This window comes from Wasmannia auropunctata, unplaced genomic scaffold (assembly GCF_000956235.1).
Source record: "Wasmannia auropunctata unplaced genomic scaffold, wasmannia.A_1.0 LD336106.1, whole genome shotgun sequence".
Classification (NCBI taxonomy): Eukaryota; Metazoa; Arthropoda; class Insecta; order Hymenoptera; family Formicidae; genus Wasmannia; species Wasmannia auropunctata.
In genome coordinates this window covers 5538715-5608770 of record NW_012026784.1, presented here as the reverse complement: position 1 = coordinate 5608770, position 70056 = coordinate 5538715, and the positions used below count along the sequence as shown (strand labels likewise).

The following is a 70056-nucleotide window of genomic DNA, read 5'->3' as shown; positions in this document are numbered from 1 at the left end:
GTCGCGGTTTTTTTCCCTTGAAGAAACATGATGAGGCAACCGTTATCAATTAGAGTCGAACTCGAGTCAAATTTTCGTGATACAATAGAGAACGTATTTTAGCCTCTGAAAACGGAACCACGTCATCGTGATCACGTGAACGGTCGTAATCCACTTAAACCTAAAACGCAGTAAGTTTTACTCGCGGATGCTGATGAGAAATATGTGTATACCACTATCAGCGTAAATATCATGACATTTGAGGTCACACTGATGCCACGTGAAAACGAGGCCTTTATACGGCGGCGGCGACGATATACACGTCCGCGATTCTTGTGCGGCGGGCATCGAGCCTCGTGCGTGTATGTGTATGTTCAACACGCGCACTGAATGTCATCTCGAAGCATTGATTTTCCACAATACACGAGCCCGCGTGCTGTCTACCGGGACAGCTTATTGAATTTTCAACAATTGCGATATGTATAGCGGACCCGTGGAAGATGCGTGCGACGGCGTTACAGCGAGAAGAGTCATCGGGCTGGCTGTCGTTATTCAAGTAGATTTGAGTAGACACACACACGCGCGCACACATACATATACGTGACAGACTCACTAAGTCATTCGAAAAGCGCAATGGTAAACGTTATATGGCTGATGTACTGTATATCTATCATGTATTTCTTAATAAATACTTGAAATGACACACAATTCAACATTTCCTATTTTTCCTTAATGAATAGAATTTCCTTATCTAATGAGATCCATCTAATTTTGTTTTCAAGGTAAGTTCTTAGTAGCCAATTTTTGTCGCTTTTAAAATAAAACGGAAAGATTATATAAAAATTTTTTTAGACACTTTCGATTATTTTAGAAAATAAAGTTAGTTAAAATAAATCTTTCTATTTCTGTTGCCGCACTAGAGAAGATATAGTACTCGCTAACAATAAGTGACGTGCAATTGAATTTACCGAACTGAGTTGAATTCAAAGCGCGCGAGAAACGAACGAAGCGTCGCGAACGGAGTGTAAAATTTCGCGTGGCACGTGTGCGCTCAGGCGCGCGTGATACGCGCCGCGATACGCGGCTAGAGAAGTCATTGCGCCTGTCGTTACTCCGCGCACGGGTTCAAGTATAGCACGTGACGACACTCGCTCGGATCATCGAGGCGCGCTCGAAAGCCGCGACGTGACAACTCGCGTTTCTGGCCGGTGGCTTCTTGGCACGGCGAAATAAACGCGGGGCTAATGGCAAAGATCTGCGAACGCGCCCCGATGGCTATGATGATTATCAGTGGCGCGGAGTGAAATGTCGATATCCCGCCGCATGTTTCTTTTCACTCTTTTTGTTTTTTATTTCAGAGACATTAAAATTCGCGAAGCGTAACAGTCCAGAGATCCCTATAATAACTTCAGACGAATAACAGACCATTCTCTCGCCCTTCGTAGGTCGCCGCTATATTTTCGGATGACCACCGGCCGATGTGTTCCGCCGTTAAATTTAGTCGCGGGATTATTTTGAGATTACTTCCGCGTGCCCGCGACGAACATGCCGTGATCGAAGAGAGAGAAAGATAGGGAGAGACGGAAAGAGAAAGGGTTCACCGTGTCTCTCACGTTAAGCCGCGCGACTCTCACGAGCGGCCCGTCGACCCAGGCAAGGCCACCGTACACAGCTGAAGCCGCCGTTTATCGATCTCTCGCGACGCTGTCGAGGGCGGTCACCGCCGCCGCTGCCGCCGCTGCCGCCGCCGCCGCCGCTGCCGCCGCCGTCGTCGTCGTCATCGTCGTCGCCACACCGACAGCAACACCGCCGCCGCGCCGCCCGTTGAAATGCAGCTTTTGCGCGATCGTACGCGAAGGTCGCGCGAAAACGCTCCCGAAGGACGGGTCCGGGATGCACTCTCGCTCGTCCCGGCCGCCGCAATCGACTGGTGTGTAAACAGAACCCGCTGCCGACGGCCGGTGCAGCGGTGCAGGGAAACCCATTGGCACACTGTTGGGCGACTGGGCGCGCTTATCGATCGCGACGACGACGCGCCTCGTGCTCCGATAATCGTACACGTCGGCCGCGCGCGGCGGTAACCCTTTAAACGTGGATTAACTCGCGCCCGGGGAGAGTTGCGGACCTACGTGATTCGGAGCTTGAAGAGAAAAAGGAGTCGAACCTGATCCACGAGAACAATATGAGCAACGAGAGATTCCTCTTCGAATAAATGTATAATTAATGAAACTGATTTTTTTTCCCTTTCATTCGACTTCGTTAAGTTTCTATCTTTATCGTGACTTCGGACAGTCAAATTACTCCCCTATTATTGTTTATTATCAGAAAAAAATATTTCTAATATCAGTTATTAACCTACAGACATCCTAAAAATATTACTAATATCAGTTATTAACCTACAGACATCCTATTGTTATTCTTAAATATTTCTACTAATATCAGTTATTACTGTAGACACTCTATTGTTATTTCATATCAGTAAAAAAAAAATGTTTCTACTAATATCAGTAAAAGATAGATTTTTACTCATTTTCTTCAGCTAATTTTACTTCATCTTTCTTGAAATATTTCCACTGACATTTCAAGGAATAAGTTACTTGCAACAATTAATTACAAGTTCTTAATAATTTTTTTCAACAAACTTGGAAAGGTATTTTCGCTAATTGACCGATCGTTTCTTGATTCTAAACTTGGCTAAAGTAAGAAAAACAACTGTGAAAGTATCACGATGAAAAATATGAAGAAATGAAAATGTAACAGAACTCAAACTTTTTAAATAACACATTCACAGAAAATGTCGATTTATAATAAAATTATAATAATTACAACGAGAATGACAGAGATGCAAAAACTCAATTCATCGGTCTCAATTTAAAAGCACACATTGACCGTGGACAAAATTACAGCGAGAGAGATGCGTATTCTGCAAAACACACTGCCAAGTTTAGTATCAAGAATTTACTTGCCGTGTCACACACCGCGAACTTCTCTGGCGTGCAGCAACAGAAGGGTTAACCAACTTAACGAAGCCTTCGCCTTGCGGCGTGCATACGCGCCGTGTCGTCAGCGACGAAAATAAGCAACACGAAACGTGCAATGTCCGAGCGAGCGAGAGGAGAGTTCGTGGCCAGCCGCGAGATTTGGCAGCGTTAAAGAAGAAGCTAGCACAGCAGCGAGTCCACGCGCGAGAGTTTCGGAGCTATGGCACATCCGCTCGTCCCTCGCCTCGCCTCGTCCTGTTTCGGCACGCGGAGCAACAACAAATCGCGTTCGCTGCACTGAGAGAAAGAGAGAGATAAAGAGAGAGAGAGAGAAAGTGAGCGGTCTTCTCGAATTTCGGGAGCGCGGGCGAAACGTAAAAACGTGGACCAAAACGGCGCGTCCTTTCCGGAGGTTTCCCGCTGACAGAGACGACGGTTTCTAACACCAATGCGCTTTTTTTCCATTCATATTACACACGTACAACACACGCATTCACTTTTCCCTCCAATCTTGAGCTCAGAGAGACACCTGAGACGCCGATTCCATCACGCGAAACCGATCGTCGATCGGTTTCGACCGCCGAACGGTCGCACGTTCCTTCCCCGAACGCCGCGCCGCGCCGCACGAGAACGCGGAAAGTAAACGTCGCGCACTGGACGATGCACTCTCGGGGGGAAAGAACGACAGGGAGAAAGAGAAAGAGAGAGAGAGAGAGAAGACGAGAATCCGTGACGCACCAAACGCGCGACCCGGTCACCAGCGCGGAGCGAAGGCTCCGAGTGAAAAGAGGGAAAGGGAGAAGAAAGAGGCACAGCGAAGGAACGGAGTATAAACGGAGGAGAAAGGTAGGAATGAGTGGAAAGAGGAAGAGAGAAAGAGGTAGAGAGAGGTGAGAGTAAACTGTGTAGTTACATACGGTATATCGGAGAAAGAGAGAGCGCACGAAAGAGAAAGAGGAAGAGATGGGGAAAGAGAGAGAGAAAGAGCGGTGATACCTTTCGCGCGTACCCGAGCGACCCGATTCACCGACTGACTGACTCAATGACTGACTGACTGACTGACTCGGAGATGCACGGCGCTAAAGGCGACTGAGTGCCAGCCGGCCGGTCTGGCTCTCGTTGCATGTGAGCGTGCAGTCTCGGGACGAGAGGGGGCAGACTGGGACGGGTGGAGAGTGGTCAGGAGAGCAGAGGGGCGAGACGACGGCGAGAGGACGCGAGGAGGAGTCGGCGAACGAGTGAGCCGACGAGGAGAGAGGGGGAGCGAAAAGAGGGGTCAGGGGAGATGGAGTGCAACAAAGTCCCGCCCGGCGGCTAACGCTCCGCTTCTTCCACTTGCACTTTTGTTGCGCGCTACGAGAGAGAATGAGAGGATGCGAACAAACGTTCGGTCGATCAGTCGATCTCTCGGATGGCCTCGGCAGCTGCGGGATTCTTTATCGATAATTACAATGTGAAAGCATCGCGGCTCTCTCGATATCGCGGAAGCTGATTCCGTGCAGCCGTGCGATCGCGATGAACGAAATTCCAGCCGCGACAGGGGAACGAAGGAAGAAGAGAGAAGGAGACGGGAGAGGGTTTTCATTTGCGAACGGTTTAAAGGAAATTAAAATTTTCGATAATAGGGTATATGGAGCAATTTTGGAGGCACACGCGCGCGCACGTAAATTTCATAGCGGGGTTGTAGTCCGGTGGGGGTGCGAGGGGGGGAAGAGTCACGCGAAAAATAATTCCTGTAAGAGGCGAATATCCTATTCTCTTCGGTAACCGCAGAGCAATTTCGACAAGAGCATCGAAAGACGGAAACCTATCGCGGTATCCTTTCACTATCGCGTGTATGCACGCGACTCATTAGACGCGGGACCGCCGATGGTTATTATCGCGAACGACAGACGGTCTTAATGATTTATTGAACGCGACTCGTGTACAGAGAGATTCCCAGCTGACGACTACGATGAAAAAAAAAAAAGAAAAAAAAGGAAACAGTCACAGAGCCACCGCGACGGAATTCAGCGAGACTCAATCAAGAAGTCCCACCCCCCTCCCTCTCTCTTTCTCTTTCTACCGAGAATCCGCGGTGGATTTACGAGCCAAGTCATTCGTTCGCCGCAACTCGCCGACCGTCGCGAATCGATGAAAACGTGCACCGCGACGACGACGGCGTCGACGACGGCGGCGGCGTCGACGATGATGGAAACACAAACTCGTCGCTCGAGGTCTCACCAAGTGAGCCTCGTGTGCTGCGCGCCGTATAGAGATGGAGAGGGATGAGAGAGCTCGATGGAACGAGAGGCAGGAGAGAGAAAGAGATAGTGAAAGAGAGAAAGATTACCAGACGATGCGAGAAAGAGAGAGAGGGACGGACGAGGCGAGCGGAAAGAAGCCGCCGATAGAGCTTGTGCCGCCACTGCGGAGCTTAGGAGTCAAGTTCTAGTGCACGGCCGAAACGGGAGAGTCGACCGCTTTCCCCTCTCTCGGCGCTCGTCCCACACCAAGCCGGCCCGGTCGGGGGTCCGGAGTGGAGGAAGCAACCCGGAGAGGTGGTGGGAAACACGGGGAAGCGACCGGGGGGTATAGGAGAGGCAGACGCGGACGGGAGCCTTGCACGGCGCGCTGTGCAATGTCGAGCGTGCGCGAGCCACCGCGAAGCTCTCCTCTCTCTTTCACTCCTGCATGGGGATTCTACCAGGTGTGACCGAAATTTGCGCCGTGCGCGGAGCGAGCGTGCGGGTAATAGGGAATCCGATAAGGGGACGCGAGAAAGGAGGGGGGGGAGGGGGAAGGGAAGGGAGATCCCGGGCGAACGCGCAAGCGTGTGTACGCGCGCGTACTCGTGCACGGAGGGCGGAAGGGAGGAGAGGGAGAGGCACACGCGTGCGTGTGAGGGAACGTTCGATCGGAGTCAGAGAGATGTTTTTCGCCCCCTTCCATCCCTCTATCTCCTCCTCCTCCCGCTTTCCCCCCCGCGACGGCGGTAGACGGCCTGGTGAACGCCACGAACGTTGCGATTAGAGCATCATCGGCGCGTTGCGGGATAATGCGTTCGCAAAATAATTTTGGCAGAATGCGCGCGACGCTCGGACGAGAGATGCTTTTATCGGGGACGTAAGTCCGCATAGCGGAGAGTTCGGCGAAGTCGGGGCGGATACCGCGGCGTTACGGAGTAATTTTAGACGTCGTTGCGAATAGTCGGGTGAGATCGATGAAAATAGCCGACGAGAGAGAGAGAGAGAGAGAGAGAGAGAGAGAGAGAGAAAAAGAGATTCGCGTAATGAGATTCGGGTCGAGATGCGGGCGAACATTTCGCGGGGGAGATACGACCGGGTGCCTCTCCTCGGGGATACTCACGCCTTAATATCGTAGGCGGAATATCGGCCCAAGGAACGATCGCCGAACTTCAATCTGGCGTGATACGTGCTTTAATTCGGTCGCGCACGATAATATTTAGATAGGCAACACTCCGTCATTAGCGACGAATGTGCGTACATGCGTACCCATACGGATACCATTTTTGTACGTACCGCGAGACGTGATTACGGTCGCGCACGCAAAAAAGAGAGAGAGGGGAAAAAAAAGTTTTCAAGATCATTGCGCCGGCCGGGTTGCGAAACACACGCCGTTCCATTAGCGGATTATTCGGAAGCGGGATGCGGGCTCGCGTACGAGACGTCGCGACGGGTATTGCGTATTCTACGTGGAATAATCTGAGATAAACGTGCCCCTCTCACGCCCCCCTTCCCTCGCCCCCGCCGTTCCATCTAATTCGGACTAATTTTCGCTACAGAAATAAACCGCGAATGCGTAACACACGCTCCCACACATTTCTCTTTCTCACGTACTTCCACCCGTGGGCACAAAGGAAAAATTTATAAATAACCATTTCTTCTTTATAATACGTCGTAACACACACGCCTGTGCTTCAGAAATACTGTCATTCATACCAGCGCGTCCAGACTGAACATAAATAATTCTTGGGGGGGAAAAAAACAGGCAACGTGCACTCGCGCGCATTCTCTTACGAGCTCTCGCGTATCTTTCACAATGGCAAGTGACAAATATCCTTTAACATGCAAATTTCGCTATCTTCGCCGGATCGCATTCATGTTTCTTTAAAATCCGCCGTGCTTAGTAGTAACAATTTTACATCTTTACAAAAGCGACGGGGTCTCCCAACAATGACTATGAGGAAACGTGTGTGCGCGATGCGTTTTTTTTTCTCTTTTCCAATAGTGTTTATGCAATCCGCCGTTTTCTTTACAATTCCGATATATCCGGTTGTTTACGAAAGCTCGACAAACATTGATAAGGAGCTCGGCTCGGCTCGGCTCGGCACACTCGCTCGGTCGCGGTTACACTTCTGTCTACGTTAGAATATTTTCGCGCTCCCTCGGAAAGGAAGAGGGAGATTCGCAGATGTGGACCGCGTCGCGCAGCGAGCGAGGCAACCTGCGCCGCACCTGTTTCGATGCCGTCGATAGGTTGGTTCGCCATGGCAACATCCTAGGCACGCCCGCCTGTCCTCAACGGGCGAGGAGAGCCCGTTTTTTTTTTTTTAAGAAGCCCCGCCGAAGAGCCGCTGCAACGCGCCCGGACGGAAACCTGTATTTCGCGAGCGTAGCGCGCGCGCACCGCGCCGGGGCCGACGAGTTATCTACGTTATTTGCATAAAAAATAGTTCGGCGAACCGCCGTGATATGCAGGAAATCGAGATAACCCGTGTGGAGGCCCACTCCGTACAACTTCGTACACTCGAAACGAGCTTAAGGGAGCACGCAACCGTGGGAATTTCGCGAATAAAAAATTCTCAGCGTGAGAAGAGATTTGAGAGGAAAACGTCGGAGAAAGCCGTCGCAGTCTCGTCTTCGAGAAAACAACGAGGATAGGTCGTAGATTTGCACTAATTATCGATATATATAATATTTGTACCGCCGATTATTGTCAGAGAGAGAGAGAGAGAGAGACACACTGACTGTGCAAATTATATCTGCCGACAGATAAAATCAGATAACAATAATTCGTCGCAGGTTTACTCCGAGATATATACGCTTCGTAAAAGCGTCCGCCGGTGACGGTCGTATTAATATGGCCGGCAAGTGCATGTTATGATACTCCGAAGGCACGCCGGGGCCGTGGAGGGTTGAGGAAGTCCGTCGGTTTTTTTGCATCGTCGATGTGCCACAGGCCAGTGTGCCTTTGGCCCATATGCCGGCGAACCAGCCGACCAACCATACCACGACACATCTACTACACGGCCATCACGCGAGGAAACGCACACCTCGGCATTCAGCCGTCGTCGTCGTCGGTGCCGCCGCCACCACACCACCACCACTATCGCGCACCATCATCGGCATCATTTGTGTGCTTGTGCAGCACGCGCGTGTATACGTGTAGCCCGGCTTGCGAGTGGTTGTCAAGGTTAGCCACCTACTCGTCGCTTGTGGGCCCCTGCACTCGCCGGTGCATGCGAGCCGTCTTTCCAGCTTTAAAGTTTATTACGTGTTCGCGAAGAACCATCGGTGGCCCTCGTCGCCCCCGTCCCCGTCGCCGCCGCTGTTGTCGTATGGCTTTATAAAGGCAGACCGTCGCGCGCGAGATTATATTTAACGCGTGTATACACAGCGAGCAGTTGTTGTTCCGCGTGCGTCGACCTTGTTTTTGCGAAATTCTGGGTCGCCATCTCTCCGCACCAGATCCGCGGCGGTCCCCTTATCTGCGATACGCGGCGTTACGCACGACTCGTTATCGCACGGAGAAATGTTAACGCTCAAGTAGCGAAGGTCAAACTGAATCTCCTCGGTTTATCGTCACCATTTAATTTAGGCATTGTTCTCCGCTACTCCGTTCCATTAAATTCCGCTTCTTCGGAATGAACGTTTGGATTTTTGAAAGAGTCTCGAATTAATTTTGCGCTACGATTGATATTTCGAGTGACAATTTAAAACGGACAAAAATATCGAGAGCTGTATAGAAAAGTTCTTGACAATTTCAGAATTCTCGTAGATCTCTGCATGTGCAATACATTGCATTTATAAGATACTTCTGCAATTTAATTTTCTGACACAAATGCAACAAGTTAGTGAACGTTACAGTTAAATTCATTTCATTGATAGAATAGATGTAATTAAGCTGAGTTGATTATACAGATGAAATGTAGGCTGTACGGGAAATCAATAAATACATATATGTGCAAATGCAACAAGCTTAATATTCTCTCCAACTCCTGCATATATACCCTGCAATCCCTACATATTATCTCGATGCAGCGCGCATGATTTTCGGTAGCGTCGATTGATGCTCGGATCGTGAACTGCATGCCGGTCGCTGCCGGTTTTATTTTTGCGAGCACAGCAGTAGGACGAGAAAAGGTTAACTGGACTCGCCGATATTCCGTTTACATTCTTCGTCGGAACTGGTTTTCGCCGGTCGTCGTCGTCGTCGTCGTCGTCGCATCGCCGTCAATTCTATGCGATCCCTAGAGAGTGAGATCGGCTGAGAGAGAAACCGGCGCGAACAAAAGCGAAAATCCGGGAATTCCGCACAGGCGGACAACAGCCCGGCCGCACACAAAACGCACTCTGAATGCACCGCGCCGCTGCAGCATGCAGCTCCGGCCTCCCTGTGTATATAGTAGGTATGCACTCCGGGCATTCCGGATCGATATATTCAAATGACAAGCTCTCTTCCGATCGTCGCACAATGAGTCGCGTGAGTATATTAAATATCAAGTCGGTCTGGATCATATCGAGTCCCTCGGGTTACGTTCCGAGTTTCATCGCGCGTTTCTTCCGATACATTATAGCTTATATGCTGCATTTACACGACACATATATCGAGCGTCGTCTCGCTACAAAGTGCATAAACGAGTCTTCGCGCCTCGATGCATCGACGACTCGTTCAAGCAAACCGTTCGGAAACTCGCTCTGGAAATGGAAAGGACGTACGATCGAGATCCATTGTCAACGGAGGATTGTCGCGGGCATCCCGACGCGGACTTTTTTTTCCCCTTGCATTGCGCATCTCGCATTCGAGGCATCTCGAGAAAATAACTCTTAAGTGATGCGTTTTCGGTTGAAGGCACGAGGGAGAGTACGATCGTTCAGCGCAGACGAAGCCTCGTAATTCTCGCCGAAGAAGTTACGTGCCTCGCGGAAACTTGCAATATCGCGTAATGAACCGCGTCAGATGTTGCTGATAGCGCACCGCGCGCGAGTACCTCGCCGCGAAGATCTCGGCCCGAGATGAGTCGAGTGGATCGCTCCACTTTTTATCCCGCAGATTTGGAGACTTCCTGCGTTTACGTATTCCGCGTCTCGTTCCGTTCGCCGTATGCCGGAGGCCCGAAACACACAAAAGCCAGCGTGGCCGATCGGAATCCCGAAACTACCGAAACGTTACTCGGGGCGACGACGGAGACGAAGACGGCGGCGCGGCGGCAACGCGGCGCGGCGCGGTGATGACGATGACGGCCGACGGAGGAAGAGAGACGGACGAAGGGAGAAAAAGGCGAGCCTGGTGGACGAAGGAGACGGAAGACAAGTGTGCGCGGACGAAGCAGCTGTTTCGTCTGGTCTCGCCCGTGTACAATGCAAAATTCGGCCTCTAATTCTAAAGCGGTTCGCGCCAATCAGCCGCGTCATTGTTCGCCCGTTGTGAAAGCTCGCGATTTTTTAGAGGGGGCTAATCGTTCCCTGAATTCTAATGAGCGACTTCGAGCGAGGAAAAATAGAGAATACAAGAAAGGAATTCGCGGAGCGAGAACAACGCCGAAAGGGATATTCAATGAGCTCGAACAGTGGATCGCTGCGGTCACCCCGAATCCCTCGATGCATTCGGAAGAAGGAGGGAGGGAGGGGAAGCTCCCGACACAAGCGATCGTAATTATAAAAATGAGTAATATATTATTACATTTACGCGAGTCATTAATTCGGGCGAAATTCACATTCGTTACTCGGGCTAGATCCGAGACTCGATTAATCTCCTCGAGGAGAGTATCGCGTACGATCCCGTGCTGTCGAGCACGCGACGCCTATGCGTTTATCAGACGCACGATTCCGGGCGTCAGAAGCAGTCACCTCGTACGATCTCGAGAATCCACGTACAACGCCGATCGCGTTAACGCGACCACGCACGACGCATGTAGCTGCCACGCTATAAATAATGCCCATCTATGAGAAGCGACAGGACGGATGATCAATCGGGTGTAGGTGTGGAAAGGAGAGGCGGCCATGGAGAGAAGGAGAGAAGAGCGGGAAGAGAGATGACGGTATTGCATGCGAGAGAGTGAGAACGAGAGAGAGAGAGAGAGAGAGAGAGAGAAAGAGAAGAGAGAAAGAGAAGGAAGAGGAGGAAAGAGCAGTCAAGGACGTCGTACGTGACCACTGCATTGCGACGGCGGATTCTGTTGAGGATCCTGAGATTCCTCAACGGTGCTACGGACGCAAAACGGTGTGCGGTGTCGTCTTTATAGGCGATGTATAAATAGTACGTTCACCCGAATCGCGACCGATCCGGAACGCGTTTATTTCGCGCCGGGCGCCTCTCTTACGCGGCTGAGATACGAGAAATAATATCGCGCACACGTGGACCTGCATCTCTCTCTCTCTCTCTCTATCCCTCTTTCTCTCTCTGAATCTATTCTTTTTTTAAGTTCGGCTAACTTTCATATCGATTTACGATCGCTGCGACGAGATTGATTACAGAGACTATAGCATGAGCAACATTTCGAGAAGGCGAACGTACCTTCGTTCGTTGTTAATAATTTTGTATCTCGTGATTTTTATACAGGTATATACTCTAAATAATGAAATATAAAATAAATAAAAAATACGCATAATCTGTGACACGCAGTAAATGGCGCGTTGGAATCGGAAATATCGATTTCGTCGCGATCCAAAACGGGTGACCCGCATTGTAATTACGCAAACATACACGGCTGCGTGTGTCGGGCACGGAGAGTGCTGTTCATTATCGCAAGATGCGACGCACTTCGCATTTTTTTTCTCTTTTTTTTTTAGGCTAAAAATAGATGAAGCGGTTATCTGCGCAAGCACGTGCGTTTTTGTAGCTTACGCGTGTGCTGTCGCGATATATTATAACACTGTACGCGGCTTAATCGAAATGCAAACGACGGTGTAATGAGGCCGAGATAAAGGCCGTCAACTCTATTTGTTTAAACCTTTCTTTTTTGGATGCGATAGCTGGAGAAAAATGCGTAAATTGCCGACGCTGAGAAGACGCCCCCTCAGTGCGCAGCATCAGTTTGGGACAATCGAATCGTACGAAGAGACCGATATACCTTTATCGATGTAACAATATCCTAACTAACGCTCTTAAATCAATTTATCCTGGGAAAAACCCTCCAGACAATAATGACGATAATGAGGTTCGATGGCACTCGCCGGAATTTTTTCGCGCCGTGATGATGCTTTATAGACTCCCGGGACAATTTCATTTTCTTAATACCGCCGTTCAATAAAGCCACGGATATATATCGTGAGTTTTCCGGTCGGGCGAGAAAGACAACGCGCGCGCTTTCGCCTCTCCTCTCGTCTTATCTTCCTCCCTGGTATAGTTTCTCGCCGGGCCATGAAGCGAACCTTGACCGAGTTAAGGATGATGGCCGTTCGGTAATGCGCGCTCGGAGAACGGGGGTGGGTGGTGTATGCACGATCTCGAAAAAAAAATTTATATATGCCACTCGGTATCCCGTTTCTCTCGACGGAAGTAATCTATCGTTCCAAAAAGTGTGACGGCGTGATAAAAATCATTAAACCTGATTTTCTCTCTCTAACTTCAAGAATACAATCCTAAAGCTTCTCGCGCAAGAATTAGATCGAAGATATGAATTTGTATGTAAGCGAAAGTAGGCGCTTTAAAGTGTTTTTAGTACGAGAGAAACTTAAAGAAGCGGATTACACGCGCGTTATTTTTCTTTTTTTTTTTCGCGAAGCGCAGTAAATCTTTATTAAGTCCACGGTTAATCGTTGCAACGTATACCTGGAGATGGTACGATTATGAAGTCCTAGAGGTATCACGAAAGCATGTAAATCACCTTAAAAGCAGCTACTTACGTGACGGAGGAGTATAACACGAACGGGCGAGGCTATAAGACCGGTGTGCATGATAACCGATACAGATATCGTGGTACTCACCTGCAAATAAAAGCAAAGAAAACAAATGTTAGTAACGAACGTTGCGATAAGAGGTAAAAGCATGCTGCAGCTGTAGTCGATTTACGAGTGTAATTCAAAGTACACGTATCGCTATTATAATTACATAGTACGGCGCATATAAAGCTAGAGAAATCCAGGGAGAATCTAAACAATTTTATTTTTATATGACCACGTTTCAGTGTATTTATTTTTATAATTTCTTTCTGCTTTGATTCTCTAACTTTACAACAACTTGACACAAATATAGTAAAGCTAAAAATATTTTGATTAGAATTGCATTTTTGTAATCTATCTTATAAATCGTGTATTATTTTCCAACAGTGGTATAAACTGTCCTTGATAAATCCGAGGGGGATGGTCCTTGCTCTGCTCCTTGCGTCACATTTATCCGCACTTGACCCAATTTCGGGCACGCGCGCGATTTCCTTTTCGCCTCTCCCGGGCGAAAAAGCTATCTCCCTCCTCTCCATTTCCTCTCGCCTCGCCCTACGTCAGGGGTTGCATTTCGGTTGAAAATTGCATCGCGCGAAGCCGCGCGGCCTTGACATTCCCGCCGCGTGATCGGCGAAATGAAGCCTCGTCACGTAAAACCGCGCGCGCGACTGGCGTAAACGAGAGGGGCGACCGATTCTTTCGACATATATATAAGCAGCCTCGTAAAGTTCGTCGCCTGCTAAATATACACAGTGCTTTACTGCTAAGCAACCGGCCGCTATTATTATACATACGTGTGTGGCGAGCGCGATCGGTTTTACCTTCGATTCGCCCCGGGGCACTCCCCCAATTAGTGGGCGAGCGTGAAACGCGCGATGCCCCGGGGGCGATAAGTAAAGCGAGCATTTACATGACGAGCGTTTACGTCCGATTGAATCGACAATCGGCGTGTGTCCGTCCGACAAGGCTCTGCCGCTTGCACCATCGAGCGGATCGCCGAGCATCGATCCGCCTCGCGCACGGCTTGTGTAGCTGCGCGCGAGATCTACCATCGCGGTGAGACCGAATTTTCAGGCGTGTTTCGTCACGACAACGAGACAGTTCGAAAACGATCGAATGTTGTTGTTCTCGATTCAACGAAAGATATTCAGTGATTCTGGGACACGCTATGCGTGCGTATGATCTTTCGTTTCCGCTCTATTTTCGTTACGACGCAGCCTCGTTTTGGAATCCAATACTTATCGCCGGACGTCTTCAAAATTAGATTATTCTCGAAGTCTTCGTCTTTCGCGAAACGATTTGTATAAGGATGAACAATTCGTATTGTATCACAATCGGCGCTTATTTTCAAGTATTTTATACGAGTCGCTAAAGTTCGCGATTCCCTGGTTTCTCTGGTTGTCTATTTTCTCTGGATTGTCTCTAAAACAACGAAAAAAATGTTTTCTATTGACATTACTACTGCTACTACTACTGTATCATCCGGCCGCGTGCCGCAATAAAAATGTGTTAATATATGTCAACGTTTAGCGACGCGAACATTTTGCGGAGGCGAGATGTAAATCACGGTGAGAGAGAGAGAGAGAGGGGAGAGAGGGGGGGGGGAGGGAGAATGAATCGGGCTGATGAAGCCAAAGAGGACCTGTTGGATGATAGCACGAGTGAATATAGGTCGCACGGCCGTCCCATCCGATCAGGATTTACCAGGCGACACGCTCTTTCTTTATGCACCTCGCGTCGCTGAAATTTTTCCGCTCCGGAAACGTCTGGATGACGAAATGCACCTGCGTGCCGGCCGACGCAGCCGCGCTGCATCTCGGAAGACAGCGCCATAAATAGAACGCGGAGGTTACTGTGGGTGAATTACAAAGCGGCTATTCTGCCGACGCCTTGCAATTCTCGACGTGGCTTTTTATTGCAGTAAAGTGCAGTACTGTTTACTTTGCCTGGGCGTAACTTTAGCAAATACATCTCTACAAAAACCGATTTTTTTTTATATGCGCTTGTATACGATGGGATATATATATATATATATATATATATATATATATAAATGAGAGAATTAATATATTACTGATCGCAAACTCTGTATCACGTTATTAACCGCTGCATAGCGATTATTACGATATTCGTACATAATTGTACCGCGGAACATAATCGGCAACGATGACACGAATATGCCGACCATAATTTCTACGACACCCGAGTAAGCTGATATATCGTCGGAGCGTTGTCGCGTTATCGCGTCGCGGCCGCGTTATCGGCGCGGGTCATCGTTTTTAGCACGCGTGCCGAGTGAAGTTAAATACGAGGTTTGCGTGAACGCGGACGAATGCATCTCTCCAGACAGACCGCGGGATTCACATTCGTGGTTGAATCGGAGACCGGGAGGGGGGGGAGGGGTGACACCGGGGGAGTGCAACGCGGGAGTGCAACGCCGCGACCGGGAAGCCAGGACGGGTATACGTGTACGCTTGGTCAGGGTACGCAAAAGGAGGAGGCAAGTAGGTCAGTAGGTGACTCGTGCTAAACAGTGCACCAGGAGTGTCCCGACATTGACCTATATGTCTACTTCGTGTGTGCACCCGGCCCTCCCCCTCCCGTAACCCTTCTCCTCCGCACTCTGTCTCACTGCCCTGCTCTCCGTCCTTATCTCTTTCTCTCTCTCCTTCTCGCTGCCACACTCCCAGCATCCCCTCCAGCGATGCACTTTCCAGCCAATTGCATATAGGGTCCGCTTGCAGTGTGCCGGAGTGCACTTGCCCCACTCTATCCGGACGACACCCCGGCGCCGAACCGCCGCCCCCGCCCCTTGACCCGTCTCGCTCTCTCACTCCGTGTCTCTCTCTCTCTCTCTTTCTTTCTCCCCCGGGCTGCCAGCGGGCGTTGGTACGATCGATGCCCTACACCGGGTGACGAAACTCGAGGCCGAACCGTAAGGCTCTAAAGTAACCCTCCCGAGTTTCTTAATGCATCCATCCTCATATGTATCGCAGGCCATTCTCTTTTTTCACCCTCTTCCGGTGTGACGCACGTGACGGCCGACTTTTCGTAAACGCAGTTGACGCAACACACGGAAAAAAGGAATCACGGTTCTTTGCTGAGCGTTCGTTCAACAACAAAATTTAGTGTCCCTAATACGATAATGAAACTAATTTAATTCTTTATAGTAAGAGATATTAGATCTGTCAGCATCAAGTCGTAATCAAGGACGCCGAGAAGAAATGAGAGCAAAATACGTTAAACGAAATTAATTGAAATAATATCACCTGGTCTTATCTATCTAGATGCTTATCAATCGCAAACTAAAAGCGCAATCTTCAGATACAGATCGGAATGAAGCGTTCAGAGGGGGAATCATCTCGTAGTTTGTAAAATTCATTTTGAAGTTCACATGAACGCTACTTCTACGAACTCGAACATTCTGGCTCTGAATGGCCTCCGCGCTTTCAACCGCGAGCTCGATCTCGTACTCGACTTCATCCTGTTGCGATCCCGAAGGCATCATCCCGGGCAGCTCCCTCTCGGCTTCCCTGGCGGAACAGCTGCGGAGCCGAGCGAGCGTCCGCCGCCATCGCGATCTCACCTGTCGGTGTTTCCGCGCTAGGTGCGTTCATCGCCGACCTTGAAGGGGACAACGCGATAATAAATCGTTTCGTAACGCAATCTGCGTGCGCGGGTGCGTGGCGTCAAGGCTTACAGGCCTTGCGGAAATACAAATAGCGCGCCTGATGGCACGCGGGAGGGAAGGAGAGGACGGCGGAAAGGCGCGAGGGAGCGAAAAAAAGGGGAGAAAAAAATCAAAAGTCAAAGTTGCACGCGCGCGAATCCAGTCGACGCTCGCTTTTCTCACGCCTAACGCGAAAACGGTGCAGCCTCCCTTTTTCTCTTCCCCCTCGCGATCCACCTCTGATCTTCCCGCGCGAGGACTGCACTCGAGATAAGAGCAAAGAGGGCATACATGTCCCCCTTCCTCCGCGCGGATTGCGTAACGCACTCGACACCGCCGTGTGGGAAGTCCTGCGTTTTATTTCACCGCGAAACGGTATCGCTATACCGAGTATAACGAATATATTACGTGTCCCGACCGCGGTGGTGGCCTTTCGTTGACGCTCCCAGGAACGATACGGCGACGGTAATTATATTATGGAAATTATGTAGTCACATGACGCGGTAATGGAGTATAGGGGGAAAACATCGCGGCGGCAACTGTGTCTATGCATTTTTTAACTTTAACGCGACTGAAAATTGAAGTGAAGGAGTTATACGCAAAATATGAGATTTTTAGCAGGTTATTTTCGCGATTTTTTTTAAATCATCATATCTGAACAAATATGAAAATTTCAAAATCGAAATTAGATAAGAGTTACGTTAATTAAAAAAAATAATTTTATGCTAAACACGTTTAAGAAAACGTGCTACATTTTTGTAATAATTTTCCAACTCGCGACGCAGCTTGAAGGCAGAAAGAGAGAAATTAATATGAAAACAACGAGAAGGAATCGTAATTTCGCTGGACGCGCGGAGACGCTGGAAGATAAAAAATTTCCGCTGAAAATAAGCCGTATCTTTACATACGACTCTTTCTCTCTCTCTTTTTCTCTCTCCTGTTTCCTTCCGAAGGAGCGAAGATTAAAGACGAAGATAATGCTCGAAACAAAAACAAAAAATCCATTACGAATAACACTTCTTTTTTTACAATCGATTATTTTATCGAGTCTTCTTTACGAGTGCGCGGCTATACATAGAAAACGGTATCGGCGCAATTTTATTATCGTCGGCGAACGCGCATCTTTATCGCGTCGTATTTAAAAGTTTTGCATATCTACTCCGTTGCGCTGGTCATGCACGCGGCCTACGACTCTCGATTATTTTTTCCTTTCTTACGTTCGTCGCGAATGCTATTAATGTCGCGAAGTAAATCAAATACGTCATGTCTCGCGAGCGATTAAAGTCTTCCGAGTAGCGATCGGCTAAAAAAGCTTCCGATTTTTCACAAGGCAAAATACCGACACTACCGTTCGCAAATAAGAGTGAGAAAATTTCGATCCATTATAACAACTTCAATCGAGATTCCTTGAATTATCAAGTCTTCTCAATTTCCTATCCGACATTCCCTATCCCGATATTCCCTGACCGGAAGTACAGTGTTTCTCCCTTGATATCGCGCGTATTGCGCGAGTCGCACGCGTCGCACCGCTACAGTAGTCGTAGTTCCACGATCGACGAGTAATAATGTATCGTCGTTCCGATGCGACGTTCGTCGCAATTGGCTAAAATTACCGCACAATTCGTGCTGCAATATACCGTCAATTCCGCATCGATCGGCCGCTGCGATCCCCCATGTGTAAGAGATCGCGTCGCGTCGCAGATCCGACGGTGAAATTCGCGCGCGGGTCCTTGAGAGACGAGCGTACAGAAATCGAAACGCGTGCGCGCGCGCGCGCGCCCGATCACGCAACCACAAGATATCTTAATTGCTGCCCGCATACACGCGCGCTACTATGTCGAGGAGGCTGGCGGTGGCGCGCGGTCGCGGGTACAATGGTACACCGTGCAATCCCTGTAACTAAATTATCAGTACGTGTTTAATTAAGCGCGGGGCAGCAGCTAGCGCGCGCGCGCGCACGCGGCTCGTGCAACGCTGATGTGCTCCCGGCCAAGGTCAGCCCCGCAGCCGTGGCGAAATAATTGGCGAACCGACCGTCGTGCCTGTCGGAGAACGACGATGCCTCGGATATAATCGCCGCTGGGAATCGCCCGCCGTTTCGTGGCGAGACTCTAAAGTCGGGGAAAAGTGGACGACAGAGGCGTAGCGACGCGTTAAGGAACCTCGACGGAACTTATAATTCTCGCCGAGTAAAAGGAGAGAGACAGAGAGAGAAGAGGCGCTGGGAGAAACACGCAATTGCGCGTTCTTTTTTTATTTCCACAAGGCTTGAATACGGATGTCTTGTTATATCCCCCCCGTGGCCAGTCTTGCAATTCGAAAAATTCATTCGAGTTGCTCGAAGTTGCTTCGATCGCTCTGATAATGATGTTAAGTTATTCAGATAATCTACAGCGAGCAGAGAATAATTACTGCCTGCATGAATTATTTATCAGACGGTTATGTGACATATACTTTCGTACAATGTACGATACGATGCTGCACAACATCGTTAATGCCGTTATTGCAATTATAATCGACCGATAAACGGCATGTGACGGAAAACAAAAACGACAACGATCTATTTTTCAAACGGCCACTCGTTCGTGCGTAAAGTGTTTAATTAATTTGATTTCCACGAGTGCGTTTCGCGCATTTGACTGGGAATACATATGTACATCCACTTGAAATCCGATTCCACTTCGGAATGAAAATTGTCGCAGGGTGAATTATTCGCATGATCGATTGCCGAATACTTTGTCGTTACAACAACGTGGTCGCTTAACATTGAAAGAAATCACGCCCCGTTTGCCATGAGTTGTTTTATCCATTGTCACTGAATTGCGCGATACGCAGTTTCAAAGAGTTAGCACCGCTCGAGCACCTGGTCCGAACGAAGTGCAATCCACTTTATTTGTATTGCGGTGATAGGAAATTAATTTTCCTTTTGTCACTCACTTATCAACTATTTTATCGTTAATCGTTGTGTGTCACCGTGTCAGGGACGATAATTTACGTGGCTATTAAACGCGGAGCGCATGTGGAAGGTACGCTTTTTCACAGGCCGTCGTGCCAGTCGACAGGCCTAAAAAAAAAAAACTCGTCAATGACGAACGGCAAAACGTATTTTCTGCGTGCTAAATAAGTAGTAGTCGGAGTTCTCTTTTTTCTCTCTCTGTCTCTCTCTCTCTCTCATTCTCGAACGGAACGTGATAGCTGACAAACAGCGCGGCGATTATATGCGTGTCGTTATCAATCTCCACATCGCCGGGTGATCAACACTGGGAAACAAGATCGACGAGGAGGCAGATCCCTAAGCGCGCGATTCGCACGCGCGAGAGGGAAAAAAAACCCGCGGAGGTCTAGCGATGCATGAACAAATCGCGTCGCCGCGCCGCGGCCTTCGTCGCCTATATGGAGTAGGTGTGTCCCGTTTCCGCGGTGGGCAACGCCAATGTCACTGGGTCGACCAGGCGCATTCTGCACTCGCGCCATGAGAAACAACGGCAACAATGCGCGGTGCAACAATTGCGTAACGCGGTTGCATAATTGCGCTTTGCTCGAGAAGAGCGGAGCGGAGCGGAGCGCAGCGCTGCACTGCGCGATTCTCCCGGATCGCGTGCTGCAACGATCAATAAACTCATTGCATCGCGACGTATGTTTACGCTCCGTGAGCGTTTAGAAGCGCGCGTCTGTTGTCAATCGTCGATTCGTCGCGCTGATTGTTCATGAAAAAAATTGAACGATCTCCTTCGTTTGACAAAAAAAAAAAAATCGCAAGATTGAAATAATTGTCTCATTCGTATAAGTATAATCACGGCCACGAATATTTGGAGCGTTATCTGATTTTTGAAACGAGAGGAGCGAGAAAAGCAAGCGACGTTGCATGCGCTCGTCCCGAAACCTGTTCGAAGCGACGAACGTCTTCCACGTTCGGCAGAATCATCAGGTCTTCGCTTTCGACACGCGGTTTCGTTACTCGGCCGCGATTATCGGCCGACGCACGGTCGCGTCGTACGAGACAAACAAGTCGCGTCGAAATTTCTCGCCCACGACCGCGAGATTTCTTTCTTTCTCTCTCTCTCCGCTCCTCGCCCGCTTCTCTCCATTCAGGAAAATCGCGCGGCAACACGCTCATACTATAGCTGCAGGACGTCCTGGCTGCGCGCGATACGGCAGGCCGAATATCTGACTAGCAAATGTGCATGTCCTGCGCCCACGCTCGCGAAATTCTATCTCGTTAATTGTATACGCGAAATCCGAGCGCGTGTGACGAGGAGAAGAAAAGAGACACAGGGAGGCAGGGAGGAGAGGAACAGAAGGAAGAAGCGTCTCGTCCTGCGTTTGGATACTAACGACGGTGCATTTGCAATTAGATACGGTGCGCGCCGCTTCTGAGAAACGGCATACCGCACCTGAGAACTCCCGCCTTAATGACGACTAACGACTGGCCGACCGTTTGCCGGATATTTTTCTATCCTCGCAATTCTTACCGATTACGCGCGCGCGGTGAGACGATAGAAATAGCGAGTCTCGCGGGAAACGCCTTCCGGATTACGTCATAATCATATTTTCTTCATCTTTTTTTTTTTTGAGAGAGGCTTCTTCGTGGACAAGCGCCCTTTTCATGATTACACTTCTAAGAAAGCTTACGTATGCCACACACAGGGCCTTCAGCACGACCGGAGATGACGCCGGCAGATGTCCGGCCTGCCTGCCTGCCAATCGATCCCTTCATCAAAGTTCAAACGTAAACGTTAGTGTGCACCCCGGAAAAAAAAAGAAAAAAAAGAAAGAATAGATTCAAAAAAAGCATGGGACACATTTTCCGGTTTGCGCAAGTTCAACGAAAAACGCATTCCGTTTTCAACCACAGTACCGCTGCTTTATGATGAGTGATTAATCTTCCCCGTTCTATACCTATTTCTATACCTGAGAGATGCTACGTACGAGAGCCCTTGAGAAAGTGAAAGATCGCTGAAACGTGTTCGGGACACCCTATATAGCTTAAAGAAGTCTAGGCTAGCCTGCGGTATAAAACGGCAGAAACCTTGTTGCACTTTGAGATTTCGCATCGCGCCTGCTGTATGTTAGCCTCCTTCTCTCTCTCCCTCCCACTCTTCAGAGATCGCGATGCTCGCTTTGGAAGACCCTGAACTACGCTGAAGCAAGGAGTATGGAAGCTAGAAGAATAACAGGAGCAGCGTATAAGGCGTCGTCTGATGCGGTGCATGGTGCAGGAGGAACGGCGATGCGAACGATGAGAGGAAGCAAGAGCGAGAGAGAGAGAGAGAGAGAGAGAGAGGGAGAGGGAAAGGGAGATCGAAGAGGACGAAGAGAACGAAAGAGCGAGAAGGGGAGAGAGAAAGAGAGAGACGCACGTAGAGAGAAGCGATGAGGTGGAGGGAGAGGAGCACGTAGCCAGCGCGGCTCGTCCTTGGACTTATATAACGAGGAAGAGACCAACAGGGAGAGGAGAAAGAGAGGAAGAGAGAGAGAGAGAGAGAGAGAGAGAGAGGAGGCTCGCGAAAGAGAACAAAACGCCGCGTGGATGGTGTACGCGGATTAAAAATGAAGGATAAAGGGCGACGGGACGCCACAGAGCCTGCAATCCCGGCCGAAGGACAAAGAAATCCTGGAATTTTGTAAGGTCCACTTAGGACAGGCGTACAGGTCAGAAAACTCACAGATGCACTTTTGGCCTGCGCACGCCGTTTTTTCGGTTTTCCGTCGTCCCTTTTTTTGTCTGTAAAAATCCCATTTTCATTTCAGTTTCGTTTCAACCGCAGGAAACCGTTACTTATCCATGAATAACAATTCTATTTATATCTTCACTGCAGGTATATGGAATTCTCTTCAAAGTTTCACATAAACTTCAATATCTATATTTCTTTTTCCCTTTTCCGTATAAGGTCTTCTATACATTTCGACAGGTGTATATTATAGAGAATACCCTCAACCGAGTCAATATTTCTCGAACAAACGTTTCGCAAAATACATTCTTTTCGCGAATTTAAAAAGCGACATCTCTCGACATTTGTTTCCTTCCCTTATTTTCTCTAGCAGATTTTTTCGGGTATTAATATTCACGTAGTACGAACAAGAATGTCCCCCAACTGATCGCGGATTATCCCACAAGACGGACCGCCGCCGCGCTCGGGGCCGTGACGTCTTGAAAAGCGAGAGGAAAGGCAATGGCGAGGCGACGAGGTATGCGAAGAAAAGAGCGAGCGAGAGTAGAGGGAACTCGAGAGGCGGAGGAGTCGTGGCCGTGATCTCGCGGGGACCGGAATGAATGCAGAAAGGTCGTCGGTTGGGTCGCACGCCGCCGCATCCACCGCGCCAAACTTAGAAACGAGACACGCTCGCTCCCGCGAGCGCAATTTTACTCCGCGCGCGCATATTCACGGCCTTATCGGCTCCTTTCTCTTTCGCCCACCCAAAGATCGTAAATATTTCAGCCGCCGAAACTGCCGAACTGCGATCGGCTCCGCGAAATGAAAGGCAGAGAAAGCCGAAGAAATTGTTAATTAATCGCCTGTTTTTCAAAGTCAAAAAATTCACGGAGTTGAATTTGGCTTGGCGAGAGGCTTTGTTATTCGCGCACGTGAATGCGTATCGCATGCCGGACGTGGAAACAGGGACTAATGAGCAATTTGAACGATGCGAAACACGTATCGGATGGCATCAATCGTTTGCTCGCGATAAAATTGCTCGGATTGACCGATGCGATCAATTCCCCGGGCGCGACGAAATACTAAATTCATCAAACGAATCGTTTGATTCAACAATCCGCGCTAACGTACAATCGCAATTATTAAATCATCGAAATGTCAGGTTAACTATGTTCAGTTCGTTCTTGAACGAGTCAATTGAAGCAACGATTTCGTCCAGTTTTATTTTTTGGAGCTAATGTTATACCCTGAATTACGGTCCTCTACGGTTTCTCTTATATTCAACGAAAAATAGTCTGATTAAATTTCCGAAATAACTTGACTCGCAATAATACTATAATAATACATTATTCAAACGTAGAATTAAATGAGAAATCTCAATAACCTGTAACCCGCACCCCAATCCACTCAATCATACGAGGGGAGGGTTGCGAGGCGAGGCGAGACGGGGACAAAAGTATCCGTTTCTAACCTTGCGGTCGTTTTTCCCCGTGACAAGTTGCTCCGATCGAGAGAGGGGCGACAAAATTTTCCCCGCCTCGATTCATGATCGAAGGGACTGCGGCGGGCGCGCAGGCACGCACACACACACACCGGGGGAGGGTTGAACGGCGACGACGCGGGAGGGTTAATTCGCGGTGGCTTGAGGTAGGGCGCGCACGAGCGGACGGCAGGTGTCGCCACGTCGCGACGCGAAGCGACGCGGCGTGACGGGGCGAGCCGAGGTACACGGCGAAAGGCCGCGGGATACCGCAGGGGGAGAGGGACGCGCGGGCCGTCAGCTGAGGGAGGAGGAGGAGGAGGGGGGGAGAGCTCGGTCAGGCGATAATAATTCTCACGTGTGTGCGGCCCGTGCGCGCCGTTGTCAAACGACACCGTGACTCCGATTCGCCGCGCGCGGTGCCCTCCCAATGTAGGTTAAAGACACGCAGTTACGGCCGCGGCGTTGCGCAACGCGGAACGCCCGTGCCAGTCGCGCTCTCACGGGGTTACGGCTCCCCGGTGTGAACGCGCGGTCGCCGTGTCGCTTTCTCGCCGCGCCGGGTCTACGCGGCGAACGGCGGCGGCGGCGGCAGCGGCGGAGAGGAGCGCGAGCGATCGTAGCACGCGGGCGGATCGCCGTCTCGGATTTCTCATTCGGCGGCGCTCGTTCCACCACGTGCCCGTGAGCGATCCGCAGGATGATGCCCCGGAGGCGTAACGCGCGCGCGCGCGCTCTTTCTCGCTCTCGCTCTTTCCCCGTTCTCGTCGAGGAGAGCGGAGAGAGAGAACGCGGGGGAGGCGAGGGAGAGAGAGCGCGCGCGCGCGCGCGAGAAAGAGCGAGAGGAAGAAAAGAGGCGGAGGAGGAGAAAGAGAAGGAGGACGACGCGCTGGGTACAGTCGCGGCCAAAAGCGCGCCGCGTGACATAGATTCGATCGGCGACGGCGAGATTTTCGCGAGATCTCCCGGGCGGTCGACGATCCGCCGCCGCGACCTCGACGATCGCCGGGCACGACGGCGACGTCAACCGGCGGACGACCGGGCGGTCGCATCGTGGCCGCGCGCGCGGAGACGCGGCTGCTTACCCCGGCGTCGAATGCGGTCACTGAACTAGTTCCGTTTCCGACCCTGACACTGCCATTGCCCCCCGGGGGCGTCGCGCGAGACTCCGTGTCAGATGCCACAATATTGCCGCCGCTCTCTCCCACGCGGAGCACATCCGTAATATATCCTCGCTGTCGAACTTACCCCTGTCGGAGGACTCCATCGTCGCTCTCGCGGACGCTGCGCTGCGGTCCCGTGGAGGCCTCCTCGGGCACGGCTTGGTACGCGCGGCGGGGATCTCGCGCTTCCACGCAGCGCACGTGGAAGATAGTCCCGCTCGTGGCTCACGGCGGCTGCACGGTCGGCGCACGGCTCGAAAATTTTCTCACCACGGTATAAACATGGCCGGCCCGCGCGCACGGCCGCACACGGCTCCCTGGCCTGTCACACAATCGCGATGGGAGGGGGGTCGTTGAACCTTATCGCGGGTGCGAGACGGCGTCGCGGAAGGGCACCGGCCGCGCGAACGTTTTTTTCCGGGGCCTCTCCGGGGAAAAACGGCGTAGCACCGTGGGCTACGGTGGGCGCGACCTAAAAATAGATCACCAATTCGGCGGATTGTTTTGACTAATAATGCGCTTCGCAACCTACTCGCTGGTGGCGCCACTGGGCGGCGAGGCCCCAACCGTAGAGTTCCTCTAGTCAGAGTTGAGACATGAGGCGGAAAGACGCCATGTTTCAGTCTTACCGGAAACAGCCAATAATTCGCTGGCGCAACTTTCAAATCATGGAGATGAATTATATATACAGGCGCGTGCACATGATCGCGCTGTCAAACGCGAACGTTGAGAGTTAAACAATTTCTTACGTGGTACTTGTAGTCGGTTTGCCAGCTGCGTCCACGTTGCGATGTCCGGGAGTGACGTGAAGCAAGCTCTCCGGAAGCTGGACTTCCCTTACTGCGCCAGGGAGGCTCTATGCAGAATCGGTACGAATGGTATAGGTTATCTTGATGCTGCCACAACGGTCTGTTTATCTTAGCTGTGCGCTCTCTGCATTATCAAGGATGCAGCTAAAACAACGTACAGACCTACTAATTTCAATATCTCAATTTTATATCTCGCAGCTATAAACGTACAGATTTACGCGCACGCGTTACTATGTTTTAGTGTATTTGCAATACATATATATACAGTTCTGAGTCTTTCTCCCCTCAATCATGTTAAATTTTCTTCATTGTTTGTTCAAGAGGTACTTTGCTGCAGACCTGGCAAGCAGATGGACCTGCAAATGGACTTGATATCGGAGTTCGTGTTCGGGGAGGTGGAGAAGCGGAAGAAACGCAATACGACGATGGCGATACAGGAGCTGCAGCTGATAGAGATCATGAGCGACTTCTTCCAGAGTCCAGGCGGCAGTCCAGCGGTGCGCAACGCCCTCTTCCTGTCGCTCTTCCCGGCGGACAGTCCCAGACACAAGATCCTAGGTAACCTGGTATCGTTGGCAATCGCTACGCAAAACAAGGCGGTCCTAAACGCAGCTGGCATTTGGATGCAGCAGCTGGGCTCCACCTCGCCGCAGAGCGTGGGACTGGCGAGGCACGTGCTCAACGACTATTTCGTGCTCACGCCGAGATCCATCGACAAGCTGAAGCAGCTGCCCGTGCTCGCGCCGCACTTCACCGCCAATCTGCTGACGGCGATAGGTGAAGTTTACGAGGACAAAGATCCGCCTACCGAGCTGCTCCGATTGGTGGGCGAGTGGATTGACGAAAATCCGAGTCTGCTGTTGACGCCTCTGATGGACAATCCGGCATTGCCCACCGGCGGAATTCCAATGACACCGATAACACCTATAGCGGGCCTGTTCAGGTCGGTTCTTCGTGCCGTCCATGCTTCACATGGAGATGAAAAAACGAAAGTGTCTACTGCAACGAATTATTCCTCTTTTTTTTTCCATCTACAGATGGTGCATATTGAGTCCCTTGCGTCGTGACGCTACTACGGACAACACGGAGGCTCGGGAAGAGTCGCGAAAATTTTATTCAAAAGTTCAACAATTACTCATGGACTCGGTGTTACGATTGAATAACAGCGGTAACAACAAACACGCGATGTCGGCACAACATTTGGCGTCTACTACCCGTTTACTGACAGCGAATCTGCAGAATCGTCCGAACATCGATACGGTCTCGCGCGACCTAGCCATGGAACGACTCGCGCAGGCTGTCAGCGCGGCAATGTCTGCAAACTGTATTTACGGAAATAAACGTATGCATGTTTAATATATATCTTTATGGAAAATATATATTAGCGCCTATATACTAATTAATATAATAAATTTAACATTTGTTTCAGAGGAACTATTAGCCCTGCTGCAACCATTGTCGTATCAGCATTTTTTGATAGAATGGACATTACAAACTTATGCAACTAAGGCGGCTTGAGATGAGGATATTATAACGACGATGACGACGATGACGGTGTAATTTATTTAATCACGACGATATTCTAAATGATTGTTATTTATAAAAAAAAAAACATAAAAAAATACATTCATCAGACAATTGTATCTTTGACTAAAAAAAAAAAAAAATAAATAAATAAAAGATTCTGACAAAACGCAACTGTTTTTAATAATTTTACAATTATACCCTAATATATTACATACAGCAACATTTGACGTACCTAAAATGGCTTAAACGTCCGTTTTTGTTTCAATTCCTGTAGCCTCTTTTTATCTAGTTCGAACTTCTTTCGCAATTCCGCTAAATCTGAAAGGAATATCACACAAAAATCAAACGCGAGTCTTAAAAAAAAACAAAATTATATCACAAATCTCATAATGAACGATTGTACTTACTCTGCTTTTTTGTCTCGCGAATTTGGAAGGTGTAGAAATTAAGTAACTCCTTCTTCTTCTTGCGTTGTTCCTCCTTCTGCTGCACCTTGCCGATGGTAGATTCCTTCCTGGACGGCGCGAATTGCCCTCTTTTCTTTCCACTCGTCACAGTCACCCAGCCTTCGTCGTCTTGCCCCTCAGCTTTCTCTCGCGCGATACGGTTATTTACTTGCTCGTCGTACGAAGCTATGTACTCCTCGATGTCTTGCTTCATCAGTCGCTCGTTGTGCAAAGTATCGTTATACTCCTTACACCATTCTGTTCGAAACAAAAATACGTTAGAAAGTAAGAATACAGACACGTGGATTGTGAGACATATCTATGAATGTGTTGAAAGTGCAACTTACTTTCTAATCCTGTGAGACACACACTTTTGTCGCTGTTCAACGTGACCACGGAGTCCTTCGAAAGTTCCATAGCCTTGTCCAGCGAGGATTCCTTCTTAAAAACGATGTACGCAGTTTTGAACCCTCTCGCACTTGAGAACGTAACGGACCGCACTTGTCCGCAGAGATTATCGAACGCATGTTTCAGACAGTCGGTGGTCGCGTACGGCGGTACGTTCAACACGAAGAGAGTCTTATTCCTGGGATACTCCGGCTCCTGATTTCTCACGGAGTGTTCCTTGAAAAAGAGCTGGTGCTTGTCGGAGCTGTCCGCGTCGAAGCGGATCCACAGTGCTGGAAGCCAAAATAATTTCGTTCAAACACACTTCGGGATCGTGTGCGCTCTTTCGACAGTGTATTTTCACAGCAACAACTTACTTCTAAAGCCTCTCGCAGTCTGTTTACTGGCTTTTGTAACCATCTTCAAAACCTAACCTCACTATTACGGTAACCTATTATTCGCAAATTTTTAACGTAGATAAAAGATAGCTATTATGGAAAGTAAATGACGATTCTCTTTTTTCTTCCCTTCTGGATTTCTGATCCCCCTCAGAGGCGCAGTATCGCACTTCACAAATTAAATTCGTACACCTCTCGACCGTAGCTCGACGGCACATGGCATGTGTTGATGTGTGACGACATGGAATAAAAGAAAGGTTAGGTTATAAATCTGAATTCCGCATACGATTTCGCGCGTACATTTCTAATCTGTTTATCAATTAGAACACGCATGAAAAAGAGGAATAGAGGATTTACTCGATAGTTTGAAATTAGAAAGCTCGGATTTATATGAGATTGCATTGGAAAATAATTAGGCAATTGGTCCATCGCAACTTTAAAAATTTAATTTTTCACACTTCACCGTTTCAGCTCATTTTATGTCTCATTGCAAAAAAATTTTTTTTTTAAATAGATATATAAAATAATAAAAAATAAATATAAGAAAAAATTAAATTTTCCTAACTTTACTATGTTATTTATTTTGATTTAGTTATTATTATCAAATATAAATATATGAAATTAATAATTAATATTTTTCCTGATTTTTTGTGGTTGTTATATATATATGTATATTATTTTTATATAGTTTACAATTATATTATTTTTCTAATTATGTTACGTTTTCTTAATAATTTATAATTATAATATTTTAATAATTTAACTTGAGAGTACAAAATCAGATCCTTCTAATCTAATCTAATCTTAAACTTCTCTATATTTTCGAACAGTTTAAATCTCTTTAAATTCAATTTTTCTTATTTTCTCACTATACTTTATATATTTATCATTTTTTTATTTTTTTAATATAATAACCTTATTAATTGCCCTTTATCTCGTTTTTCCCTTTTAGAAAAAAAATATAATCGATAATAAAAGTCGTTTAAAATCAGTTGTTTAAAAATCCACTCTTTCCTCTAAAAGCAGTAAATAAAAGATAGAACACGTCATTATGTTAGAGTTTTATATTATACAGCGAGTGCCATGAATTGTTATCCCTTCGTCGTTACGTAGCAAATAATCAATTCGATAAACCAGCGAGAACGCGACGCATTGCACATGCATACTACATGCCGCGCAAGCGACATGCATGCAAATGTCAGGGACATGCGATCAATTAGCGTGGATTACTCGATTCAAAAATATTCTCCTTCATTTTTTATATACATTTTCCAGCAAGATAAATGTCGCTCTTCCTTCCTCTTCCCCATAGATAAAATCTAGTACACAATTAATCTAGTATTTAAATGTCTAGCTACAGAAAGCGTTGAATATAATAGTCAATCCGAATAATAAAATAATTTAAAATAGAGCTTTTAGCTACGCTATTATTTTAACTTGTATCTAACTTATATTTATATTTCCCGCAATCGGAACTATATATGTTCGGAAAAATTGGGAAAAAAAAGAAGCAGAAAGATCGAAGAAGAGCACATAGAAAGTATGTGGAGAAAAGATTCTACGATAGCGCGAAATTTCGAGTACGAAAACATTCTCCTATTCCTTTCCTTTTTTTTCCTCTCCTTTCTCGCAACAGTAATTTCAAGAATGTCGACCTGTTTCGTGCGAATATCAAATCGATATACGAGTCATGGCACCGGGAAATATTGATCAAAGCGACCGCTTGGCCGCTGACAGTATGCGTCCGTAGCGATCGCGGGTAGTTATGTGCGGAGGAACGCTCGTCGCACGGGCGTCGCACACTCGGAACACGGGGCTGAGGCTGGGCATTCTGCTGTTGCTCTTCTCGATCGCGCATCTGCCGTTGCTGCGACACGCCGATGCCAAGATACTCGAGGGCGAGTTGATTACGCGCGAGGTAACAACTACCCAAGAATCGATTTTACCGTAAAACGAAACATAAAACGCGAGCGGTCGTTCCGGTGGAGTTTCGATTCGCGCGGCTCTTGCATGGTCAATATTATTGTACGTGTATGAGCGAAGTTTCCACCGAGGTTTCACCTGCTAATAAAAAAAACATAGCTTTAGAAAAACCCTTAATAAAAAAACAACCGAGTAGATTTTCATTAAACAAGTGTGATGTAAAGTGCAAATGTAAAATGAATGATGACGACGAGAATTAATGTTAGAGTAATAAGAATCCTCTCGGAGGGATATAATCACGTTTTCTTTTTATTATTTAAATTTAGCGTTTTAATAATTTAATATTTTAATAATCTCGGCAAATCGAAAAGATTGAAAGGTCAATAATTAATACACATATTAGTATTAGAAGGATCTCCGCAAAATGCAGTGAGACAAAAATAATGGAAAATATTTTGACAATTATTGCATGTATCTTTTGCAATATTCTTTTTTTTTTAATTGATATGCTTTAAATGTAGGCAATAATACTGACCGATGTAAAAGCCGCATTACGCTGTTACCGTTTCCATAGCGTGCTCCAATAAACTCATAAACTCGTCGGAGAAAGATAGGATAAAGAATAACGTATGATGAACGCTTGAAATTTTCAGAACTGGGCATTCGTCGCGAGATTTTGTTTTCTAACGGAGAGCGGTACTTTCCGGTATCACTTTCAATTGGGGGGCGAAGAACGCGAGCTGAAGCTCCTGCTGTACTACGATGGTCCCCATCAATGGCCCACCGTCTATCCTTCCAATAAAACGTGTGAGGAGAAGGAGAGTATTCTCGACATCGACTACGGTCAAATAGTACCACTGAACACGTCGAAGCGCTTTTCATCGGGATGCGTGCGGGGCGACGACGGCGTAGTCCGATGCGACAGCCAGAGGAAATTCATCTCGGCCCGACCGAGATGGTGGTTTATAGTTTTAGCCGACTGCGCTTCCATGAAAGGCCTGAACGTCACGTACTGGATATCGTTGACCAACGCGCCGGCCGGCGCGTTCTGGAAGGAGCACTTCTCCGCGGATGAATTCTGCAAGTAATTTAATTTTTCACGACGGTCGGCGTGTCCCAGGATAGCGTTCCTTAATTGGTGCCCGTTTCTCTCGTTTCCAGACATACTGCCGCTGCTGATACCAACCGTCTGCATGTACATGATATTCATCATCCTCAGTTTCTACATAGCGCTGCAACTGCGCTCCAGGAGGCTGCTCCACGTGTCCTACAAACTGTTTATAGCCTCCTTGCTGTGTCAATTAACGGGGGTGTCATGCGAGCTTTACAGTTACGTTAATCTCGGTCTGAGGGGAGTGCCGGCGATGGACGCTTATCTGCTGGGTCAGCTCTTGGAGGCGTGCTCCGAGACTTTGTACACGATCCTCCTGCTGCTGCTCGCTCTCGGTTACACGATCACCAAAAGTGTCCTCACGTCGTCGCAAATCCGATGGCTTATACTGTTTGTCAGTGTTACTGCACTTTTTCAACTGTCGCTGTTCGGGTATCAATCGGAGGCGTTTGATCCAGGATTGGTGTTATACATGTACGAGTCGCCACCGGGCTACGGTTTAATCGCGCTGAAATTGATCTCCTGGTTCGTGTTTGTCACTCGTTGTTTCAGGACAATCAGAAAATTGAATACGAAGCTCCACTTCTACACTTCGCTACTCTTCTTGGGGTCAGTGTGGTTCCTCTTTCATCCCTTAACGGTACGCACATACATATAAATATATCAAAAATTATTTTTTTTTTAAATAATTTTCGATGATACTTGCATCCTACAAAACAAATCGTCTAAAAAAAATTAATGTAAAAAAATAAAACGTTTCTTTTTCTTCTATTCCTTTAGGTATTGATCAATACTGTATTCGTGGACAAATGGGTGAGAGAGAGCATGGCCAAAGGAAGTTCCCTCTTCATTGTCTTCGTGGGTCATATAATGTTTTTATATGTAACTCGACCATCTGTGAACAATAAACGTTTTCCATTCCACATTAGGACATTCCAAGTTGTGCCCATAGGCGGCCACGGGCAGGATCACAGCTACGAGCCAGGTCCTCGGACCGCAGTTACCGCATTTACTATCACACGAACACCAGCTTACATTAGTCAAACACGATAGCTGTAGATAGAATAGGAAGAATAGCAAAATAGAGACGTGCAACCACTGGTGGAATGCACCGTTAATAAAGCTTCGGCTCTCGAAGAAAAGCAAATGGGTGGCTACTGGAAAAAAAAATTTGTAATGTCAATTGTATATTTTTTTACAATACATGATGCAATGCAACGAATGTGCGCACATTTTTTGCATTGTATCCATCGAGACGGAAATCCTAATTTAGATAGTGAAATAATGTTAACAGAAATTGGTAAACGTTCATATGTAAGTAGGTAGTTTCGAATCTATACGATTTTTCTCTCATCTTGTCACAAAGATATTTATAATAAAGTGCATGATGCAATTTCATTCCCGTTTCTTATTCTAATATAGTAGATTTATCCTCTAGGAAAAAAAAACGACCTGGATTTAGAAAGGTTTTTAAGTACATGTATTGCACTATCAATTCCATTTTCTCGTTGTACTGGCAAATTTAAGAGCAGCGGATTGCCCAATGAAAAAAACCTACAATAGTTATTTACAATTCGTACTGTATTCAGGTCCCATTGTACATTCTAAGACTATCGCAGCTATTTATCAATCACAAGAACCATCCAGCCAACCGTCCCTCCACCTCTGGTTCACCAGTTTACAATCGAATTCCGATTTCCCGATCTTCTTGTTGACCTCGTTGTGGATTCTGCACAGCCACTGGCTCAGTTTCTCCTGTGAACCGGTCTCCGGCGGCGTGTGCTTCAGCTGCTCCTGCAGATCCTCCGCGCATACGTTGCAAGGATAGAACTTGGAGAACGTGTGAAAGAAGCTGTTCATGTCGGCCTTCTGTTTGTCGGTCGGACGGTCGGGATAGTAGGCCGCCATGGTGTGCAGGAAGGCCCAGGTCTTCGAGCCCAGCTCGTCCTTGTCTAAGGGACAATCGTCTCGGGTGCCGCCGTTCCTGACGATCGGCGCTTGCTCCTGCTTCTTCTGCGAACCCTGTTATAAAGCACAGTTTGCGAACATTATATATTCGACAATAAATTTTCTTGCAACATGTAGTAAATGCGAGAAATATACAAAAATGCAAAAAAAAAAAACGATTGTCGCGATAGGAAACGGGATGACGAAATAGAATCCGACACTTGGGCAACGCGTCAAGATTGATGACAATTATGAATGAGCTCGTCGATAAATCGCCGACTTACCTTCGCCGAGTCGTAGACCTCCTTCTGGCGCCTCGCCCACGTTCGGAAGTCCATACACGCGCGACACGGCTTCTCGCTCGACATTTTCGCCAATTCTCACGCGCTCGTTCCGTGCGAAGATCCTCAAGTGTCACCGCAGGCAGGTTAACGTAGCTCTCACGTGCGACATAACCTCTCGCAGGAAGCCTTTGACGTTCCGGGCTCCGTTATCCTTGCTTCTGCGCGTTTGCAACGAAAGCACACATGATGCGGTTGAAGTGAAACGAATTCGTCACGATAATGAAAAGCATGTCTTCGTAATAATACTGGGATTTTTTTAATGTTTTTACATGACCGTGCCGCTCCCGCAGCGGACGAGCCACTCCATGATGCAACCCGACTCGACCTAACCTGACCTAAGCTGACGGCATTCGGCGCTATATACCGAGTGGCGCACGAAAATAATAATCATTTCTGTTCTCGTCAAAAGACTGACGAATGCTGTGCGCGAGATTTTATTTATTTGCTAAAATCATACTCTCGACCAATAAAACATACAACGATATTGTTAACTTTTACGTGCGGTAAATCTGTTATCGACACCAAGATCGGACTCGCATTCTCGTGCATTCTCGCGCACCACGTGTTGCATGTATCACATCTGACATCACCCAGTATCACGCAATGTCTGTTACGAGAGCGTTACAGGGTTAGAATAACGCCGTAACCGGCACTTTTCGGATAGAAAAGAAGCAACGCTTGATTGCCTCTACGCGAATAAGTACACCTCGACGATACTTCCTTAGTTCCTTGCGAAGTGCAAGCACTGTCACGAAGAAATTTTGCGAGATCGTCTCGTTCGCCTTGATCGCGGAGGGGTAAGTGTCCCTAACCAAGAATGCAAAATTTCGTGTTCCAACTTCCACGTGAACTGGACTTGACTTGACTGATGATTGAGACAGACAAGTTGATCGTTAATTTTGTGCTATTTTTAGACTGGAAAACTTGTTGGAATCTTCAGCATATTCTAGAAATACATTTTTTTTTTTAGGGAGCAAATCTCATATATACGGAATAAGGAGTGCATACACACAAAGAAGAATGTCAGGAACATGTATAATGCTCCTTCCCAGCTCCAGAATAACGTATAGCTGGTATATAACAATTATATTATTCTATCGCAGTACTTATATATGTATATATACATTTTCCCCAATTTTAGTTGATTGCTAATTTGTTGTGGTTAATTAGCGATTGATAAAACAGATTTAGCTTCATTTATGTAACAGCATGTATTTGACAAGACAACTGAATATTTAAAGTTTCTAAGATTTAGAAGAATTTGTAGTATTTAATTCAAATTGTATTAAATTGTTCATACAGGTTATCTTATGTATAATAAATTAATAAATTTTGTTGTATAGGCTTCAACAGTCTCGCGCGGCATATTTATATAAAAATGTGATCAAAGATTTGCACGTGCAGAGAGCAGCGTATTACTGCATTTCTGTGAAAGACAAGAACAAACATTTATCTCAGGTATATTTAATGACATAAATGTGCAAGTATTTAAAAAAATATCTTTTGAATAAAAATGTATTTTATTATTTTAATGTCATAGGCAAAGGATTTTGAATACACAAATGTAGCAACTAAAAGATTACGTTCAAATGTTAGATTGGAAAAATTAACACAGGTAAGTACATAATAAATCAGAATAAAATTTCTGGATTATTGAAGATAACAAAAATTTTATCTATTTTAGCGAAGCCTCGATGAATTTGGAGAAAAGTATAGTAACTCTCACAGAATTAATCAGGAAATCGGACTCCCAAAAAGTATGTATAAAATATTTCTCTTATATTATATTAGAAATTAGCAATTGAAATGTAGTGAGATATAAGGGATTTATATTTCATATTAAATTTTATATATTCGTTTTTCTGTTGATAAATAAATATATATACCGGATATATATGTATATATATATCATATTAATTACATGTTTTTACATGTTTATATATTAATACAAGAACAATTTTGAAAGAAATTTAATTTGTGATTATATACACTACATAATTGCTATGCATTAATGTCTAATCATTCTTTCGTCAACTTGTTCCGTATAATTACTGAAAATTATTAAAAATTACAGAAGTGGAGCACTTGTACCCAGATCCAAAATCTTCTTTATTATCTATTTATGCAATAGTAGGTCATGAATTGAATGACCAAACAGTTTTGAAATTAAATGTTAAGAGCGTTACTGTAAATAGATCTAAACAATGGGAAGTTACTGTTAATGTCAAATGGCCAGAAGTTATGTCTTTTAAAGAAATTGGTAAATCCAAATCGGTCAGTACCAAAGCCGCAATTTGGAAGTGCTTGCAGTGGCTAGAAACGAATGGCAAGTTGAAAAACGGCAAACCACTTGTCTACAGTGCCGGCGAATTGCAGGACATGCGAACAAAGCTTACCGAATTAAATGTTACGCCTGAAATTTTGAACAATATGATAGAGCTGATCGAGACTTACGACACGGTAAAATTCGTTACTATTACGATTTTTAATTGTAAAATGCATTTCATTAATGCGTATAACATCTGATGATTTTGATGTGTGCAATATGCAGGAAATTCACAATCTAATATTGGAAGATACTTACAATTTTGACAAAGCACTGTATCGGACTATGTCCGACCAGCATCCGATACTCGAGGGAAATGCTTACACAGATGTTTTCTGTCGCAATAAAACCTTGAGGGACAGATTATTGGAAAGACGTACCGACGCTGTCACCTTACCAATCCACGAGTTTAAGTATGAGAGTGACGGTTTCATATCTACACGTATACATATAATACGCTTCGTAATTTTCGAAATATACATTATCTATTTCACAGGGATAAAATTCTCTCCGAGCTGGAAAGCAATCGAGTTCTACTGATAGAAGGTGACACGGGTTGCGGCAAGACTACCCAAGTCCCGCAATTTATATTGGACAGTTTCGCGCAGAAGGGGAACGCTACGGATTGCAATATATTGGTGTCGCAGCCGCGTAGAATCTCGGCGCTCTCTCTGGCGGATCGCATCGCGCACGAGAGGAAGGAGCAGGTGGGCGACGTCGTGGGCTATCACGTGAGACTGGAACAGGTGCTGCCGAAGGAACTTGGCGCGATACTCTTCTGCACCACTGGTATACTACTGCGAAAATTGCAGAGCAATCCCGGCTTAGAGGGATGCTCGCACGTCATCCTGGACGAGGCGCACGAACGCCATATCGACACCGACATGCTGATGATTATGCTCAAGAGAGCCCTGAAGAGAAATCCCGAATTGAAAGTGCTGATAATGTCGGCGACCATAAATACGCATATGTTTCAACAGTATTTCGATTGTCCCACCGTACGTGTACCCGGTAGACTGTACTCCGTAAAAATGCATTTCTTGGATGATATCGAGCACCTACCGTATATCGAGAAGTACAGAACGTACAGCAACTACGACCGTACCAACGAAAATGAAGACGAAAAACTTACGGTCGATTGTGAGAAGATGGTGCAAGTAATAAAATGGATCTCGTCGCGCAAGCCGCCCGGCGCTATTCTGTGCTTCTTACCGGGATGGGGTGAAATCATGAAGGTGCAGAGCATGCTCGAGGACGCGTCGTTCTATAGTGAAAATCAGTTGATTTTACCGATACACTCAAAAGTATCGCACAACGAACAGCGCAAAATCTTCGAGCGTACGCCGGAGAACGTGCGGAAAATTATCTTGGCCACGGATATCGCTGAAACGGGTATTACGGTTAGCGATGTGGTGTACGTTGTAGACTCCGTCATAAAGAAAGAGTCGCGGTGGAACGAGACCAAAGATGTACCCAGTATAAGCAATTGTTGGGTCTCTCGGGCAAACGTTCTACAGAGGTAATTATCGAGAATCAGATGTATCGCAATGTCATAAAATCACGTTGTTCGCATTCGAGGGAAGAAGCGTAAATATTTCAGAGAAATTGCATTTAAATATTATTTTAAGATAATAATTTGTTAACGCAGGAAAGGGAGAGCTGGACGAGTTAAATCTGGCGAAAGTTATCACTTAATCTCACGAGAGGACTACGAGAAATTACAGGCGCATCCGATACCGCAGTTGTTATGCAATCCATTGGAAAAGGTGGTTCTCGACAGTAAAACGTACACGGACGAGAAAGCGGAGGAGTTTCTGAGTGGACTACTTGAACCGCCTACTTCAACTGCAATACGGAAGGCGGTAAGGACCTTGGTAAATCTCGGAGTTATGGACAATGAGGAGAATCTTACGGCTCTAGGCAAGCGAATTGCGCATTTCCCAACGCATCCTAAATTCAGTAAAGCTATGGTATATTCTTCCATCTTCAAGTAAGTTCAAAGTAGTTAATATTCGAATCGATCGTCTTCCGATTATTTTTCTGTGTGAATAAATATTTACGTTTTAACAACAGCTGCATACATCCGGTGGTAACGATAGCCAGTATTTTCTCTGGCGAAAATAATGTTTTTTCCAATGTATTGGATCAGAAGTTTAAAATCAGGGAAAATAAAAGAATGTTCCATCCATCCAGCGATCACGTCGCAATGGCATGGATGTTCAAGCAGTGGTCTACATACAGAGAGACAAGTCCCCATTTAATAATGAAATTTTGCAGAGACATGAAACTCCGACCGATCAGAATACAAATACTGAGTCGTAAGTATTATCATTGTATGTTACAAATTATTGCTCTTTAATGATTGTCATGCGCAGCCATTAAATCAAATTCTCCATTTTGATAGATCCTTTTTTAAACCTATACGAAATTATAATTTTGCAGAAATACGAAATACGTTTATTCAGCAGTTGATATCGTGTCACATGCTGACCAAAGATCCGTCCCATTACGATTATATTAAAGCTAAAGTTGCAGCAAACAAATTTGAAGACAACGACGAGCTAGTGCGAGCTGTGCTGTATTCCGCTACGCAGCAATTGATACAGCATAACAATATGGGAATTAAGAATGGAATCTTAAGGAAGGGCGTTAACGATCTCCGAATACAGTAAGCGAATTTTGCATACTCGAGCTTAAAGATTCTCTCGTAGCAATTTCATTTATAACTTTACTTTTAAACAGAGGCCGTTCTAAAGCTGTAATTTCGGGAGAAAGTGTTAACTACAAACGGAAAGTTTGGCCGAGTTCCTTCTTAACGTACTTCAACGCCGCGCACTGCGAGATAAGACGTAGCACGGTGATTCGCGAAACAAGCATGGTATCACCTTTGACAGTATTACTTTTTAGCCGACAAGAGCCTCGATATTATGAGGTAATTAAATGATTAATTCTTATGATTAAGCGCAGCATTGTAGCGGAGTAAACAACATTACACAATTTATAATATATATTTCTTGATTTTTAGCTGGACGATAACAAAGTAGAAATTGGGATTAATGTTAATGCGCAACAGCATGTAAAATTTGTTTGTAACAGAGAGTGAGTATTTATATATCTTTTCTTTTCTTTAGTATATAAATATATAGCGCATAATAATCTGTTAAAATTTTTTTTTTTTTTTTCTAGAACTGCTAATGTGCTCTTCAGATTTAGAGACGTTATGTGGTCTCTAGTGCAGTACTTATTGGAAACGAAAGGATTCGCCGAGTATAGAACTGATCTTAACTCAGAACAATTGTTAGAGTACAAAGAGAAATTATTCAGCGTATCAGAGTACAAAGAGAAATTATTCAGCACTCTTGCGGAGACCCTGCAGTTGTCGGCTAAATCCATAGAAAATTCAGACAAAAATTCTTTTTCTTAAATATATACAATATAATAAATATACATAATAATAATGTTAAAACTGTGACACTATCTCGAGCAACGTAAAGTTACTTGTGTTATGTTTTTATTATTATGTACTTGTTATATGTATATTTGTGTACAAATATATCAAAAATAATGTATGCATATACATATTGACAGGTTATGTATACATTTATGTATGTATATATATATATATATATATATTTGATAGCGTTAAAAAGGTAAAGATAAGTAATAAATTACGTAATTAATAAAAAAATATATAAATGCTAAATTCTTTATCAAAGAGTACAGTTCCCTTTCTCCTCTATTTCCTCTTTCTTCTTGGTGCTTGTTTTTCGCGATCTGTGAGAAAAATAAAATTGCCAAAGCTTTTTTTAAAGCATCACAAGAATATACGATTAGAGATAAGAAACGGCACTAATTGAAATTCCAAGAATTATAATTGTAAATCGAAAAACCGTTGTGTGTACAATGTGTTATAATTACAATGTATTATACTTACATGATGAATTTTCATGAGAGGAAGAGGATGTGGAGTACACATGTTTGCAGGAGTAACGCATGTATTAAGTACTGCATCTTTCCCATTAACAGTTTTTTTTTTTATAAAATAGTAAGAATTTGTTACATGTATATATGTACAATCACAATGTGATGCTTTTTGTAACTAGAACAACAACGTCGATTCGATTAAATGCTACGAGATGCTGAACAATGTTTTGTCACGCTGTAAAAAAAGTTGAATTATTATTATTTGATATTTCGTTAATAGACATGCTCTCAAATCTCTTTATTAATATGTAATTTTATTTTGTGCGAAGCGCTTTTGATACACCCAAAACCTACCGACACCAACTCGCGCCAAAGTGGTCGAGTAATTATAAAAATTTGTTCCCATAATCTTTTATGCTACGTTACGATCGTTTTACGAGCGTTTGAACAAGATACAGAATTCGATTCGAAAATTGATGAATTATGTAAAATTAGCTAACAGCTAAAAAAATTTTGGAAAACATTAATAATTTAGAAAATATAATCTCGTATAATTTCCCTGAATTTGAAGGTTTATAACACGATAAATATTATGCAGTTACAACTATCACTGCATCTACATTTCCTTTTAAGTGATTGATACACAATAAATTAATGTAAATCTGACATTAAATAAAAAATTAATATATACTTCTTCTCTTGTTCATGTGCTGACGAAAATGTTTACGATCATAACGGCATATACATATACATATATATGTGTATTATATTATTTCAATTAACAGTCCATAAAATATATGTATATTAAAACAGAATATTATAAAATGATGTTAAATAGAATATGTAAATTAACAATATATATTAAAATCTATCTCAAATATTTATATACATTTGGCAGGTACATGGAAGCGTGCGCTTCTAATATTACAACAACTTTAAAAAGTAAATAGAAATATATTAATTTAAACTAATTATTAAATATTAAATTATAAAATTTTGCAAACAAAATAGTAACATGGAAAAAATATATATTATTTCGCTAATATGCAAAATCACTTGGAGTACTAGCTATAAATAAATCTTACGAGGATTAGCATGTGCAATGAAAATATTTTTAATAACTGCAATAATCGTCTAGAATTTTGATAGCAATTGGAAATATGAGGAAATAAGAGGAGGAACAATAACAATAATTAGTATGTAATAATATCAGCAAAGTATATAAGATATTAATACCTTTTTGGCAAGATATCATTACTCTTGACTTATTTACATAAATTATTCTCCCATCATTAACTTCCTCAAAACATTAATCTTCTTTAAAAATAATGATTTAAAAACATCTGGAAAAATTATGCTTAAAGTCGTTCATAATAAAAAAAAATCTTAATAATTAATTATTTATTTATTTTTATCTTCGCGTTTCCGTACTTCTGTAGAAATAGTCTTTGCGTATTTTGTGAGTATTCATTGCCATAATATATGACTCTATTCTAACACATCAAAAACATATCGTGCCTGTTACTTAATTTATGATTTGTGCAGTTTCCCCTTATTACGGACTAATATTGCACTTCCGGCCGATGATGCGTCCAGCATATCGTTTCGATTGCAGCACAGCTACTACAATTTCGATCGTATTAACTGCAAATCATCACTTAAAGAAAAAAAAATATATATATGTATATATAAGTAAGCGTTTTCATCGTTACCTAAGATAAAAACATTATCACTTTCTCTGTGGAATTATTGTCTTGTCTAACACATGAATTAATAAAAAGTAATAAATATAAATAAATACATAGGATACATATACAAAATTATTTTACGAATATGAGCAATTGTTATAAAAGTCTCTCTCTTACACATATTTCTTTAAATTAATCTCAAATCGATATAGAGAACTAGTCATGCCTAATCATAATAATCTAAATGTGTTTCTCATAAATATATTTTGGACTTCCGCGTATAAAATTTAGCTTAAAAAATATAATTAATATAAAGAAACATTTATAGTGCACACGAAAGTCTTTTAATTGTCATTTTTTGTAGACTGAACGAAGAGAATATATCATTTACCCGCTTGATGAACTTTTAAGCACGCATGGTGCTTTGTTTACTGTAATATCTATAAAACTATCATGATAGTATAAATTATTTATTTAATAATAAATTTGTTAGGTTTTGTAAAGTTACCTTCTTGCTATACTGGCCTTGAAACTTTTCTGCAAAGACGCAAAATTTATTTAACGTTTCAATTTTATTAGATTTCAAATTTAATCCTTCACAAATTTGAATCCTTCAGGATTCAGCCTCGAAAATTTAATAGCACAAATTCTGTTGTCTTATTAATGTTAGACTCGATACCCTATTATCTAGTACGATGGCAAATCGTTTTTGATTTCTACTTACGCTCTAAAAGTAACATTTTATATTGCATCCTAACACTGCTACACAATAAAGTATCGCCAGAAAATATACGTAATAGAAATAGAAACAATTCCTATAAGTTGTTATGATTTTTACGATTTGATATTTTTACGTAAAAGATTTACATATCACGATATGTGCTCTTAACAATAAAATTTACATAATTATTCATAATAAAATAAATAATAATTATTTTATCTTTGTGCCATCGTTATTATAGAAACTATCTTTGCGAATTTTGGGAGTATTTCGCAAAAGATGTTATAAATAATTTTATTATAATAAGTTATTTTTCCTATATTAATAATTTTACTCGACTAAAACATCGGTACTAAGATATTAAGTATTGGTACCTTATAGATCCTACCGGAGGATTCGTAGAGAGATCATCTACTTCGATCGGAGACTTTGATCACTTACGATACCAACTTGCCGCACTGACCGCTACAAGGAGGCAATACGGTGACGAGACTCTCGGTTTCGCTGTCGCTCGTGCTGAAATTCGCTCTCTCCAAAACCACCGCGCTCTCAGTTCTCGCGCCGAACGCCGGCTGATAATACGACGGACTCTTCGCCCCCAGATCCACGCCGGAATCGGCGCTCTTAGAGATTTCTGACAGTCTGCGGAAGTTACCGAAGAAAACGCTGTCCGTGCCGACGCTCTCGGCGCCGCTCTCGCTGGCGCCGTCGCACACCGACTCGGTCTCGTCGGTCTCCTCGGACACGCTGCTCACCTCGTGCTTCAGCAACCGCTTGTGCGAGCCGTTGCTGTCGGTGCTACTAAGGTAACCGCTGTCCTCGACCTTCACGTGACCACGTCGATTGTCCACCAACGGCAGCACGTTCGAGTTGGAATCGCAGCTCTTCGAGAGACCCTTCGTCAGGTGTCTCGTTTTGGAACAGTTATGCGCTCTGCCGTTGTTGAGAAGCTTATCCTCGTCCTCCCGGCAATGATCGACGCTCCACGATCGCGTCTTCGAACTCCTCGCAGAGCTTCTGTGATGAGCGGAGCCCGTGACCGACCGCTTCTCCCGCGTCACCTTCGCCCCTCGCACCGAGACTTCCTCCTTGTTGGAACCAACGTACCCGTAGAACCTGTACCTGTCCTCAGGAACCTCGATTTCAATCCGCGTCTCGCACGGGCAGTCCCTGCAACCGTTCGTCACCGTACACTCGCCTATTCTCTCGCTGAAGAACGTCGTTCCCGTTAAGGGAATAACGTTCTCGCGATGCTCCTCGTACTTGGTCGCGTCGACTTGAGTCTGCGACACGCAGAGGCAGGTCTGGTCCCCTACATGGTATCCGTCAGCTTTCGGGACAGGAGCGCCGTTGCTGGCCGTAGGGTCACCCGCTCCGACAGGACTCCCGTCCCAGACGTTTTTTGACGGCGATAACGGCGGCAATCTCACTTCCTCGACGCGTCGCGGTGGCTTCGGCCGCTGGTAGATCTCCTCCTCCGTGGGCGGCAACGGCACCACGTCCGGTTGATTGTGCGGCTGCCGTTGCCTCTTCGCTTGTCTTCTGTCTGGTGTCAAGTACCTGCATTTCTTCCACGAGTGATTACCGTCGGACTCGCCGTTCATTTGACATTCGGGATCGTGACCGTTCGTCATGTGCGGCTCTTTCAAGCTCGATTTGATCTTCGCTTCGTAGATCTCCCGTAAACTGTTGTGGCTACGTGGCGACGTGGAATTCTCGTCGCGGAAACTGCTTCTGCTCCTGAGAAGGATCTGAGGCGGTCGCTCCAATGAGTCCACGTAAATCTCGTTGGCAATTTCCCCTCGGCTGTACTGCATGTCGTCATTGATCCGCAGCTTCATCGGCTTTCGGTCCAACGTGTCCGGCTCGTACTCGGACTCGTCGAGCTTCACGTAGTTTTCCGGCGAGTCCTGGACCTTGATCGTTAGATGACCCGGATTCTCCGGCTCGTATTGAATCTCCGGGCCGCTGTCGTCGCTGCAGGCTGGACTGGCGTAGCCGTCGTTCACGTAGACCTCGCTCACCAGCGAATACGTCTCCAACCGCTGGCTGCTGATCAGCTCCGGCAAACTGCTGTAGCAATTCCTCTCGGCGAGAATCTGATTGCTGAGCTTCGACATCGTCATCTCGCCGGTTCGCGTGTTGATGATGGCATTTTGCATCGTTAGCTCCTCGTCCATCGGCAGCGCCGTGGACATGGCCGGACTCGACTGATTGTCCGTCGACGACTGGTCCGGCGACGTCGACGACTTCCGAATGCACTTGGAACGTTCCAGACTGTCCACCTCGTAATCGCCGATCGCCGTAGTACGATCGGTCGGTTTAGCGTGATGATGGTCCAACGCCTTCACGTCCACCATCTCGCGTATCACGGCGTCCATAATACGCTTGGCGGTGTTCTTCGCGCCGGGTAGCTCGTTGATCATGTCCGGGAGTTCCTTCTTCTTCGGCGTCGGCACGCTCGGCGCCTTTGACTTCCTCGATCTTTTCGGCGCGGGATTGCTCGACGATTGCTGTGATCGCGACTTCTCCGATTTGTCCGTGTTACTGGATGATTTCTCCGTCTTCGCCGACTCATCTTCGCTCTTGCTCGTCCTCTCGTCTTTCACGCTCTCTTTCGTCTCGCTCTCCATGACCGCGTTCTCCTCCATCTGCTTAATGAAGGAATTCTCGATGGCCTTGCGGACTTTCGCGTTTATCGCGTCGTCGCCGGCGGTGATTTGGAACGGTCTACCGTTCGCCCGCTTACCGCGGCCGTAACGCTCGTGCTCGGTTCCCTCGAACATGGACCTGGTCGACCGCCTGGACACGCTGTGGCGATCGTCGTTCTCCAGAATCTCGCTTCTGGCGGCGATATTCTGGAAGGTCCTCAGCATCGGCGGATTGTCCTTCCACGACGACACCGACTTGCCGGCCAAATTCGCGCGATTGTCCGGCTCGCCGAAGTCGCGTCTGGCCAGCTCCTTCAGGTACTCCAGATTTCGAGCGAACGTTCGGGCGTTCTCCTGGAAGTTCCTGCGCGTGTCCTCGGCGTCCCGCCAGCGACGCTGCGGCGGCCGCACGTCTTCTAACCAGGCGCGCACCTTGCTCTCACCATGGCTGGGCAAATCGGGTACGGGAAGAGCGGTAAGCTGTCGAGGGGACTCGCTGCTGCAGCCGGGACATCCGGTGCACCGTTGGGAGGACCTGCGTGACTTCGCGACCGAGCCGCCTTGAACGGAGCTCGGGGTTGTTCTCTGCTGGTACCTGCTCGATTTTGACGATTCGCATCGTTCGGAAGCGCTCTCCTCTTCCGGAATACCTGCGTGTCAGATTTATCCCGATGACGATGACGAAGCGAAAATTTAATTATTCCTAATTACAGTGAGTGAAAGTCAAGTTGCTTTCGCGCATTACAAAATACTTCACGTGCTTTCCATCGGACGCATGAAATTTCATGCGACTACGAACGCACGAAGAATTCAAGAAATCGAGACCGACAAGGAATAAAATATGAATAAAATTGGAAATCTGCAGATGCAAGAACGCGACGAATACCCTGAAAATGCGCGAAAACGCTTAAACTACTGAATTGTACTTTCGCGATTTCTATTGATTTCTCTGTTTCTGAGCGAGGAAAAATATTAATTTATTTTATATTCTATACTTTTTAAATTAGAAAAATTATATCTTCTACCTACATTACTACATTCTACATATTATTTGCTCGTTCTGTCTTACTATTTATTTCGAAAGTCTGATCTCTCTCTTCGAAGAGCACAATTACACTCACCGACAAGGGTAGGAACAAATCTTTTTGCAGCCATCTTGTGCTTGGCGATGGAGATGACTTCTCGGATTTTGAGCAGGAACTCGATGGCAGCCGGAGGTGGGGCCTAGGAAAACGCCGGGCTGTTTTCAAATTATCTTGTCGCTGGTCGAGTGCATAAGAAACGTAGACGAATCGGACGGACGTCGAGGGTTACGTCCATTAAAAGCATTCCGGACTTCGAAAACGCGCGGATGACTAGCGCGAATGGGAAATAAGCAACATTTTTCCCCCTGCCCGCCGCCGTCGCCGCGCGCCGCGCCGCCACCACGTTTAAGCAACTCACCAGCAATAGCTGTCGATCGAAGTACGCGGGATTGAAGTACAATTTCCTCCGTTGAGCACCTGGAAGAACCGGTACATCTTGCTGATGGGGATTGTCAGCCGTCTCCACGACCCGTACATCCTCTTCCGGTAGCCTCTCGCCCAGAATGGAACCCGCGGGGAAGGGCCCTTCCGATTGCTCCAGATGCACGCAGTGCGGATGAACGAGCGCGGACGTTATCTGCTGAAGAAGCGTGCGACATCATTGATGAGCTGGACGCGAGAACGAGACAATTTCGTAATTCACAAGGCCGCCCAGATCCGGTCGACTGAACCGGACGTTACGAATTAATGAATCTTACCTCTTTCCCCGCGCCGGGTTCCTTCCGATCTTACTATACTGGGTTTCGATCGATATTTGCCAATTAACGACATTGTTACACTGAAATTGTTCGGCACGGGACTAGATCGTACGAGGACGTGACTTCTTCTGGCGGCGACGCGACTTACGCTCGCGCTGTTTCAGCAAAGAAAAGAATTGCGCTACGCGGAGACTGGAAGCGGTTCGCAGAACGCGCTGAAATCGCGGTGCGTGGTATTCTAACAACCGGTATACGGCGTAAAAGTGGGATGTACCTCACCTACTTGGAATGGTACGGACTAACGGAGCGCAAAACCAATGCGCTAATTGGATGCATTATTAAACGCGAGCAGTGGTCCCGGGAGAAAGAGAGAGACGGATGGTTCTCTGTATAGCACTAGCGATCTTGCGAATCGCGCGAAGAGATAACCGAAACAATTTCGTTGCTCGGCGCCTTGCATTTGAATAATTACGTAACATCTTTGGTATGATGTAAAACTCATTTAATTACGATAAAATAAATATATCTACAATCTGCTGCTGGCAAATCGAAATTTATCGTAGTTCTTAATCGTCCAGGAACATTTATTTATGACCTGCGCGAAGTACAATTTAGATAAAGTTATACTCGACTTAATTTAGAGGAGAGGAAAATTTTGCAAAATTGAACAATTGAATGAGAAATAACAGTTCGTGTTGCACTTACGTTTTCGAAACCCTGCTCGTTGTCGCTTGCAGGAAGATCCTCGCCTAAATCGCTCTCGGTGAGACCGCTATTAGTGTCGCTCTCGAAGTGTCTCGTGGCCGCCAACAACGGATTACTCTTCACTAAACCGCCGCCGTCTCGACCGCCGTCGAGAGTGATGTTCGCCTCCTCGATGGATTTTCTCTTCGCCCTTCTGCTGTGCAAATATAACGATACGCTGGCCACGTATATGAGAGCCAGGATTACCGAGGAGAGACCAATGGCGGTGTATTCCGTGGCTGATAAACCTTGCGACACTTGGGATGTCGATGAGAACATTACTTCTCGTACGCCTATTGCGAGAAGGAAATGTATGTTTAGCGAATCGTACGTTTCTTCATGATGCTTGATACTCATTTTTTGAAACGTCCTCATTAGCAGATATTATATTTGCACATATTCGCACGTGAAATTAAATCAACATCCCAATTAATTTTACATTTCAATGAAATAAATATACATTTTGCAATAAATATACATATATTTTTTAATTCTCTAGAAAAGACGCGTGTTCTTCTCTTTTATTTTCTTTAAATATATAAGGCCTATTTTAGATAATCTGCAGCAATCCGTATATAATGTAATCCGGATTTATAAAGAAATAGCATTTTATTTATTATAATTGAATACTTTGATACAAGTGTGCATATTTCAATAGACACATAGATATATTTTTGTACTTATTTTATTTTTTAAATTAATATTTTATATCTATATTTTTTATACGTATGTTCTAGTTTTTGTCTATTATATAACGGCATAAAATTACAAATGGAATAATAAATAATATCTCAAATTATAAATTTGGAGCAAAAAAAGCAAAAAATTTATAAAACGTTACGCACATTCATATTGTTTCTAAAAAAAAAAATAAATTAAAAATTATGATTTAATAATACATAAGACTCTTAGACTTAAACGATTAGTAATAGATATTAGGATAGACACTTGGAGTCAATAACGCGATACTTAGTGTGTGGTTAGTACATCGCTGTATTAAGAAATATTGTATTAGAAAATATTGTATTAAATTAACCACGCACTCTAAGTACCGCATTATTGACTCTAAGTGCTTATCCTAATTACTAATCGTAAAAATTATAAGCCTCTCTTTTTTGAGCTATATAATACGATAATCTCTTATCATACATACTATTTTTCGATGGTGAGCCGGCCACTCTAAAGGCCACGCAAGGTGTGAAAACCCCAGAGAACGTTGACTTCGGTGACGCGTCTCTGCAGACAAGCTTGGCCGTTACGACTCGTCCTTCCGCTGCTTCTCTCAGCCCGGCCTCGCCAATCCACTGAAACGATTGATTGATTGATGAAATGGCTGACTGATTGACTGGTAAAATGATCAATCATGTATACTAAATCGCTAACAATATGTCAATCTTTATTATATATTTATTAGAAACTACGAAACGTTGCATGTAATATGCAAAGAGATAACGGCAAACAATAAATAGAAATGAGAATATCTATCATCATTTCGATATGCAAAGGGAATTCTCGTCGTTTTACTTGAACGCCACCGTAACAAACGGTAAATGACAGTGTATATACACACTATATATATATATATATATATATATATATATATATCGATATGCAAAGAAATTGTTCCTTCGTTTCCCTCGAACGGCGCCCGCTACGCGGGCTAATTACAGTAATCGAGGGGTATCATCGACACCAAACTGCGAAATTTCTCCCAAGTTTTGTGCGTCCCGAGCAGAGGTGATACGGCCGAACCTGCGATTTTCGCTGCACAAACGGGCGGTAACGTAGATATTTCTCCCGATCCGAACTCCGTTCGCTACTACTTACACGGCTAATTGCGATCTTACACTCGCGTAATGATACAGAGCGATAAGTAACTTTCCTCTCCTACCAACCTGGAGGAACGTCCTGCCCTCGTCTCGGAACAGTCTGAAGGGCGGCTCGGTGTCGGAGAGATTCCTCAGCTCGGACCATCCCGCCCTGCCCAATTGCTGGGCACCGGCGATACCGCATACAGGAGTGGTCACACCTAGTTTCGGAAAGTAATTTATGTCCATGTTAAACGGTCGAGGCAAGAGAAACGAGGCGGAAGATAATAAGCGGAATAAACGCCGACGGGGGGGAATCTCGTTGGAGAGGCGCCGGGTGAATTTTTATGAAGGCTCCGCGGTAAATTCCGCGTATTATCCCTTTTAGCCTGAGAAGAAGCAATCGCGATCAATTCGCCTCTCTTGTGCTAGTATTAATAGGTATCGTTATTTTGCCAAAGTTTTGCTTCATGCGCGAAACAAATGTCACTTTATTTTTCGTAGCGAAAATAGTGTCATATTCGATCAACTAACTTTTACTTAACGCTGGAAACTCACCTTCGAAGCGAATCTCCGCGTGAGGATATATTATCTGCCCTCGCTGTGGTAAGAAGACATACGGTACTCTCTCCACGTGGCCGTTGCTGTTGACAAACCCAGCAACGTTGCACTCTAAACATCAAAATATCATGCATTAAAATCTGTTAAAAAAATATTTGTGTCAATTGTAACATACATTTGCGTATAACTCTCATCTCACTACAAAATTGATTATTACATAAATCTTAGATATTGATACATGAATATTTAATATAAAAATCAATCTATTCAATAAAAGAAGCTAGAAATATGTTAATTAATATATTAAAAGAATTTATTTAGTATTTCTTATCGGCGGATTATAAATTAAACACAATTTTTTATTGATCAAGAAATCAATTAAATTGATAAATTAATTTCAAATCAACATCGAAGTAGTTTAACAGAGAGATAACCAGATGGCAATTTTATATATTATGCGATACGAAAAAGCTATGGAAACAGTAAATATTATTTTGCCGTGGATTATAATTTAATATAAGATATAAGAAAAAGCTACGAAAACCGTAAATTCTACAAACGAGTTTTTCAGGAAAATACAGAATTAAGGTTTCTTTGACGACTAATTTTTTTCTGTGCAATCGCTGGTCCATTTTACCCATCGTTTCGGTGCGCAAGACAGCTTGTAATTTCGAGCAAAATATTGCCCTCGGCCGACTCCGCTGTTTTGCCCGCATTTGAATAAATTACGAGGATCCGGCTTACACCGAAAATCTCGCGCACCTCGGGGAAACACGAGACGAGAGCATGCACGAACACGAGCTCCGACTGCGAGGAGAGCTCTGCAAAATCGGACAGTTTCTTTTCTTTTTCCTTTAAAACGCGAAAAACACAGTTCGAAAGCATAACGAGATGTCTTTGAGAAGATGCGCCGTAATCATATGACAGGCTTATTACCGTATTCCTGAAGCGGCAGTTGCATGACATGACTGCGCCTCGAACGTAATGCAACATATAATCTTTGCGATAAAGAAAAGAAATTTTTCGTTCTTCCGCAACGCTTTATGGGAAATAATTCAATATTATGGTTTCTGAATAATGTTAACCTTTAGTACAAACAATGATTTTCTGTTTTTTTTTTTACTACACACGATAAGTAATACATCCGGGTTAATTTTTATCGCACAAATAATATAAAAATACGATATGAAAATTATTAGAAATTATTAAATGATTCTTACATATATTTTAACATCTTTAGAAACTATTTGTAAGGTTATTTAAAAAATTCTATATAAATGTTATAACTAATTATAGTCAACACAAATGACTCAATCGTATGTACTAAAGATTAACAAGCTCATTTAAAATTATTTGACAACTGCGTGATGGTTAACATTGTCAATAATTGCAATTATTTATTTTAAATAATTATAAGCTTGTTAAAAACTTGATACTCTTTATTACAATAAATGATTTAGTTTTTTAATATTTTGTGACAGCTTGAAGAATCGATAAGCAATTGAACTCATCATCAAATTAAATTATTCATTATTAAATTGTGAAAATTCGGAGGAAGAAAACCAGAAGGATAAAGATTTCTGACGAGACACATGGATATTATATTAAAATCCATCGATAAAATTAAGACATTAATGTATACAATGTATATGTAATATAATACGTATGCAATATGATGCAATATAATAAAATTTCAATGCAAATTTATTCACATTTATTGAAAATATAGGTGCTGCATGCGGTGTTTTTTTTTTCTTTGAAATTGTGAATTAAACCCGGCTTCACAAACGGAAGGCGTTAACTGACGAGTATTTATATCAGTCTGGAAGCGCAGTTCGAGTTCTCACAGATTTGGTTAACTGCATAGTTGATTATGCAAACGCCTTCTTCGAATTAATTTTCGGTATTGATGTATCCCGAACGGGGCGAACATAAAATTCAATACCCTCCAATTTCGCGCGGTGCGTAACGCTCGGCGCAAGGTGTGTATTTGCAATTTCTAATTTGCCGTACATTATTGGATAAAGAGCGCAATAAATCGGCGAGTCCGGTAGAGGGTCCTATTGGGGTTTAATTACAGCGTGGCCAGCGGTGCGCAGAACCTGTTTGAACGCCGTTCGAAGGAGTCCGTTTGGACGTAGCGCGAATTTACATTCTCCGTACTAAAGCTATCCCGCAACGCGGCCGCCGATCGTTTATAAATAATGTATCAGGGCTCCCGCAAGAGAATTCTGCAGGTGGTGGATGCACGAAACTCGATATTCGCACGACAGTATATCTTTTCGTTCTGTGCGATCGTAATCGACGTCGCAAAAACAGAGAAGCGCGTATTTTATAAAGAGCTTTATTTTAAAGCGCCAAAAAGATTTCTTCTTTGAGGATAACTTAATTAAAAAATATATATGTCACTGTTTTTGCAGATATAATTAATTAAGTCTCCATGTTCTCTTTGATTTTCGTATCTAATTTTAAATTCTTTTCAAACACTTGAAGAATTATCAAAATCAACGACATTTATCATGTATATATAAGTATTTATTTCTTAGACTAATACCAAATATTTTCTAAGAAGCAATTTTTAAGGAATCTACATATGTTTATCTTTAAATTTTTGCGTTGCCTCTTAAATGGAATCATTCATAAGTTCATTTCTTCGGCGATTCCCTCGAAAAAAAAAACGCAAACCCAGAAAGCCAGGAAAAATACGCCGGTCTCTCGAGGCGAATCTGCGAAACCGTAAGAAGCGAAAAATACACCGGTCTCTCGAGCGGAACTTGTACCGTAAGAAACAATGTCCGGGGTCGATTTACGTTTATATCGCCAGTTAGGTCCAATTAACACCGTCGCACGCGGTAACGTCGCGCGGTCGATTCTCGATTTACGTACAAGGATCGGCTTACTTACTCCCGTATGGCATCCCGGCTACGGGAATCGGGGATATTCGCGCGTCGATTCATCGTCGGATAACGACCGGCTGATTAACGATCGCCGAGCTCACCCCGGCAAGGCAAGGAGTCGGTGAAAGCAGTGACAGTCCCGGTCGCGATTGAACTCTGACCCGCGTGAAGACGACGACGACGACGACGAAGACGATGAATCCACGAAATTAGAAGCGGTGTCCGGTTCTCTATGAGTCAAGTGATAGATAGTGTCATCTCACACGAGTGCCATTGCCGGTTGCTTACGACCGCGCGGGACTTCGATAAGTCCTGACTGCTTGCAGTTATAGGTATAGGCACCTTCTGCGCACTACGGCGTATCTCCCGTTTCTTTTTTTTTTCGTCGTACGTTCGCCGGTGTTTCTCTACCGGTATTAAAATAATTGATTACGAACCGCCGTACATATACGTCCGGCGAATTAATTAACTGTGATTACGTGAATTTATATGCCGCACTCTTGCTCCATACGCACGTCTGTGGTTGTGTGTGTGTGTGTGTGTGTGTGTGTGTGTGTGTGTGTGTGTGTGTGTGTGTGTGTGTGTGTGTGTGTGTGTGTGTGTGTGTGTGTGTGTGTGTGTGTGTGTGTGTGTGTGTGTGAGAGAGAGAGAGAGAACATGCACATATGAATTGTAAAAAATATATTATCTAATATCCGAATAAATAAACGTTTCTTTCTTTTTGTCTCTACAAAAAATTGTAAACCTTAAACATATACTTGTCTGCAAAAATAGTCAATGTTATTAATTTTACAACCTTACTAATTTATGTTGAAAGATTTCTGTTTCAAAGTTATTACTTAAAACTCCATTTAAAATCGAGAATCGTATAATATATACATACAAATTATTTTACTATGATTACAGTACCTGAAATCACGAAAGTAGGTATACGTAATACCTCTTGCAGGAAACTATGTAAATCTATCATGAAGCTAGATTTCTTCGATGACACGCCGCGATAATCAGTAAATTAGTTTAACAAGTGCTTGCTTTAATATCCAGCGAGATACTGCTGGGCCGCTTCCCGCCGCGATGATGATTGCAAAGCTAAACGTGCCGCATTACGCACGTGCGTAACGTCATCGATTATACCGACGACGACGGCAGCGCGAAAACACGAACGACCGAAACACCCGCGCCGAGAAATTATAAGCGGAATCGACTAAATTTTTTTTTAATGCTTTAAGATTCGTTGAAATCTCGACTTCTGGCGACACGCGGATCTTCCGACGCGCGTACCTCGAGCGTAGCCAATTTTCACCGCGATCACGCGCCGCGATTTCACCACCGTAGCCGTGAATTACGTTCCGCAGGATCGATTTGATGGTACTCTGATGAAAGAAACGACGATTTCCGGCGGCGGTAATCTTCCGCGCCGGAGAGCGTCTCGTCGATCCGCGCGAATAGACAAGATGGGCAAAGAGAGATTCGCAGCATCGCAAATTTTCAATTTGCGAACATCCCCGGACGTATCCCCCGACTTCTGACGCATTTACGCCGTCACGAAAGAATCCTAACTACGTAACTACATCAAATCATTATCATTCAACGTCTGTTCCAAGCGGCGGGCGCCAACGCGAAGGCGCGCAACTTCCGGCTACCGGCTCCGCGGTGCGGCGTATCGCGCGACTGGCCTTGACACCTGTTGCTGAGATCGGCACACGAGGAGATTGCAGTGTCATTCGTTTGATTAGTCGTGAAATTAATATTGAAGTATCGCTCGTGAGTTTGCGGAAAACGATCTTTACCTGCTCGATGAAAGGAAAAAATGTGGAAACAATCATCCACGAGAATATCAAATAAAACTCTTGTTCAAATATATATATATAGAAAAAAATGCTATGCTCAAGTATTCAATAAATACTTTTCTTATAAATATAAGACTTTCAATAATTATTAAGAACGTTATGTACATTAACGTAGAATTTTTTCTAAAACAAATTTTTTTACATTCTTTTTTTCGAAAATTTTCACATGGATCTGCGATCAAGATTTATAAATACCTGGATAAAAACGAAACTTTTTGTATTGTATAATTAGACTGTCAGAATAAAAAATTTCCTTTCGCAAACACGTTTAATTGATCGTGGACCCGAAGTAGAAGCCGGATCGTGTCACGATATCGTCTTGCCTTTCTCTTCGAGGGAAATCAGCACCGCTGTATTGTTTCTTGCGGTACTTCATGGGGTATCGATGCAAATGCCACGCTTGCTTTCTCGTTCTGCTTGCCATTGGTGGCGCAAGTTATCCTCGCGAATCGCTTATTTATTAGTTGCAAATCAGGCGCGCGTGGCCTTGAGAAAGAGCCGGTACGAGAGTCGCTTGACACGACCGCTTGGCCCCGAAGAGGCCAACGCGGGGTCTTCCACCTTCGGTTCTACCGATTCTGAAATACCTAGGTTACCACGCGGTAAACGTGTAATTCTCAAAGGGTGGCAAACGCGCTGCAACACGCGCATTTCGTCAAACGCGTCGCAGTAGGTAGAAATTATTTTAACTCGCAAAAGTCTTTCAGAGTAAAAACGTCTGGAGTGAGTACGGGACTTCGCGCTCGGGATATGCCGAAGCCTCGAAATACGAAACGAGTAGATCGCTCGAAAGAAATAAAAGAAAATAGATCGTTGAAATTCTTCTTTCCTACATAGACCCGTTTGTCATCGCGACGCCGAAAAAAACGGTCGCCGCGAATTAAATATTTGACACGATAGCTAAGTGTGTTAATAGTGCCTCGCCTCACGGATTATGGCGTCGAGGTACATCTTTCTGGACCGTTTCGCACTCAGGCGTGCGTGCATGCACATTAGTCAAGTCAACAGCTTGGGAAAGGCTCGCCGAGGGGGTGCGCGGTCTCTCTCCGTTGAACCTTGATTTTCCATAACGACCCCCCATCAATTCTCGGCGAATTTTTCGAGGCGACGCGGCTGGAGTGTTACCTTGCGTTACCGGTCGCGCGAAATCCGCGGCGCACCTTGGTTTGGAGAGCGAGGGAGAGACGAGAACGAAAACGGATTTTAATGCATGAGCGGTGACATCGAGTCATTAGGTAAAACGATGTTCCCTCGTGTTCCCATGACCATCAGTCGCGACGGAATTTACGGTGCTGCGTGTGCGCACACAAATCTTGATATTATTAATGTTTCCATGCCCGTTAATTGCATAAAAGTCGTTTGTCCTATTAAAATCCAAATCGTTAATCATCGGAAACATAAAGATACAGGTTTGACGACTTCGTATCTTCCTCTCGTATCTGTCTCTCTTTCCCCTACTATACTGTTCCATTTTCATCATGTAAATAATATTAATGTCGTTGAAGAATAAGCAGGGAGATAATTACATGTGCAACAACTTTTTCTTATACAGTGAATCAGACCGAATCCGAAACATCGCGAAACGTGCCTGAAACGCCTGAAGTCATCCTTATTCATTTCGGCAGGATAAAAACTAAATGTAACGCAAGCTGTCTTCATGGTGTATGCTCTACAAGGATAGCTCGCGTTTTACAGCGATGCTCGCTCGCGCATTCGTATAGCCTAGAGAGAACGAGAATTCCGTCGATCATTAGTTCGAAAAACTGAAATTTCATTTCACATTGTTATTCATTCACCGTGATTGCTTCTCGCGACGCACCTACTCTTATCCTCGCACTATCTACATCTCTAACTCATTTGCGACAGTGTCAAACAATTTGTACGTATATTTTGTCTCCTATACAAAAGACCGCCGTAAACCGTTATTCGTACAACTGATCAATTTTTTCAAGTCGATTAAAAATTCATTATTCAATAAAGCGACTAATACCACACGCGGCATGAGTTTAACAGATCGTATCGTCGAACGTAAGAATTAATGATGCTGCTTTCCTGAAATCAATTCCGTTCCGCGTGTGCGCGACAAAAACCTCTAATCTCCGTGATCTGGTCTCCCCGATGCGTCGCGCCACGCCGCTGCCGCACGATCCATCTTCGGCGAGTCAATGGCAATTCGCACAGTCATCGGCGAGGCAGTGCGGGACCTGTCGTTTTAGATAGCAGTGTTCATCTCGCATTAGCATCCCGATGATTTAAAGTCTCCCCCCCGTGACGCGCATCGGATCGCAGAGGATCCATCTTCCGCCGGCCGCTCGTTGTGACGTCGGACGTCGTGTTGCAACCGCCGCTGTCATTATCGGCGCTAATTGCAATGCCCGGTGACAGACTATATCGCGCGATTAATATTCATTGGGCGCGAATGAGGCTCGCTCCCTTTCGATCGACGCCAGTCGTCGTTACCGTCGTCCGTCGTCTTCGTCGTCGTTGTCGTAATTGTCGTCGCGACCATCAATGGCTGTTGGTCGCCGTGATATACCGACCATCTGCCGAGATGGCCTCCACCTCCGGCACGGACGAGGACGATAATTTATGAGCGGTTTGGAACGACGAAGGCGCGCGTGTTTGATTCCTTTTATCTCGATTATATATCGCGTCCGCCGCGTCGAATATTATTCTCACGCAACACGCCGCCACACGGAAATCGCGGAAGTGCCCGACTAAAATACTATAGAGCATCTGAAATTTGCGAGCTTGTTATAATTGACTTGCCCACGTGCGAGGTATAGAGAGGAGTCTGGGATAAGCAATTTGATGATGAACGTGGCAATTAACTCGATCTCTCATCGGAGTTAGTTATATCATTGGGTATATATTCGATCCGCAAATCGCGCTGCTAAATTAATTTCAGTCCTCGGAGTTAGTTAATACCGAATATTTCTTTCGCGCAACGCGAACGTCACAACACGGAAATCGGATAGTTGACTAAAACGCTAGAACTACAATTTGCGATCTTGCTATAATTGATCTGATCGAGCGTAGAAAGGAGTCTGGATTGCGCAATTTGATGATTATCGATTTAACGTGGCAATTAACTCGGTCTTGGTCCTGTTGGAATCATATCAATAATCCGATCTGTGACTTGCTAATACATTAGCCTCAATTTTTAAAGTTAGTTAATTTCCAGCTTAACGACACTTAATATCTCACTCGTGTATTTGCGTAATCGAAGATGCCAATTTACGTAATTACCTAATTGCCCGTTTTCCATCTCTCAGATATTGCTTTCTAAAAATTGACCCAGTGCAGTGTTACAGTTAATTATATTAATTAAATCGCGATACAATTTAATTAATGTTGAAAATTAAAATTATTGTTATATGCGATATTGTTTCTCTATAGCAATAAATTTACATTAAAATGCACGCGAAGCAATAATGAAGATCTCAGCGAAACAAAGCGTAATTCTGAAGTACATTGCTGAAAATTAAGTTTCGCACGTACAACAGAGGAGCACGTACTCTCGCACGATTGCATCATTACTGGAGCGGTTTGCGAGCGAGAAAGAACGTTTCCGAGGTGTACGAGCCACGAGGTGGAATCCTCGCGTGACCCTTCGAGGATGAACCTCGGGGGTCACAGGAGTACACACACACTCAGACGAGAGGTAGCGGTGAGCGAGCGATATTCCTTAGCCGCTAGCTGAAACTCTGACGGCTAAAACCGAAGTTAAATGATCGTAAATCTATAATTATTATTGAACAGTATTATTGAAGACGACTATTGAACAACGATAGTGTTCAATAAGCATAGTGTTGTAAGCATTATACTTGCAGTTATATAAAATATTATGTCAAAAAATGTTACCTCTAATTTACATTCACTTAATTGATTAATTGCAAAATATAAAAGTTAACATCAATGCGCGATATGTTCTCTTAGCTGCCGACATCTCTTTAAATGCATCGCAAATCCCGTTACGGACTGTACATTCTCCGAAGGGGAATATACATTCGTTTTATGAGCGTTTCTATATGCAAGCGTAACAAATTCGTGAAACGTATAGATATCGAGGTAAGACGGATCGCAGAGCGGCTCGAGGTATATTTTTGCGATGTGCAATTTAACGCGAGGTTCACTAAATGAATGTTATGAGACATTCTACAAGGAGAGAGCGAAATCGTCGTAAGAAAAGATTGAGCAGCGTCAGAGACAAACGCAGCAGAACCCGTTGTTCGCTCTTAGCAATTTTCTCGCACCGTCCGACGAAATTATCCGCGAAGTCGAAACGTGCGGTGGCAAGAAATCCCTATAATAAGGAACTGCGTGGAGTCGAGGGACTCAACGTGCGTTGCGTGCAGGTTTTCAGCTCGCTGACGATCGATTCGCGCGACGCGGTTGATCGTAGCATCGATTCTTTGCATCATTTTGCCAAGAACATATCAGCAAGCGTTATCTGCGATCGCGGGGTCAACAAATCCAAGGCGGATATTTTTCACGGTTGAACATGACCTTCGCGCACAGCGGAAGAGCACGTTCAGAGAGCTTTTTGCTCTCGAAGGCCGCGCGAAGAGACGTACGGCTTCTCGCCGCGAATCGACTGGGGCTGAGAGACACGTGGAATAAATTAGGAACCGGCGAATGTATCTCGTGCGTGCCGCGTTCGACGGCAGAGAGAACGCACGAAGAGACGCGCGTACAGCAAAGCGAAAGCTGAAACGATCAGCAGCGAAAGAGATTCCACGTCGATCGCCTTTTTTCCCCCATTTACGAGGCCAATATATCGTTTCTTGTTCGCTAAGAGATACGTTCTCCTCGCTTATCCGTGCTTCCGCGCATTTACGTGTTGTCGGATATTAAGAAACTTAAATAACCTAGAACGCATGCAAAATTATACAGTTAGACTTTCACGACTTGCTTACTTTAATAATAGATAACTTTCTGGTCTCTCTGTTTCACAATGTGTCGAAGATACGATCTGTTTATGCAGGGAGCGGAATGCAATATGCTAATCGAGGTAAATGAGAGAAACTCGTGCTCGCGTGCGGTAATTATCAGAGAAGGGGGGAAAAAAAGAAGCGGAGACTGTTGGTATAACGCGAGATTTTGTGTGCCGGAATACGTCTTGTCTCGCTAACGAATGTCTTAACTGTAGGAGCATCGAAATTATGTTAATACAACATAGGTACGCCGCGCGCATAACGAAGCAATAAAGACGAGGTAGCGATTGCGAAAGCTTACACACTTCAGAAAGTTTACATTAGAAACAGTTAATATTCCCGAAGAGGAAACAGGATAATTACCGGGGAAGATAAATACTGATAGCGGACGGTATCTCCTCGTCGAATGGAACGTCCATGCCGAGCGTTCCTGCAATGCACGATCGAGCAAGATAGGGCCCCGCTTTTGATAAACACGGCGAGGTGGCAAGCTCGTGGCTCTCGTCGTGGCCGCAGAAATCACCGGTCTCTGCGTTCTACTATTATTCACCGAGCGAGGCGATTCACTGAGCGAACGATAACCAACACAAGCCCGCTTCCTGATTACGGTGCGCACGATACCCATTTTCAATTTCATTGATTCGATTCAAAAGGCAGAGGCGGCGATAGACACCGCCATTCACGGTACACGCGTTCTTTCCACATCGCGGCGCGCGGCGCCTCGCTCCATTCGACCGGCAACAAATTAAGCTGTCAGGTTGTTAAGGCATATTGTTGAGGCGCCTCTAAAAACGTGTATACGCTAAACGTAGATATTATTTCGACGACGAGTTACCGTTCAGCTAACGCGCGAGGCTCGTAATAAATGTTTAGGTAGCCGGAGTCCCTTTCCCGTCCCGAGACTTTCCTTGAGAGGGATGAAAATCAAGGTGTACAATATCTTTCGACTCATTGGATATAATACGATAATGCCGGAGGTATTAAACATGCGAGGGGGGAAAAGATAGACGCGGGTTAACAATAGCGCCTTAGCGCCACGTTGCACGCGCGTGACGTTCGGGATCTAATCTACGGGATGTATACCCGAGACGGCATATAGGCTTCTTTCATCGGTGTCTCCAGGTGTGTTATTACAGGCCAAGGATCTCCGTTTCTTACCTGGGTCAGGGTCTCGGGAATCTACACTCTCGCACACAAACTCTCTCTCTCTCTCTCTCTCCGTTCTACCTGGCAGACACGCATGCTTGACTCACACGCGCGGTGATCTGTCTGCTGCAGGTGTGGAAATTAAAGATTGATGACGAGCGCTGGTGCAAGGTTACTGTCGAGGTCGCGCGGATTCTACGGCAGCAGCGCTGCACCCTCCCGAGATAGACGATTTCATACTTGATTACCGTAATCTCGACTCTCGCGCAAAAACATGACGTGGATCGCGGATATCGCGGTACAAGGGCGGTCTGTCGTATTAACGACTTAGATGAATCTCCGTAGATTCGTTATCGGCCGTCGACAGGCTGCGACAACAGCTAATAACTTAAGGCAGAAAATGGCATAGCGCAGAGAAATCATTGTCTTCATTAATTTTGTGTTATACACGATGATTAGTCTTTGTGAAGTTTTAAAAACTTTAATAACTCCCGTTATAATCACGATGAAATTAATCTAATTAATGAAAAATGTTTCCGCATATATAAAATAAAATTATTATATACTTACAATTATTTTATAATATAAAATAAAATTATTGTATACTTAATGAGATGCTTTATCAAATTTTGTAATCTCTTGCTTCTGATTTTTTCAAACGCGAGTGATTTGAGAGTTGCAGTTTCCAAGTTGCAGTAAATTTTACACACACTATCGCACGCAAAATATTTTAGCGTTTTTACGACAGGAAGACAGACAGTACATTATAGATAATTTATTATAGAAAAAGAGGTCATGTTTAAAAAATATAAAAAATTACCGAAAAATATTCCCGAAAATTCAAATTAATTCATCGTTTAATGCGCGATTGAGATGTCGGAACTGGGATTTCTGCGGTTGAGTCGAGATAATCGAAGGGTACCGCTTGATCTATCTAATTGAGCTAATTTGCAATTTGAAACGGCTGAAGATAGACGGTAATACTGTGTAAGCTCAGCGCGTGATTAATAGGAACAGGCGGCACTGTACCGAGAAATCACGAGCTCTGTATTGCCGATTTGCGCCACTTGTCGATTCTTAAGTGATTCTAACAATATAATGAAAGGCACTTAGGCCGATCTTTACGATCTGCGATAATTGCCAACTCCGCGCAAAGCATTGCGAGATTCGAGAAGCCTGATGTTACCCAAAAAAAAAAATTTAATTGCCATAATTTCGGATCGCATAATTATGAAATAAAACCGTGAACGTGTTTAAAGAGTTACAACTGCGATGTCTTGAGTATCCGCTGCCTTTTTGACGAGGGTAAAATCCGCTGGTCTTTATCTCTTTCACATCTCGCGCAGAAATACCATATATATTCACACACGTATAAATATACGAACAACAGCATCCGCTGTTGTTGCCGGTGCAGCTGTTAGCTTTAGAATCTTAAAAGAACTTGTTTTGACGCGCTGCGCACGCCGAAAAATTATGGAGCCAATAATGAGCCGCGCAGCGGAGAAAACATCTCCGCGCTTTCGCCAAAACTCCGTCCGCTTCCACGAAACGTTTTTAATCTTCGGCCGCTCGTAAATTCGCTGATCCTCCGGCGAGAGATCGGGGACAGATTCGATCGCACGCCCGCGGTAAGCAGATTAATATTAATAATAGCAGGGCGGCGAAATAATAGGCTGCCATTCCATTTTTCGCATATCCCGGGAAGTTCGGGAAGATCATTAGCTGTGCAAAGTCCCTCTCTCCCACTACTGAAAATCGTCTAACGACCATTACCACTTGATTGGTGATCGTTTGGTAGTATTTGGTAGTCCATTCCCAATGATTGGTAGTCAAAGTTGTAAATATTAATATAAAAAAAGACATACGCGCGTAAAGTTAGCTCCTCCTTTCGTAAAGTATGGCTTTCCAGGCTGTGTAAATAATCATAACTGTAAGCATTCGTTTGGTGGTCATTCCCGATGATTGATAGTCAAAGTCATAAATAATAATATGAAAAAAAAGACATACGCATGTATTTTCAGTAGTGGGAAAGGAAACTTTACATAGCTAAGATCATCTCTCACAATCTCTTTTCTATAAATTGTGAAAATAATTTAGGGGCAACGAAGAGGGGTAAAAAAGTAAAATTTTACTCGTCCCACGATTATCAAAATATCATTAGCGGTATTCTCTTGCAATATTGGCTAGGCTCGATTGCACTTGTCGTGGCGCTTGTAAATCGCCCCGTAATCGATGAGGCACAATCGATGAGGGCAATAAGTAAAGGGGGAATCGACCGGCCGCTCGGCTCTTCGGCGAATCGAAGCGGAACCATGATTACCACCGGCGCGGCGCGGCGCGAGTTACGTGGCGGTATTAATTTCGGTACGGCCGTTCCTTCTCTTTCTCTCCCGCCGCCGCCGCCGCCGCCGCCGCCGCTGTCGCCGTTATACATATTTTACGCGGCATTTACGATGTGCGACATAAGTTATCGTCTCGTAGGGGAGTATAACAGGGTGCGGAGAAAAAATCGACGCGTTAAGTGGTTAAAAAGCCGGTGTACCCGCTCGCGCTTGCGACGGACGGCACGTAATTTGGGGTGTTTTAGCGCGGTCGAGAGAGAAACGCGGAGATGCGGCCAATAATGGACGATAATGGATTGTCGGCGATAAATAATCGTAATGAGAGATTCATTATTTATCACCCGAGTGGGCCTTTGTACGTGTCCAAAGCGATTAAATATGCCGAGTATATCAGGGCTGAGGATGATGAATGATTATTACAATAAATACCGTAGCATAGCGTTATAGCTTGTCGGTCCACTTTAAAGTCAAGTCAAATTTGCCTGCCGCAATTGGGAACGAGATACACGAGGTAATTAATATCAGAAATAAAAATGATGTTAAAAGGATGAATAAAAAAAAAGAAAGAGAGCTCCATAACTTTTGAGACTCGCAGAAGTCATAAATCAGAATCGATGACGTACGATCTCCATTCGCTCAAAGGAAGGCTTTACTGAAAGCGTTTATCTGCTACCGTTCGAATAAATAATGTCGGGACACTTTCAATGCCGTCTTCAAAAGCCAAGATTCCGTAATCCTGATTAATATCCTTTGAATTACGTAGCCGTTTAAAAGATTAACGAATAAAAAGTGTCATTGGCTTCGGCCAATCATATAAGCAGTGTATTATTCGCGGTTCTATTATTTTTGCAGACACGACCCATTATACATGTACAACACTTATGCCACGATATCGTCTCTATAGGCGCAATTGAAACGTTCCGCGCGAGGTAAGATCTACTTTAGATATACTATTTCGCATTTATAGCCGAAGCTTACAAATCCGCGGGCTTATCTTTTTTTCTAGGCTATTCAATCCCAAGGCTCAGGCTCTTCCCAATCGTTGTCAGTGGCAAGTAAGACGGATTGCTCGAGCAGGAAAGCGACCCGTGATAAAAACAAGTCGCCGGCAACACCATTGCATCGAGTGTAAGCGCCGCGGCTTCTTAATGCCCGGTACCTGGCGTGCGTGGCAGACGATTTAGAAACGCGGCGGACAGACGGCGGTTCACTCGAACAGCTGGAGCAATCATTTCCGATGACGCGGTTCGATTGAAAGCGGTATATGCTCGCGCGCCGAGAAATCCGCTCGACTGCCAGATGAGGTAGGCAGTCGGACTCGGCTGGCTCGAATACGAGATTTGCTGTACCTCGCATTCTAAGTCCTCGTAATAAGAGAGACCGTATAGTGTCAAATAATACGATCAGATAAAACGTTTCTGTCCCCCTCGACCGGTCTCTCCCGCAACAAAACGCGCGCCTCGCACGCACGAACACGTTCCGGGGATTGGAACGGTATCGAAAATCTACGTGCAATGTATGTCTACGTGAGCGATATTTATAATTCTTTAAACCCTCCGAGATTTATATCCCGCGGGTTTAGCACTTCGTTACCGTTCGGATAAGAATCTGTTGTTCAACGTGCGTTCGCTAAAGAGAATGTGTTACGGAGTCGGTGTGCCGAGGGTGACTTATGGAAACGAGCAGGAGCACGTTCATTTATTCACCTGCCGTGGTTTGTAGCACGGCCTTACGGTCGACGGGTAACACGTTACTCGACCTTTCGATAACGATTTCTATCTCCCGTCCGGTTTATCTAGTTCTAGTTCGTCCGCGGCCTCCGGTTCACGCACAAGGAAAGATACAAATGATTATCTACTCAAGTACGTACACATAACGCGCAATATTCGAAGAGCAGTGGCGGGGGGCGGAGGGGGCGATCGCCCTCCCCCCTCAGAGCTCTCCAAACAAATTTCAAAATGTATTATTTATAATATATGGTTTTACGGATATTAAATTGTATATATGTTGAAAATTATGAAACGATGTAATTTATCCGCGGACCTGACAAGTTTTAACCAGAAATGATACAATGGTAAAATTATTTATTTATGCATCGCGATTGACCACGCGTTGCAAATGGCCACGTTGCGATTGGCCACGTTGCGATTGACCACGCGTTGCGATTGGCCACGTTGCGATTGACCACGTCGCGATTGTCGACGTCGCGATTGCCTCTCCAAACAAATTTCGTATATTGGAAAAAGTCGGTTTTAAATAAATTGAAAAAAAATATCAGAAATTATTCGAGACTAAATAATGTTCACTCAATTTTTTTTAATAATAAAAAATATTAAAAATAACATTAATGACAATAACTAAATGTCCACATTTCGTCATACCACCCCTCCCCCACCAAAAACAACTCTGAATCCGCCACTGTCGAGGAGGAGTTGGAAGAACGTTTCGAATGTATTAACAAACTAGCAGTTATCTCGGAGCGTTATTCTGCTGAGCTTACTCTGTCGTGGTAAATTGCTGCTCTGCTAAAACACTGCGACTGCTTCAGTACCGTGCAATTATATGTTCTATTACTGTACACGATGAAGTACAGTACAAAGTGCCGTACGATAAATGATGTTCGTGACCGACCGATGTCGATTGCAATTTTTTAATATACATCGAAAAGCACATTTGACAGTGGGAGGTCTCCGACTGACGGTCAAAATTTCCGGAGGCATTATTCATTTGTACTCGAAGAAAAATTTTCGTCACGTTACCGATATCATTATCGAGATAAACCGTGTATTTACGACATTATCCATAAAAAAAGACGATTTCAGACCGCCGAAAATACATTCTTCGTGTAAATTATAATGAGCCGTAACATACACCGGCAATTCATCACCAACCCCGGCGGCGCACGCGATGGTACCCCGCTGTGTCGTGCCCGCTTCCTTATCCCCCTCTCGCCCTTCATCTCCTTCTTCGTATAATTATATTCTTTCGCGCAGTATTGAAACGGTATAAAAGGCGGATTCTTTTATAAATGCTGTATTCAACTGCTCTCCCAATTCACTCTCCCAAAAATTAGTCGAGACCAGTAAAGGGGAGGGAAAACTCGATCGCTAAGACGGTGAGACGACAAGACAAATGTGGAGGGTCCGAAGTACGGAGTAAGGGAAATTATTCAAATTCCGTATGGAACGGCAGTTTAATCGCGTGATGTTTGCCACGCATGTAGACATTAAAGCCCCCGAAATTACATTGGCCCGAGCCGGACACGCCATTTTTGCGTGGCCTCACCTCTGCCCGCGGCGACCAATCGCGACCGGTAGCTTAAAAAAAACGGTACCCGAGAGGTATGCTTGGTGCGCGATGCGATAAACATGGCGGGAGAGAGACTTCCGGGGAGGTGAGGTGGAGGATACACCTGATATACCGATATCAGACCATACGGCGACCACCTATCGGGAAACGATATTTCGATTATACTGGTCTGGCTGCGTGAAAATTAATGATGGTGTAATAAATAATATATTGCCGCGTATTATTATTAATATCGCGGGGAAAGGGGTCGTACAATCAGCGACGAGAGGCCGGTAATCATACATCCCCTGGCATTTTTTTTACAGCTCGAGATAATTATATACATTCGACAGTGAGAAGAGATTGAACCACTGCCGTCGCACAATCCTGACCATATTTTCATGATAATATTTCATTATATGTATGTAAAAAGAAATAAATAAAGAACTCTCCATTACACCACAATTTCGTGTTCTCCTTACACCCTGATTGCAAGCTCCACATTAATGAATATTATTATTGTCTCGCGGCGAACAAAGTTCGCAAATAATAATACTTGACGCTTCTGCACCCACAGGTTCCTCGGCAATCTAGAAACCGGAAGAACAACAATTCGCGAGAGGAACAACAGTACGCGAGGAGGCCGATGCGCACAATTACACGAGCGGCGTCGAATAGCGCCGTATTCAAGATTGATCGTGGCGATAAATACCGCTGTGATTCACAGCGACGAGCTAAATACAGGAAAATGAGCCATATAAATCCGCGTCCGCAGCGCGGACGCTTCTGCCGCTTGATTTGAACCAGCTGGCAGGAGGATGTAACGGAAGGCGCAGTCGGAAATCATTAATGTCAAAGCAACTAAACGTTCGCGCGGTGACTTGACGCAACGTCGTCGTCGCCGTGCCGCTCCGCTCTACGCGCGCGCGCGCGGTAAATGACTTCATAGTTCATAACGAAGAAATTTTGCGGGGAACGTTACCGTGGATGTCGTTGACGCATATGTGAAGATCCTCGCGAAAGATAGGCAAGTCGAAGTTACACTGGCACGTGCAGGAACTGTTCGGCACAAGCAGGCTCGAACTCGACGAGCCCCGGGAGTAAGGACTGGCGGTGCCGCTGCTAAGCACTGTACAGGCTTCCGTACAAGAGCCTGCAACAAATTACAGTTTCATACATATTAGATTATATACTTATTAGATTGCATTAGATCACGTTTGTTAATTTAAAGTAAAATCCGAAATTGCGAAGAAAAGAATTTTCCCCAAATGTAACCATTTATAAGTATACTCAAATACATATCGATTTATATTTCAACATGTTTTCATATCTAACGTCTTCTACAATATATAGATATTAATTGATAGGCTACCTTACACCTGTCTTTCAATATTTTATCTTTTTACTTTCCTGTTTTTAATTAACACTGTGTTCATGTCGCGCATTAAAATACACCGTCGTACATTAACAGTCAATTAACCAATCTCTCAAGAATCAATAATGTGTTCGTGCGCCAAACGTGTTTCGCAGGATCCCTCGGTGATGCGAGAGGCTTCTCCGAAGACGCGAACGTACAGTTCCGCCGGTTGAGATTCGCGTGTCCCGATCCTCAGGACGTGCCGTATAATCCAGCCGAGCAAGGACAGGTCGGACAGCTGTCAAACCGTTACATCGTAATTTCACGGTTAATCCGTTACGAACGTCTTTTTTATTTCACGCAGCGGTTGTGTCACGATTTCGCGCAAAATCGTCCCTGTGTGGAAAACATGTTCGGCACTCTCGCGAATCATTTTGCTTCCGCGTACCGGAAAATCACTCGGGGGAATTCGCGCCGAGTGTATCACCGGCGCGAATCGCACGCCTTACGGCGCACGCTTCTTGAATTAGACCGCCGAAATGCAACACGTCATAACGTCATCATTACCACAATGCGAGAAATCGCAAATAGATATTGAGGTCTCCAGTGAAAAACGTAACGCGCACGCGAGTGAAAATCCTGCGTTTGGTGGAAAACGTTTGCATTTACAGTATTTTCAACACACGGTACTTTCCGTCGTCGTCCCGAATTGTCTTCCTTCACAGATTGATGCAATAAAAAAAAAAGCGTAATGTAACAGTAACGATTGCAGAATATTTACCTTCGATGGTAAAAATATCTCCATCGGAGTGCCGGATGACCGATAATTCCTGACAGCGTACGACGACTTGCAGGAGGTTGAAGCTCGTGAGAACGAGGGCTAGAGAGCGCATCTTCCACACAGCATTCTGCAATATGGACAAATAGATGTAGGTCGTAAATAATCGAGAGGCGAGATCGGTGCGTGGTTTCACGCGTTTTGTTAGCCGCGTCAAATAACAGGTGCGTTTCGTTCGGCGCATACGACCGATAAGTCATTGACAATTCCGTGAATTAATTTCGCGACACAAGGAACTTCCGGCAGATATGCCATTTATGGCATCTTGCCTGTCGCTCGGCTAAACACTGCATCTGCATCTGTATTATACGCTTATCAATATATTAGAATGCGCGTCATTTATCGAAAACGCATTACATTATTAAACGTATAAGTTCAGAGATGCGTTAAGTTAAAATAATATTTCATCAAAGCTACGCTTTTTATAATAGTAAATTAGTTAATAGTTATTAATGTTACAATTGTAAATTAATTCTGAAAGTCTTGAACAGAAAAAGATTCATATTATAAAAATTATTAGGCACGCCAAGATCCGTTTTGGAATTTTTCTTATCTTACTTATTTGAAACAATCCACAGTCAATTCAAACACTTGGTAACAAATTAATTCTCTTTGTATGCGCATTAGATATACCAGACTTCTTGTTTGCTTTGTAGGATCGCTCACTGCATCTTGAGTGACGTGCAAGCACGAAACGTACAGATAGGTACACACGCACCGAAGATTGAAAGGATATACAGATGCTAATTCAGTTATTAAAGTAATAATCCTAAATTTACCAGTATACGACCGGTTGGCAATCGAGTGTTATGATTATGTTAAGTGAAATCGCGATTAACCCTAACCCCGGACTCTCAGTACACCGAATCGGTATCTTCGATGTTTTCCCTCCCTCGCGCTTTTTACGTTTCATAATCGATACCAGTATCGGCGTGATTTGCGAGAAATTTACGATAGGCACGACATCGTTCGACCGCTCTTCCGACTTAGCCGGTTCGGTGCCGCGCGATTAATCGTCGGAATTTTATACCGGTTATCGGTTCATCGGGACACACTCAAGCACGGTGACTGTCAGGATTCTTTTTGTGTATATACAATTTCTGTCAAACTGTATTAATCGCAGGAGCGGAGTTACAACTGGATGAATCGGGATTGATTATAATCTCGCTTCTGAAGTGATAAATCTCCATTCGACGTTCGCGCCTCGTTCCTCTTGAATAATTTCATCAGTCTTCGACGACAGGCGCGACCGTAATTTCGGAAGTCCTGT

At 44.8% G+C, this 70056-nt stretch overlaps 7 protein-coding genes across 11 annotated transcripts; 3 read left to right on the top strand and 4 right to left on the bottom strand.

Annotated features, from left to right (window-relative positions):
* Positions 1-11986: 11986 nt before the first annotated feature.
* LOC105456866 lies at positions 11987-25649 on the bottom strand. The gene is made up of 3 exons (XM_011701210.1): positions 25630-25649; positions 25119-25350; positions 11987-13111 (listed from the first exon to the last, which is right to left on the bottom strand). The coding sequence occupies exons 1-3, from the start codon at positions 25647-25649 to the stop codon at positions 13013-13015; spliced, it is 351 nt and encodes a 116-aa protein (XP_011699512.1). The 3' UTR covers positions 11987-13012.
* Positions 25650-25722: 73 nt separating this feature from the next.
* LOC105454408 (uncharacterized protein C7orf26 homolog) lies at positions 25723-27450 on the top strand. The gene is made up of 4 exons (XM_011696999.1): positions 25723-25902; positions 26164-26785; positions 26880-27184; positions 27272-27450. Exons 1-4 carry the CDS (start codon positions 25824-25826, stop codon positions 27358-27360), a joined length of 1095 nt encoding a protein of 364 aa, XP_011695301.1. The 5' UTR covers positions 25723-25823; the 3' UTR covers positions 27361-27450.
* LOC105454417 (ribosomal RNA-processing protein 7 homolog A-like) lies at positions 27076-28831 on the bottom strand. Of its 2 annotated transcripts, XM_011697020.1 has the most exons (5): positions 28580-28831; positions 28163-28495; positions 27777-28073; positions 27602-27687; positions 27076-27164 (listed from the first exon to the last, which is right to left on the bottom strand). In XM_011697020.1, exons 1-4 carry the CDS (start codon positions 28620-28622, stop codon positions 27602-27604), a joined length of 759 nt encoding a protein of 252 aa, XP_011695322.1. In that variant the 5' UTR covers positions 28623-28831; the 3' UTR covers positions 27076-27164. The 2 variants fall into 2 exon arrangements, with proteins under 2 accessions (XP_011695322.1, XP_011695314.1); XM_011697012.1 differs by lacking the exon at positions 27076-27164 and having other exon boundaries at positions 27525-27687; positions 28580-28830.
* On the top strand, positions 28791-33030 carry LOC105454431 (transmembrane protein 145-like). 3 transcript variants are annotated; one of them, XM_011697041.1, is made up of 5 exons: positions 28791-28857; positions 30109-30518; positions 31177-31603; positions 31685-32274; positions 32415-33030. In XM_011697041.1, the coding sequence occupies exons 2-5, from the start codon at positions 30366-30368 to the stop codon at positions 32685-32687; spliced, it is 1443 nt and encodes a 480-aa protein (XP_011695343.1). In that variant the 5' UTR covers positions 28791-28857; positions 30109-30365; the 3' UTR covers positions 32688-33030. The 3 variants fall into 3 exon arrangements, with proteins under 3 accessions (XP_011695343.1, XP_011695351.1, XP_011695334.1); XM_011697049.1 differs by having other exon boundaries at positions 28816-28857; positions 30237-30518; XM_011697032.1 differs by lacking the exon at positions 28791-28857 and having other exon boundaries at positions 29377-30518.
* Positions 33031-33095: 65 nt separating this feature from the next.
* LOC105454447 (FAD-linked sulfhydryl oxidase ALR) lies at positions 33096-34234 on the bottom strand. Its single transcript, XM_011697061.1, has 2 exons — positions 33866-34234; positions 33096-33656 (listed from the first exon to the last, which is right to left on the bottom strand). Exons 1-2 carry the CDS (start codon positions 33947-33949, stop codon positions 33261-33263), a joined length of 480 nt encoding a protein of 159 aa, XP_011695363.1. The 5' UTR covers positions 33950-34234; the 3' UTR covers positions 33096-33260.
* Positions 34235-34300: 66 nt separating this feature from the next.
* On the top strand, positions 34301-39822 carry LOC105454456 (putative ATP-dependent RNA helicase DHX30). Of its 2 annotated transcripts, none has more exons than XM_011697072.1 (14): positions 34301-34722; positions 34896-34998; positions 35269-35383; positions 35466-35540; positions 35610-35682; positions 36000-36385; positions 36477-36664; positions 36748-37770; positions 37900-38241; positions 38325-38569; positions 38694-38919; positions 38994-39183; positions 39277-39350; positions 39438-39822. In XM_011697072.1, exons 2-14 carry the CDS (start codon positions 34946-34948, stop codon positions 39673-39675), a joined length of 3228 nt encoding a protein of 1075 aa, XP_011695374.1. In that variant the 5' UTR covers positions 34301-34722; positions 34896-34945; the 3' UTR covers positions 39676-39822. The 2 variants fall into 2 exon arrangements, with proteins under 2 accessions (XP_011695374.1, XP_011695382.1); XM_011697080.1 differs by having other exon boundaries at positions 34840-34998.
* Positions 39823-42919: 3097 nt separating this feature from the next.
* On the bottom strand, positions 42920-68841 carry LOC105454400. The gene is made up of 9 exons (XM_011696987.1): positions 68730-68841; positions 67574-67744; positions 50129-50242; positions 49658-49791; positions 48916-49066; positions 47724-48055; positions 46679-46900; positions 46357-46459; positions 42920-45885 (listed from the first exon to the last, which is right to left on the bottom strand). The coding sequence occupies exons 1-9, from the start codon at positions 68839-68841 to the stop codon at positions 43022-43024; spliced, it is 4203 nt and encodes a 1400-aa protein (XP_011695289.1). The 3' UTR covers positions 42920-43021.
* Positions 68842-70056: the final 1215 nt, after the last annotated feature.

Coding starts and splice junctions, on each gene's coding strand:
- LOC105456866 (XM_011701210.1), bottom strand. CDS start 25,649: ATGGCGTCTTTCCGCCTCAT. Junction 25,351..25,629: donor ATGGCGTCTTTCCGCCTCAT/GTCTCAACTCTG, acceptor GTGACAGGCCAG/GGAGCCGTGTGCGGCCGTGC. Junction 13,112..25,118: donor GATGGAGTCCTCCGACAGGG/GTAAGTTCGACA, acceptor TTTTATTTGCAG/GTGAGTACCACGATATCTGT.
- LOC105454408 (XM_011696999.1), top strand. CDS start 25,824: ATGTCCGGGAGTGACGTGAAGCAAGCTCTCCGGAAGCTGGACTTCCCT. Junction 25,903..26,163: donor GGAGGCTCTATGCAGAATCG/GTACGAATGGTA, acceptor TGTTTGTTCAAG/AGGTACTTTGCTGCAGACCT. Junction 27,185..27,271: donor CTGTATTTACGGAAATAAAC/GTATGCATGTTT, acceptor CATTTGTTTCAG/AGGAACTATTAGCCCTGCTG.
- LOC105454417 (XM_011697020.1), bottom strand. CDS start 28,622: ATGGTTACAAAAGCCAGTAAACAGACTGCGAGAGGCTTTAGAA. Junction 28,074..28,162: donor GTGTCTCACAGGATTAGAAA/GTAAGTTGCACT, acceptor TGTTTCGAACAG/AATGGTGTAAGGAGTATAAC. Junction 27,688..27,776: donor TCGCGAGACAAAAAAGCAGA/GTAAGTACAATC, acceptor TATTCCTTTCAG/ATTTAGCGGAATTGCGAAAG.
- LOC105454431 (XM_011697041.1), top strand. CDS start 30,366: ATGTGCGGAGGAACGCTCGTCGCACGGGCGTCGCACACTCGGAACACG. Junction 30,519..31,176: donor GCGAGTTGATTACGCGCGAG/GTAACAACTACC, acceptor TGAAATTTTCAG/AACTGGGCATTCGTCGCGAG. Junction 31,604..31,684: donor CTTCTCCGCGGATGAATTCT/GCAAGTAATTTA, acceptor TCTCGTTTCCAG/ACATACTGCCGCTGCTGATA.
- LOC105454447 (XM_011697061.1), bottom strand. CDS start 33,949: ATGTCGAGCGAGAAGCCGTGTCGCGCGTGTATGGACTTCCGAACGTGG. Junction 33,657..33,865: donor AGGTCTACGACTCGGCGAAG/GTAAGTCGGCGA, acceptor GCTTTATAACAG/GGTTCGCAGAAGAAGCAGGA.
- LOC105454456 (XM_011697072.1), top strand. CDS start 34,946: ATGTCAGGAACATGTATAATGCTCCTTCCCAGCTCCAGAATAACGTAT. Junction 36,386..36,476: donor TGATCGAGACTTACGACACG/GTAAAATTCGTT, acceptor TGCAATATGCAG/GAAATTCACAATCTAATATT. Junction 37,771..37,899: donor CGGGCAAACGTTCTACAGAG/GTAATTATCGAG, acceptor TTGTTAACGCAG/GAAAGGGAGAGCTGGACGAG.
- LOC105454400 (XM_011696987.1), bottom strand. CDS start 68,841: ATGCGCTCTCTAGCCCTCGTTCTCACGAGCTTCAACCTCCTGCAAGTC. Junction 67,745..68,729: donor AGATATTTTTACCATCGAAG/GTAAATATTCTG, acceptor AATTTGTTGCAG/GCTCTTGTACGGAAGCCTGT. Junction 46,460..46,678: donor TCGATCGACAGCTATTGCTG/GTGAGTTGCTTA, acceptor GCGTTTTCCTAG/GCCCCACCTCCGGCTGCCAT.